The sequence below is a fragment of the Suncus etruscus genome, chromosome 8, assembly GCF_024139225.1.
Source record: "Suncus etruscus isolate mSunEtr1 chromosome 8, mSunEtr1.pri.cur, whole genome shotgun sequence".
Classification (NCBI taxonomy): domain Eukaryota; kingdom Metazoa; phylum Chordata; class Mammalia; order Eulipotyphla; family Soricidae; genus Suncus; species Suncus etruscus.
In genome coordinates, this window is record NC_064855.1 from 1,738,231 (window position 1) to 1,809,783 (window position 71,553).

The 71,553-nt window shown below is 45.3% G+C and overlaps 5 protein-coding genes across 5 annotated transcripts in view; 1 reads left to right on the plus strand and 4 right to left on the minus strand.

Annotated features, from left to right (window-relative positions):
* The window catches only part of LOC126016421 (olfactory receptor 2G3-like), a 948-nt gene extending 458 nt beyond the window's left edge, over positions 1-490 (minus strand). Inside the window, exon 1 of the mRNA XM_049778991.1 lies at positions 1-490. This exon is cut by the window's left edge and continues 458 nt beyond it. Within this exon, the coding sequence (XP_049634948.1) occupies positions 1-490 (490 nt within the window).
* A 2,613-nt stretch (positions 491-3,103) lies between these two features.
* On the minus strand, positions 3,104-4,060 carry LOC126016422 (olfactory receptor 2G2-like). The gene has a single exon (XM_049778992.1). The coding sequence runs from the start codon at positions 4,058-4,060 to the stop codon at positions 3,104-3,106; it is 957 nt and encodes a 318-aa protein (XP_049634949.1).
* Positions 4,061-18,111: 14,051 nt separating this feature from the next.
* On the minus strand, positions 18,112-19,050 carry LOC126016423 (olfactory receptor 2G2-like). The gene has a single exon (XM_049778993.1). The coding sequence runs from the start codon at positions 19,048-19,050 to the stop codon at positions 18,112-18,114; it is 939 nt and encodes a 312-aa protein (XP_049634950.1).
* Positions 19,051-26,489: 7,439 nt separating this feature from the next.
* LOC126016424 (olfactory receptor 2G2-like) lies at positions 26,490-27,419 on the minus strand. The gene has a single exon (XM_049778994.1). The coding sequence runs from the start codon at positions 27,417-27,419 to the stop codon at positions 26,490-26,492; it is 930 nt and encodes a 309-aa protein (XP_049634951.1).
* Positions 27,420-35,653: 8,234 nt separating this feature from the next.
* On the plus strand, positions 35,654-39,189 carry LOC126016425 (olfactory receptor 1019-like). Its single transcript, XM_049778995.1, has 3 exons — positions 35,654-35,748; positions 37,205-37,212; positions 38,201-39,189. The coding sequence occupies exons 1-3, from the start codon at positions 35,654-35,656 to the stop codon at positions 39,187-39,189; spliced, it is 1,092 nt and encodes a 363-aa protein (XP_049634952.1).
* Positions 39,190-71,553: the final 32,364 nt, after the last annotated feature.

A 71,553-nucleotide genomic window follows, 5' to 3' on the forward strand; every position in this document is an offset into this window, starting at 1 on the left:
AGGTGGCATGCACGAGAGAGTTGGCCAGTCCACCCAGCCATGATGCCGAGGCCAGCCGGCGGCACAGGCGTGGGTTCATGACCAGTACATAGTGCAGTGGCTGGCATACAGCCACGAAGCGGTCCAGCGCCATGACGGCCAGCAGCAGGCACTCGGTGGAGCCTAGCGCCAGAGATGTATACAGCTGCACCACACAGCCCCCAAAGGTGATGGTCTTGTCGGCGCTGTGCAGGTGTGCCAGCGTCTGCGGCGCTAGGCTGGTGGTGAAGCACAGGTCCAGCACGGACAGGTGGCCGAGGAAGAAGTACATGGGCGTGTGCAGGGCGGCATCCAGCCGTGACACCAGTACGATGGCCAGGTTCCCCACCAGAGTCAGCATGTAGAAGACAAGCACCAGAGCGAAGAGCAGAGGCTCTAGGTGGGGGCGGTCTGAGAAGCCCAGGAGGATGAAGCCCCATGTTTGGGAGCTCACGTTGGTCCCCTCCATCATCAGGAGGATGCGGGGGGGGGGGTCCTAGAAACTCCCAGAAGCTGAACTGAGCTCCACTCTGTTTATTTCTACCTTTGTCTTTGGTGATCCAGGACAGGGAGAGAGTTGTGGGGTAGATGGGAGAGAGGGACGGAGAGGGAAAGAGATGCTAGAAGGGAGTGGGAGAGGGAGAGAGAGACAGAGTGCAGGAGGGTGGGAGGGAAGGAGAGTGCAAGAGAGAAACAGGGAGGAAAGAGAGGAAGAGGGAGTGAGAAGGAAATAGGAGGGAGAGGGAGTAGAGAATAAGGACGAAGGGAATAGGCACGTTCAGGCAACAGTTGGTGTATGGTGAACGAAGGCGGGGACAGAGGACTCTGCATGTATTTATGTTTGAATCAGGTTTTCTGGTCCTTCAAATGACAGCTGCATTGCTGGAGATCCAGCCTGGTTCCCCCAGCCTTGCTGTACCCCCCAACTGCCCTTAGCTCAAGCCTTCAGTAGAAATCTAGATCCAGTTGAGAGAAAACACACCAATAGAGAAAGAGGAAGAGGTTTGAACCAGGCTGATTTTGTGACAAGTCCTGACTCTGGGAATCCCTCCCATACTTCCCAAATGGCATGTAACTGTGTAGAGGGAAGATCCTCCTTAGATGGTCAAGGAGAACTTGAAAGATCCCAGACTAGGACTATCTGGCCTGTGGCTGAGTTGTCCTGACCAGGGAGTGTATGGATTGAGCACAGGGAAACGAGAATCTGAAAGCAACTCTCCAAGGAGGGATCAGGGCCTGTGTCCCAAAGTCTCATGATGAGGACGCCCTGCAGCTTCCTGTCCTCATGTTCCCCTCAGTCACCTGCGCTGGCTCCGTATCCCCCTCTCACCTACTCACACTTGCATCTGTCTTACCTCCATGATCTGCCATCTTGCCTGTGCTTCCCTGCAGCTGTGCAGGGTTGGGGGGGCTCTGTGCCTACACCCCAATCTGTTTGCCCTGCAGCTGGCCAACTGAGCAGCATGTTCTGTGGTGTCCCCGTTCTACCCCTGCTACAGCTGATGAACTAGGTTGCTCCCCAGGTTGGCAGAGGGGCCTGGATGTCATCAGCCCTTGTGTTTTCTTCTCCATGTCCCCAGCAGGCCAGGTCCCCCTTTGGGGATCAGAGTGAGATGGAAGCACTGTCCCTGTGGGAAGAGACGCATCTCCTGTGTCTGAGACCTCAGGTGCAGGAGTAGGAAAAAGACACTTCTACTGTCCACAGAAATGCACAAGCTCTGTGGGGTCTCTAGGCTCCCTCAAATAGCCACATGCCACTGTCCTACTGTTCCCGCTGCACTGCAGCACCTTCATAATGACTCAGAACTGGAATATCTAGATTCAGTAGGTTGGCCCTCCATGTTGTTTCAAGACCATGAATGCCCCATAAGCTATCATCTATGTCCTCTTAAGCCTCCTCTGATTGTGCCCTCCTGCTCTTCACTCCATGGTGGTACAGAGAGTTCTTTAGCTCAGCACTGGGTATTTCTGCTATTTCACCAGGTCCTGCATCCTGGAGGGTGGGAGCCTGACCCAGCACTGTCTGGGGAGGTAGGCTGTGGGGAGCTGAGAGCTAGAGTGAGACAGGCACTACCAGCTGTCCTGTCCAGCTGATGCCAGCAAGTAGCCCGTGTCTAGGCACACTAGGTCCCAGTCAGCCCTGTAGTTTTTGTCCAGCTGTCAACGTTGCAGTTCAGTTTCAGTTCCATGTCCAGTGGGTTGGGGTGGAATTGGAAGGAGACTGAACACAAAGTCCAACCTCTGTCCTCTGTCTGAGGACAGCCAAAGAAGATCACAGCAAACCTCTCCTGATGCTCAGACCTGCTCCAGAGTCCATGGAAACAGGCCTTAAGCAGTCTGCATCTATACTGTGTTTGGGAGAAAAGACACTGAGAGGGGGAAGCAGGATATCTCAGCCGGAGCCATCTGGCCCTGCAGGCCCCCACTATTTTCCAAGGGTGAAAATCACATTGGTGGGGATCAGGGCATGAGATGAGGAGCCAGAATGAAGGAAGGCAGGGCTCTTATGAAGGAGCCAGTTTGGCAGGCACATGGCCAGAAACAGGCTGAGAAATACTGGCTAGAGGACTTGGGGGATGAGTGGTTGGTGCCACATCCAGCCACCAGCGTTCTGTGAGAAACTAACCCTAACAGGGAGAAATCACCTTCTATTAAAGTTGTGTTTTTGAGCTTATTAGTTTAGGGAAAGAGGTTAAGCCACTGCTGGCAGTGCTCAGAACATGCTCCTGGCTGGGTTAGGGGGACCATATGTCATGCTGAGGATCCAACTGGGTTGTATGCAAGCAAGTACCTTCCCTGTTGTCCTATTCCTCCAGCCTGCATTTTTTAAATTTAATTTAATTTAAATTTTTTTTGGCCACATCCAGTGATGCTCAGGGGTTACTCCTGGCTATGTTCTCAGAAATCACTCCTGACTTGGAGGAACATATGGGATATGGGGGGTTGAACCGAGGTCCATCCTGGATCAGCCGCAAGCAAGGCAAATGCCCTACAACTGTGCTATCACTTGGCCATCCCAGCCTGCATTAAAAAAAAACCACATGACATCAGACTTCTGAACAGCACTGCTCTATAATTTGCTTGATTATTGCATAAGATTTAACCTCAGAATCCTCCCCAACACCTTCCTGAGCCCTGCCTTCACCTCCTTGTTCCTCAAAGTGTAGATAAGGGGGTTGAGCACAGGGGTGACAACAGTATAGAACAGGGAGACAAATTTGCCCTGATCCTTGGACCTGCTCTGGGCTGGCTGCAGGTACATGAAGATGATGGTCCCATAGAAGATGATGACCACCGCCAGGTGCGAGGAGCATGTCCCAAACGCCTTCTTCCTCCCTGAAGCTGACTTGATCCTCAGCACCGCACGGGCGATGAAGCCATAAGATGCCAGGATGAAGGACACGGGCACCACCAGGAACAGGACGCTGGCTACAAAGAGCTCAGCCTGGTTGAAGGTGGTGTCCACGCATGCCAGTTTGATAAGCACAGGCACCTCACAGATGAAGTGGTCCACACGGCGGTGGCCGCAGAAGGGCAGCTGGAGGGTGAGCGTGGACTGCACGAGGGTGGTGGCCACACCGCTGAGCCACGCTGTGGAAGCCAGGATGCGGCAGAGCCGGGGGTGCATGACCAGGGCGTAGTGCAGGGGCCGGCACACGGCGACATAGCGGTCGTAGGACATGACAGCCAAGAGGACGCACTCGGTGGAGCCCAGGGCCAGGGAGACGTAGAGCTGCACCACGCAGCCCCCGTAGGAGATGGATTTGTCGGGGCCACCCAGGTTGACCAGCAGCTGGGGAACAACGCTGCTGGTGAAGCAGAGGTCCAGGAGAGAGAGGTGGGAGAGGAAGAAGTACATGGGGGTGCGGAGCCGGGGGTCCAGCTGTGACACCAGGATGATGATGGTGTTTCCCAGGATGGTGAGGAAGTACAAAGTGAGGACAAGCACGAACAGGACCTTCTGCAGCTGAGGGTACTCAGAGAAGCCCAGCAGGATGAACCCAGGGAGGTAGGTCTCATTGGCCCTCCTCCCTGCACCCATTTCAACTCTCTGCTCCTCGAGACTGTGCCAGAGCTGCGAGCGCTGACATTGTCCCTCAGCTCAAGTGGAAGAGAATGACACGTTCCCTCCAGTAATCTGTGTTCCACGTTGAGAAGAGATGTGGCCCGTGTGGGTGCACTCTGGTCAGTGTGGGCCTCTCACCTGCCAGGAGACCAGGGACCTAATGGAGGAGAGAGGAGACACTGGGCTCCAGAACCTAGGGACGGGGATCAGGGCAGGAAGTCAGGAAATGCTCCTTCAGCTTCCTGTGGGAGAGCTGAATGCAGAGAGCAGGCCAGTGGGGGTTGGGGGTCAGTTTCATATTCCAGAAGTGTGGGAAAAAACATACTGTGCAAACCCAGTGTGAACCCAGTTCCCACCCAAGACTCACGAAATCAGCATGAGCTCCCAGTTCATACTCCAAATATCCCAGAATTATGAACCCAGAGCATGAGCCCAGTTCATAGTAAGAATCTCAGACTCAAAATGTGAGCACCTAGTCTATACCCTAGACTTATGAACACACAGTGTGAGACCCAGTTCATAGCCCAGACTCATAGGCTCACATTTTGAACCCCTAGTTCAAACCTAGACTCACAAACCCACTGTGTGTAGTCCCCATTTCATACCCCAGACTCACAACCAACAGTTTGAGCCCCCAGTTTATACCCCAGACTCAGATCCACAGTGTGAGCTTCCAGTTCATACTCCAGACTCACACACAGTAGCAGAAATCCCCAGTTCATACCCTATACCACACACCCCATCTGAGTGGAGATGATAGTCAAATGCGGCTCACAGGAAATCTTAGGACCTGGGTCTTGGAGGCACTGTTTCGGACTGCCAGGACTGCAGCAGCCTTAGACCTGCCTGTCTTGGGAACAAGTGATCCCCGGCACTGGATGGACAGTGCCCAAGAATAGTCTGGCTTGGAGCAGGCAGAAAACCTGGTGGGCAACTCTCTAAACAAGACACATAATATTCCAGGAGTGAGAGCTCTGCTCCATGGCAGGGATGATGTGTATTGAATTAAGTCATCCGGTTTCAACATCAGAACACTGGAGAGATATGGGTCTGGAATCAGATGGCATTATGGAAAATATTCATACACACACATAGAGAGAAAAGGCTTTGGAGATACATTACCCTTCACTACTAGCACGCCACCACTCCCAGGAGATCTGGAAAAAATAAGGGCCACTTTCTTTCAGTCTGAGAAATTTAATCTGACAGAAAAGGTCCCAGCTAGAAGGTGGGATCATCGGTCTCAATACCAATCCAAGGTGCTACATTCAATGATAATTCCATCCAATGAGTAACAGTGCATATTTAGATTAAGGTAGAAACAGACTAATTCCATAATCCCACATCGGGGCAGGAAGGGCCAAGCCATGTCATACACACTTTACCATAGGGCTGATGTTAAACCTGAGATGACAAGCAGGAACGAGGAGGCAGCAGGCCAATGGTTCCCTGGACAATCACACAGGCTCCGAGCATCAACTCCCAGAGAACAGAGCCCAAGAATCATCATCTGAGTGACTCCAGCACCTCCTTCTTGCTAGGAAGACCCCGCCCCCCAAAGGAGATACTCTTGGGGTTGTGGTGTGGGTGGGTTGGGGAGCTGTATGTCTTCCCAAGAGAAGTTTTCCACAGGCTACTTTTGAGCAATTTCAGCTTCATCCTGCCAGTGGGTCTGTTCTTGCCATGCTTGCCTGCTGTGAGTTAAGTGTAAAGGTGGCGGTCAGTAGGACAGAGGGACAGAAATTAGACACTGGGACGGGTCCTGCCCCGGCTTTAATTTGCTCTTAAACAAAAGTGGATTCTAGTTTCACTGAGGCCCCATGCACAGCACTCTGGGACACATTCATAGCATTTCACACCTTCCAAACAATCAACATTTCACACTTCCAACTCTGCACATACTTACACATACTTACAGCATTTCTACCATCTCTGTGATATTGGGGTCTTTTAAACTCAGTGATATAAATTATATATAAAAAAGCCTAGTACCCAAAATAACTTGGGGTGTGTGTAAGTCTCGTCCCTAAGAAAATAGTTGTGTGATCTTTCAAAAATCTATTGAATAGGGCCCGGAGAGATAGCACAGCGGCAAGATGCGGCGTTTGCCTTGCAAGCAGCCGATCCAGGACCAAAGGTGGTTGGTTCGAATCCCGGTGTCCCATATGGTCCCCCGTGCCTGCCAGGAGCTATTTCTGAGCAGACAGCCAGGAGTAACCCCTGAGCACCGCCGGGTGTGGCCCAAAAACCAAAAAAAAAAAAAAAAATCTATTGAATATATCCTCATATCATGGGTTTTTATTTTTAATATCTACAAATAAATGCAATCATTCCTTATCTGTCCCTCTTTCTCTAACTCATTTCACTCAACATGAAATTCTCAATGTTGATCCAGGGCCAAATGGACTGATCCATGCTTGTCGGAAAAAGTTAGGGGAGTGCAGTCAGGGCAGAGAAGGGTTTACTCTGACAATGCGAGTTGGAAATTTTCACTCTGAACTAGGTGCTGAAAAAGATAAAGTGATATGTATGATATCCCTTCAGTAACAATATTTCAAAGCACAGTGCCTAAAAGGAAAAAGGGGGACAAAGGGGAAATGAAACATATCTGCCATAGAGGCAGGTTGGGTACGAGGTGTTGGTGGGAGAGAAATTGGGGACATTGGTGGTAAGAAATAAATGCAGGTGAAGGGATGAGAGTTAGAACATTATATGAAACTCAACCATCAACAATGCTTTAACTCCATATCTCATGGTCATTCAATCGAAAAATATCTGTTGGGAGAGTACATCAGATAAGGTGCTTGCCTTGCATATGGCTGACCTGGATTCAATCCATGGCATTCCATTTAGTCCCCAGAGCAACAGCAGAACTAATTCCTGAATATAGCTGAGGTAAGATGTTTTTGCTGTTGTCCTAGAGTACCAGAGACATGAGTTGACCCCAAATAGAAAGAGAAACCAATCTCAATGCAAAATGAGTGGTCCATAATCTACCGTTGCAAATTGGAAAAAGTCTGAGAGGCCCTTACCTGAGAAGGAAGTTTCTGAAGTGATTACAGTGCTATGCTATGGTTCCAGTTTGTCCCCTCACACTGGTGCCACCTCCCTCCATCTGCCACACACCCACCTGGAGAGCTGGAGAAGGTCCTCTGTGGTGAAGAAAGGATGCTGGGGATTCCTGAAGGAAGAGTTGTGTGTGTGTGTGTGTGTGTTGTGTTGTGTTGTGTGTGTGTGTGTGTGTGTGTGTGTGTGTGGTGTGTGTGTGCGCGCGCGCTGTGTAGTGGTCTGTGAGAGTGGGAGTAGGACTGAGACAGGCTCTGGGATGGCCACAGAGACCCTCCCAATTCCTGAGGCAGGGCAGAATTTTGTCCAAAATCTGGTCAACCTTCTGCCCTTGAAGTCCAGGAAATAAGCTCAGTCTGTCTTCTAGGTAAGTTTCTTCAGGAAAGAAGGGAAGAGAAAGCTTTGATGCTATGTCCCCAGAAGGGAGAAATCCCCCTTTGCTTTGTGGGACTTGTGTAGCTCATTAAGATGCTGAAGATGGGCCCCTGGATGCATCAGGGGCAGCTGAGCCCGCAATGAGTGCTCTCCTTGGCACAGCCCAAACTGGCCAATTAAACCTTCCCATTACCCACTGGACCCTGGCCCAGAGCTGTTGAAGATCATACTCACTCATGGCTCCAGAGTCTCAGAGGTGCCCCCCAGGAGGATGCCCTATGGGCAATGGTCCCTTGAGTCCCAGGGCTCTGGACCCAACTCCATTTGGACAGCAAATGCCTGACAGCAAACACCCTGTACAGACATACTACTAAAATGGCCAAAGTAGTGTTGTGCAATGGACTTTGTTCTGTCTTTTTCCTACTGTTCTAATGCTTTCATTTGTCTTTAGAAGTAAATGTTCCCTGTTACTCAAAAAATATTTCCCTCTTCCTTGATTGAATGTCTGGTCTGAGGTAATCACACACCTATTAATCCCTTTTCTGTCCCAGTCTCTTAAACTAGTTGATATACATGCAGCTCAGAGACTTCAAAAGTCCCATTTCAGGCCAGCTCCTGGGTTAGCCTCCAGAAACCTGAAGAAGGCTCATGACTGAAACACAAGACATCTGCTTTAGATAATTCTGCTTCAGCTACCACTGCTCTTACATCTGCCCATGGACACTTTCCCTCTACACACACATCATATTCAGGATTTAGCAGAGACGTCACTTCACCACCTCTCTTGGCACCTACATAAGCCCAACGCCCAAATCTATTTAGAATAACATGGCACCGTGTGATCATGCCAACATCTCTTATGATTCCCTAAGCACTTCTAGGAGTGATTTCTGAGCACAAGGCCAGAAGTAAGGCCTGAGCAGTGTTAGGTGTGGCCCTAAAACAAACTTCAAAAAAAATCAATTGTAGAAGGGGATTCCCCCACTAATATGACTTCTACTTGAAGGAAGCAAGAAGATGCTACCCCTTAGTGAAGGACTCTGGAGAGCTGAATTGGGTACTGAGAAAGACATAGCATGATTTGCTCATATTTGCTCAATGCCTCAGCACCTATTGGATAGATAAATGCATCCCTTCTTTTAAGGGACTTCCCAAGCTATGCTCAGGAGCTCCACTAGTGATTTTTGTCCAATAAAGGCCTGAAGATGTGCACTGGTCAGGTCACCAGGCATGTGGGGACTCCAGGGCTGCAGCTGTTGGTGCTGAGCCCCAAATCTAGGTCACAGTCATTGTGCTGACTCCCAGCCCTGAAAAGGCTTCTCTGAATGGATAGAAGACAAGCAAGTGCCCCAGCCAAGCATGAAGAGCAGTGCCCAACTGTATGTGTGGGACAGTGGCTAGTCATGCATGGTGGGCAGCACCCAGGCACACATCTGGGCAGTGGGTCTGAGGTGGGGAGATTGCATCATTACAGGCATCTTGGTGGTGTCCTATGGTATCACCTCCCACTATCTAATGAGAATCAAGTCAGAAGACCTACGGGAAGTCTTCCTTCAGAGCAGATGGCTGGCCAAGATTTTTAATAGTGAAGGTGATATTTCTTATGCTTAGTAACATTTATTTGACCTAAATATGAGTCTTCCTTCTTCTGTATTTAAGTGTGTATATATTTGAACTTTTTACTTTCAAACATAAAGATTTTTACAGGCAAATATATATAGCCTTGATCAAATTATTCTTTACCTATGGGACTGGAGAGATAGCATGGAGGTAGGGTGTTTGCCTTGCGTGCAGAAGGACAGTGGTTTGAACCCCGGCTGTCCATATGGTCCCCTGTGCCTGCCAGGAGTGATTTCTGAGCACAGAGCCAGGAGTAACCCCTGAGCGCTGCCATGTGGCCCCAAAACAAACAAATAGCCCCCCCCAAAACAAATTATTCTTTACCTGGAAAACTCAGTACCAAAAACACTTAACAACTTCTATAGGGGTCGGAGAGGTGGTAGAGCATTTGCCTTGATGTGCTAACCTAGGACAGACCATGGTTTGATCCCCCGGCGTCCCTTATGGTCCCCCAAGCCAGGAACAATTTCTGAGCAAATAGCCAGGAGTATCACACCCTGAGTGCCACCGGGTGTGGCCCAAAAACCAACAAAACAAAACAAACAAACAAACAAAAGAACCTCTTCTATTCTTCTTTGTTTTCTAACTGCCCTTGCAGCTTAAAGCAGAAAGGAATGTTCTGCTTTTGGGACATTTCTAAAGGACTTTGAGTACTTGCTAACTAATTTTCACTTCAGAATTAACATCCAAAATGTTTGGCCAGGATATAGCATTGGGCTGTTGAGAAAACTTTTACCAGGTATAGATTTGCACCTGTCTTATATAAGTTTGTCTCTTTTATTGCCCCTTCCAAAAACCAGACCTTAGGAAGTTAGTTATTTGTAATAAGCTCCTAGATCAAAAAACCCATTCCCTCAGGAACAGGAAATTTCATAAGAAATTACTGATGTAGATTAAGGGTTTTAGCAAGAAGCCTTAATCTACATCAGTAAATACACGTAGGGCCTGGCCAGAGAGGAACTGCTTTGAGATGTTAAAATTTACATTTAGGAGCTTAGTCTTCCCTGCCCGGAGACTGATACAGCTGACTCTGTTGGGCCTCGTAAGCATGGCAGACATTTTGAGGCTTTCCTCTGCTTGCTTCAGACTGGGAACTTTGATTCTCTCTGGCATCTTTCGCCTGAGGGCTTGCTTCTCCTGAGGTGAGTCTTTCTTGCCAGAAGACTGTGGATACAGATGACTCTGCTGGGCCTCTTAAACACGGCATCATCTTGAGGCTTCACTTTGCTTACTTCAACCTGGAAATTTTGATCCTCTCTGGCATCCATCCCCTAAGGGCTCGCTTTTCCTGAGGTGAGTCGTCCTGCCACAAGGGGTGGAGTCAGAAGAGTGCAGTCACAAAGAGGCCACACACTCCACCTAGCCAATGAATACTACCACAACACGTAGAAAAAACCCACACTACAAGCGTGGCAATGGGGGAAACTATGCAGACCAACATGAGGCATAGAGAATGAAGATTGCAACTCTGATGACCCAACAATGGCCAACCACCTAGTTAGTCTTTCAGATATGGAGTTTAGAGAAGAAATATGGAGGATGTTCACAGAACTCAAAGAAAGCTTAGATCGAGTTGAACACAACACTAATAAGAATCAAGAGAATATGAAGATAGAAACCAGAAAACTCCAAATTGAAATATCAGGTCAAGAAACAGGTATGAAAAAACTCAGTAGACGAATGAAAAAACTCAGTGGAAAAGCTCTCCAACAGGGTAACAGCAGCTGAGGATGGAATTAGTGAGCTGGAAGATGAGATGCATAACAACTCCATATAGCAGAAGAGATTGGAAAAAACCTTAAAGCAAATGATCAAACAATGGAAAAATTACTCAAAGAATGTAAACAGATGAAAAGAGAAGTCTGGGGCTGGAGAGATAGCATGGAGGTAAGGCATTTGCCTTTCATGCAGGAGGTCATCGGTTCGAATCCCAGCGTCCCATATGGTCCCCCGTGCCAGCCAGAAGCAATTTCTGAGCGTGGAGCCAGGAATAACCCCTGAGCACTGCCGGGTGTGACCCAAAAACCACAAAAAAAAAAAAAAAAAAAAAAAAAAAAAAGAAAAGAGAAGTCTTTGATAAGCTCAACAAAAACAACTTAAAAATTATTGGAGTTGGGCTGGAGAGATAGCATGGATGTAAGGCATTTGCCTTGCATGCAGAAGGACAATGGCTCGAATCCTAGCATCCCATATGGTCCCCCGAGTCTGCCAGGAGCGATTTCTGAATGTAGAACTAGGAGTAACCCCTGAGTGCTGCCGGGTGTGACCCAAAAACCAAAACCAAAACAAAAAAAATCATTGAAGTTCCAGAGACACAGGAAGAAAATCTTCAGGAAGTATCAACAGTAAAGAACATCATCACAGAGAAACTACCAGAGCTAAAGAATCCATGTGCCCAAATCTTGAGTGCCTGAAGGGTACCAGCTAAAAGAGACCCCTGGGAAAACATCCCAAGACACATCCTAGTCACACTGATGAATCCCACAGATAAAGACAGAATAGTGAAAACAACAAAATCAAAAAAGAAAATTACATTCAAGGAGCATCCTTGAAATTTACAGCAGACTTGTCACAAGAAACACATAAGGCCAGAAGGCAGTGGTGGGACATAGTGACAAAACTCAATAAAATAAATGCTTCACCTAGAATACTGCACCCAGAAAAACTCACTTTTAGGTTTGAAGGAAGAATACATAGCTTCACAGATAAACAACAGCTCAGAAACTTTACAGACTCAAAACGAGTCTTTTTTTTTTTTTTTTTTTGGTTTTTGGGACACACCCGGCGTTGCTCAGGGGTTACTCCTGGCTGTCTGCTCAGAAATAGCTCCTGGCAGGCACGGGGGACCATATGGGACTCCGAGATTCAAACCAACCACCTTTGGTCCTGGGTCGGCTGCTTGCAAGGCAAACGCCACTGTGCTATCTCTCTGGGCCCAAAACGAGTCTTAATAGAAAAACTGAAAGGTCTAATTTAAGACAACACAGACCAACAGACACACCAAACTTCTACACAAAGATGGCACTAAATTCCACGACAATTATCTCTCTCAATGTCAATGGACTAAATGCACCCATTAAAAGACACAGAGTGGTGAAATGGATAAAAAAAAACTGAATCCAACCTCCTGCTGCCTACAAGAAACACACCTAGATAGTCAGAACATAGACTCAAAAATCAAAGGCTGGAGGAAAATTATTTAAGCAAACAACACTCTTAAAAAATCTGGAGTGGTCATACTAATATCAGATGACACAAACTTTATACTCAGAAAAGTTGTAAGGGACAAAGATAGACATTTTGTACAAATCAAGGGATATATACAGCAGGAAGAAATCACTCTCCTAAACATATATGCACCCAATGAGGGACCAGCAAAGTATTTAATACAATTGTTGACAAATCTGAAATAGGTTATCATTAATAACACAATAATTGTGGGAGACCTCAACACTGCCCTGTCAACACTTGATAGGTCAACCAGATTGAAACCCCAAAAAAGATACTAGCCTTGAAAAGAGAACTGGAAGAAAGAGGCCTAGTGTTTATACACTCCATCCAGAAACCTGGATACACATTCTTTTCCAATGTACATGGGTCATTTTCTAGGATAGACCACATAATGGCACATAAAACATACCTCCATAAAATCAAGAGGATAGAAATTTTTCAGGCTAACTTTGCTGACCACAAGGCTCTAAAATTAGATGTGAACTACAAAAGGATACAGAAGAAAAACAGAAGATGAAATTATACAACCTACTACTGAACAATAAGTGGGTCCGAGGTGAAATCAAAGAGGAAATTAAAACTTTCCTAGAAACAAATGACAATGAAAACACAAACTATCAGACCTATGGAACACAGCATAAGCAGTACTGAGAGAAAAATTAATAGCTTTGCAAGCACACATCAGGAAGGAAGAAGGAGCATACCTGAATAGCTTAATGATACAGTTTATAGAATTAGAAAATGATCAACAAAAGAAACCAAAAATAGGGAGACAGAAGGAAATAACAAAGCTGAGAACAGAAATCAATGAAGTTGAAACCCAAAAAACAATCCGAAAGATTAATGAAAGCAGAAGTTGGTTCTTTCAAAAAATAAATGAAACTCACAAAGAAAGAGAGGGAGAGAAACTTGATAACCTATATCAGAAATGAAAAGGGGGAGATCACTACAGATACTGCAGAGAATCAAAGGGTATTCAGAGACTACATTGAGAAACTCTATGCCACTAAATATGAGAACCTGGAAGAAATGGATACATTATTGAACTCTTATAACCTTCCATGGTTGAATAAAGAGGATATAGCATAATATCACTATTGAGGAAATTAAAACTGTAATCAAAAGTTTGTCCTAAAACAAAAGCCCAGTCCTGGATGGATTCACAAATGAATTCTTTCAAATCTTTTAAGAGGAACTACTACCAATCCTAGCCAGACTCTTTCATGAAATTGAAAAAAATTGGAACACTTCCAAATAGCTTTTATGAAGCCAACATACCTTAATACCAAAACCAGATAGAGATACTGCCAAAGAAATTTACAGACCAATTTCCCTAATGAACACAGATGCAAAGATCCTCAACAAAATCCTGGCAAACAGGATCTAATGCATCATCAAGATCATTCACTATGATCAAGTAGGTTTTATCCCAAGAATGCAAGGATGGTTTAACACTCATAAATCTATCAACATAATATAAACATCAACAACAAGAAAAATAAAAATCACATGATCATATCAATAGATGCCGAGAAAGTTTTTGATAAGGTTCAACACCCATTCTTGATAAAAACACTCAGCAAGATGGGAAAGAAAGGAATCTTTCTCAATATAGTTAATGACATCTACCACAAGCCAATGGCAAATATCCTCAATGGAGAAAACTAAAAGCCTTTCCTCTAAATTCTGGTACAAGACAAGGCTGTCCTCTCTCACCACTCCTATTCAACATAGTACTGGAAGTACATGCTATAGTGATTAGGCAAGAAAAAGATATCCAGGGAATCCAGATAGGAAAGGAAGAAGTCAAGCTCTAACTGTTTGCAGATGACATGATACTCAGAAAACCCTAAAGACTCTACCAAAAAGCTTCTAGAAATAATAAATTCATATAGCAATGGGCAGGCTACAAAATTAACACACAGAAATCAATGGCCTTTTTATATACCAATAATGATAGGGAAGAAATGGACATTAAGAAAACAACCCCATTCACATTAGTGTCCCACAAACTCAAATATCTTGGAGTCAACCTGACTAAAGATGTGAAGGACCTATACAAAGAAAACTATAAAACCCTGCTCCAAGAAATAAAAGAGGACACGTGGAAATCAAAACACATACCTTGCTCATGGATTGGCAAAATCAACATCATTAAAATGGCAATACTCGGGGCCGGGCGGTGGCACTAAAGGTAAGGTGCCTGCCTTGCCTGGGCTAGCCTTGGACTGACCGCGGTTCGATCCCCCGGTGTCCCATATGGTCCCCCAAGCCAGGAGCAACTTCTGAGCACATAGCCAGGAGTAACCCCTGAGCATTACCGGGTGTGGCCCAAAAAACCAAAAAAAAAATGGCAATACTCCCCAAAACATTCCATTTAACGCAATTTAATGCTATTCCTCCAAACATAGCCATGACATTCTTCAAAGAAGTGGTTCAAACACTCCTGAAATTCATTTGGAACAATAAACATCCTTGAATAGCTGAAGCAATCCTTGGGAAAAGAAATATAGGAGGCATTACTTTCCCCAATTTTAAGCTGTATTACAAAGCAATAGTTATCAAAACAACATGATATTGGAATAAAGACAGACCCTCAGATCAGTGGAATAGGCTTGAGTACTCAGATGTTCCCAGACATACAATCACATAGTTTTGATAAAGGAGCAAGAAATCTTAAATGGAGCAGGGAAAGCCTCTTCAACAAGTGGTGCTGGCACAACTGGTTAGCCACTTGCAAAAAGTGAACTCAGACCCTCAACTAACATCATGTACAAAGGTAAAATCCAAATGGATTAAAGAACTTGATATCAGATCTGAAACCATAAGGTATATAGAACAACGTAACAACTGGCTACCCATCCTCAGGTACAATTGAATTTTGAGGAACTGGAGCGCATGGCTGCCACTCTGAAATGGTGGTGGATTAGGCTGCGGTGTTGCCAAAGACAGGATTAGTCTGGGTCCCTAACAGTGGAAGCCCACCTTCCCCTTTCAGGTGCCACTTAGGGTAGCTCCCCTGATAGCCTAAGACAGGCGCATCGCCAGAATTTCTGTCACTTGATATTGTGCGCCTTTTACTTATATAAGAAAGGAGGAATTGTTGGGAGCCAGATCCTTTGAAATATAGCTTAGCATAAGTACAGCCATTTTGCCTTGGACAGACATTTTTGTCTCAGCATTGCCCTTAATCTGAACTTAAGATGTGTACCTGCCAAATGGGCAGGAGTTGACGAAGGCTTCCCTGCAAGAATTTGACCACATGGGAAGGCTTGTTATATAATTAACATGTATGTACTTGCAGGAGGTATGCTGGCAGAGCATTGTGATTTTTATGAATACACCTAGAGATTGCGTTGTTCATGTAACCACTCGTTATGAAATATCACACTATTGTTCACTCCCTATAAAAGTCTTGATTGTTTGAAATAAAATTGACACCTTTATCAGAAAAAAAAGAACAACACATGTAAAACACTTCATGACATTGAGACTAAAGGCATCTTTAAGGAGGAAACTGCACTCTCCAAATAAGTGGAAATAGAGATAAACAGATGGGACTCTATTAAGCTGAGAAGCTTCTGCACCTCAAAGGAGACAGTGCCCAGAATACAAGAGCCACTCCACTGAGTGAGAGAAACTATTCACCCAATACCCATCAGATAAGGGACTACTATCCAAAATATACAGGGCAAGACAGAACTTTACAAGAAAAAAATCTAATCCCATCAAAAAATGGAGAGAAGAAATGAACAATCACATTGTAAAAGAAGAAATACAAATGGCCAAAAGGCACATGAAAAGATGCTCCACATCACAAATCATCAGGAGATGCAAATCAAAACAACTATGAAGTACCATCTCATGCCACTGAGATTGGTGCACATCACAAAGAAGGAAAACAAGCAGTGCTGGCAGGGATGTGGGGAGAAAGGAACTCTCCTTCACTGCTGGTGGGAATGCTGTCTAGTCCAACCTTTATGGAAAGCAATATGGAGATCCCTCCAAAAAACTGGAAATTGAGTGCCCATATGATCCAGCTTTACCACTCCTAGGGATATACCTTAGGAACACAAAAATACAATACAAAAATCTCTTCCTCACACCAATATTCATTGCAGCACTATTTACAATAGCCAGACTCTGGAAACAACCAAGATGCCCTACAACAGATGAATGGCTAAGGAAACTGTGGTACATATACACAATGGAATATTATGTAGCCATCAGGAGAGACGAAGTCATGAATTTTTTTCTATACATGGATGTACATGGAATCTATTATGCTGAGTGAAAATAAATCAGAGGGAGAGAGATAGATGCAGAATAGTCTCCCTCATCTGTGGGTTTTAAGAAAAATAAAAGACATTTTTGCAATAATTCTCAGAGACAAAGAGAGGAGGGCTGAAAGGTCCAGCTCACAACATGAAGCTCACCACAAAGAGTGGTGAGTGCAGTCAGAAAAATAACTACACTGAGAAATATCATAACAATGTGAATGAATGAGGGAAGTGGAAAGCCTGTTTAGAGAGGAGGGATTTTGGGACATTGGTGGTGGGAATATTGGACTGGTGAAGGGGGATATTCTTTACATGACTGAAATCATACAACTATAATCATATTTGTAATCATGGTGTTTAATTAAGATATAAAATTTACTTTCTTTTTATCCTCTGGGCTCTTCATTGAATTGTATCTATTTATAAGGTCTGAAAACCACCTAGAGCCATGTCAATTGTTTTGAAGATCAACCATGTATACTGATAAAGCTTCAGTTAACAAGAGAGATATGGGGCCGAAGCAGTAGCTCAGTGGTAAGGCCTTTGCCTTGCAAGTGGCCGACACAGGATAGACCCTGTTTTGAATCTTGGCATCCTATATGGTCCCCTGAGCCTGCCAGGAATGACTGAGTGAAGAGCCAGAAGTAACCCCTGAGAAGAGATAGGTGTGACCCAACCACCCCCAAAAAACATAAACCAGCCAAACAAATAGAAAAAAAACCAAACAAACCACGCACACACACATAACCCAGAGATATGTTGAACTTTGCAAAGAAACGAAGATGAGCATTTTTTCATACCTGTGACTGGCAAAACCCCCATATATATCTTTGATTCTTCACATTAAAATTAAAATTAGAACACCTTGCTCTCCCACAGAACCTTTTGTGGTCTCCCATTTCTTCAAAATTCACTGTCCGGGCACCCACTCTCCCTCTCCTAGAGGGATTCAAAGAAGTTCTCTAACGCAACAGGACCAAGCTAGCTGCAGCACATTGAAGCACTAAGAGGGCTGTTCACAGAGACCACCGATGAGGGGTTCAGAGTCTGAGTGTGGATACATGCAGGGGCAGGGAAGGGCAGGCAGAGCATGACAGATACCAAGGGCATCAAGAAGACCCAGATAGGAGCATGGTTCAAGACTGGCCTGGTGGTTAATAGAGTCAGGGGGGTGAAGGAGACCTTTCAATGACAGCAAGAGGCTCTCATGTGTATGGCCTGGACCCACACAGCAGACATGATCATGCTTGACTCAAACATGCTGTGAATTAATGTCACAGGCAGTTCAAGAAGCTTGGGGGAGGGGGCCTCAGGGTCTCTGCTGAGATCGCTATGGCATCAAGGTGGTTGTCTTTATGGTGATCCCTTGACGGAAGGTCCTCTCTGCTGCCTCAGCATTCATTCCCTGAGTTTGGGTACAACTACCTTGAGGGTTTCCCCAAACCACACCTACCATCAGGCAATTCTCCCCAGCACCTTCCTGAGCGCCGCCTTCACCTCCTTGTTTCTCAGGGTGTAGATGAGGGGGTTGAGCACAGGGGTGACCACGGTGTAGAACAGGGAGACAAATTTGCCCTGATCCTTGGACCTGCTCTGGGCTGGCTGCAGGTACATGAAGATGATGGTCCCATAGAAGATGACGACCACTACCAGGTGTGAGGAGCAAGTCCCAAATGCCTTCTTCCTTCCTGCAGCTGACTTGATCTTCAGCACTGCTCTGGCGATGCAGATATAGGACGTCAGGATAAAAGACACAGGCACCACCAGAAACAGGACGCTGGCCACAAAGAGCTCAGCCTGGTTGAAGGTGGTGTCCACGCATGCCAGCTTGATAAGCACAGGCACCTCACAGAAGAAGTGGTCGACACGGCGGTGGCCGCAGAAGGGCAGCTGGAGGGTGAGCGTGGACTGCACGAGGGTGGTGGCCACACCGCTGAGCCATGCTGTGGAAGCCAGGATGCGGCAGAGCCGGGGGTGCATGACCAGGGCGTAGTGCAGTGGCCGGCACACGGCGACATAGCGGTCATAGGACATGACAGCCAAGAGGACACACTCGGTGGAGCCCAGGGCCAGGGAGACGTAGAGCTGCACCACGCAGCCCCCGTAGGAGATGGATTTGTCGGGGCCACCCAGGTTGACCAGCAGCTGGGGAACAATGCTGCTGGTGAAGCAGAGGTCCAGGAGAGAGAGGTGGGAGAGGAAGAAGTACATGGGGGTGCGGAGCCGGGGTTCCAGCTGTGACACCAGGATGATGATGGTGTTTCCCAGGATGGTGAGGAAGTACAAAGTGAGGACAAGCACGAACAGGACCTTCTGCAGCTGAGGGTACTCAGAGAAGCCCAGCAGGATGAACCCAGGGAGGTAGGTCTCATTGGCCCTCCTCCCTGCACCCATTTCAACTCTCTGCTCCTCGAGATTGTGCCAGAGCTGTGAGCGCTGACATTGTCCCTCAGCTCAAGTGGAAGCGAATGACACGTTCCCTCCAGTAATCTGTGTTCCACGTTGAGAAGAGATGTGGCCCGTGTGGGTGCACTCTGGTCAGTGTGGGCCTCTCACCTGCCAGGAGACCAGGGACCTAATGGAGGAGAGAGGAGACACTGGGCTCCAGAACCTAGGGACGGGGATCAGGGCAGGAAGTCAGGAAATGCTCCTTCAGCTTCCTGTGAGAGATCTGAATGCAGACAGCAGGCCAGTCGGGGTTGGGGGTCAGTTTCATATTCCAGAAGTGTGGGAAAAAACATACTGTGAAAACCCAGTGTGAATCCAGTTCCCACCCAAGACTCACGAACTCAGCGTGAGCTCCCAGTTCATACTCCAAATCATGGACACAGCCCCAAATACCCCAGAATTATGAACCCAGAGCATGAGCCCAGTTCATACCAAGAAGCACAGACTCAAAATGTGAATATCTAGTCTATACTCTAGACTTATGAACCCATAGTGTGAGACCCAGTTGATACCCCAGACTTATAGACTCATAGTTTGAGCCCCCAGTCCAAACCTAGACTCATAAACCCACAGTGTGAGTTCCCATTTCATACCCCGACTCACAACCAACAGTTTGAGCCCCCAGTTTATACCCCAGAATCAGTACACAGCAGCAGAAACCCCCAGTTCATACCCAAGACCACACACCTCATCTGAGTGGAGATGACAGTCAGACGCGGCTCACAGAAAATCTCAGGACTTGGTTCTTGGCGGCACTGTTACAGACTTGAGCCAGGACTGCAGCAGCCTTAGACCTGCCTATCTTGGGAAGGAGTGATTCCTGGCCCTGGATGGACAGTGCCCAGGAATAATCTGGCTTAGAGCAGGCAGAAAATCTGGTGGGCAACTCTTTAAAAAAGATACACAATATTTCAGGGGCGAGAGTTCTGTTCCATGGCAGGGATCATGGGTATTGAATTAAGTCCTCAGGTTCCAACATCTGGCAAGACACGGGTCTGGAATCAGGTGGCAGTCTGGAAAATAATTTACACACACACGTAGAGAGAAAAGGCTTTGGAAGAGTTCCCCACATTACCCTTCACTCCTACTAGCAGGTCATGGCTCCAAGCTGCTCCCAGGAGATCTGGAAAATGTAAGGGCCACTTTCTCTCTGTCCAAGCAATTTAATCCCACCTAGAAGAAGGGACCATAGGTCTCAATACCAATCCAAGATGCTACATTCAAAGATAATTTCATCCAATGGGAAACAGACAACTCCCATAAACCCACATCGGGAAAGGAAGGGCCAGGCCGTGTTGTATGCACTCTATCACAGGGCTGATGTTAAGCCTGAGATGACAAGCAGGAACGAGGAGGCAGCAGGCCACTGGGGAGAGGTGGGGACAGCCTGTACCAATGGTTCCATGGCCAATCACACAGGCTCCGAGCATCACCTGCCAGAGCACAGAGCCCAAGAATCATCATCTGAGTGACTCCAGCACCTCCTTCTTGCTAGGAAGACCCCCCCCCACCCAAAGGAGATACTCTTGGGGTTGTGGTGTGGGTGGGTTGGGGAGCTGTATGACTTCCCAAGAGAAGTTTTCCACAGGCTACTTTTGAGCAATTTCAGCCTCATCCTGCCAGTGGGTCTGTTCCTGCCATGCTTGCCTGCTGTGGGTTAAGTGTGAAGGCTTCGGTCAGTGGGATAGAGGGATAAGAATTAGATACTGAATGGGGGGCGTTCCTTCCCTGGCCTTCATTTGCCCTTGAACAAAGTTGGATTCTAGTTCCACTGAGGCCCCATGCACAGCACTCTGGGACACATTCATAACATTTCAAACTCCTCAAACACACTCAACATTTCACATCCCAACTCTGGCACACACTCACAGCATTTCGAGCACTCCTGTGATTTTGGGATTTTTTTTTTATTTGTGGCTTTTGGGTCACACCTGGAAGCACACAGGGGTTACTCTTGGCTCTATACTCAGAATTTGCTCCTGGAAGACTCAGGGACCATATGGAATGCCAGAATTTGAACCACCATCCTTTTGCATGAAAGGCAAACTCCCTACCTCCATGCTATCTCTCTGGCCTCAATTTTGGAGACTTTTAAACTCAGTTATACACTTGAAAAAAGCCTAGCACCCAAAATAACTTGGAGTGTGTAAGTCTTAGCCCTTAGAAAATAGTTGTGCTATCTTCAAAAATCCATTGAATTTATCCTCCTATGATGTGTTTTTATTTTTTTATTTTTTTTTTGGTTTTTGGGCCACACCCGGTGACGCTCAGGGGTTACTCCTGGCTATGCGCTCAGAAGTCGCTCCTGGCTTGGGGGACCATATGGGACGCCGGGGGGATCGAACCTCGGTCTGTCCTAGGCTAGCGCAGGTAAGGCAGGCACCTTACCTTTAGCGCCACCGCCCAGCCCCTGTGTTTTTATTTTTTTAATATCTACAAATAAATGCAATCATTCCTTATCTGTCCCTCTTTTTCTAACTCATTTCACTCAGCATGAAATTCTCCATTTGATCCAGGGCCAAAAGGACTGGTCCACGCTTGTCAGAAAAAGTTGGGGGAGTGCAGTCAGGGCAGAGAAGGGTCCATTCTGACAATGATATTTGGGAATGATCACTCTGCACTGGGTGCTGAAAAAAGATAAAGTGCTATGTATGATATCCTTTTAGTAAAGGAAAAGGGGGCAAAAGAGAAAAGAAAAGTATCTGCCATAGAGGCAGGTTGGGAACGGGGTGGTGGTGGGAGAGAAATTGGGAACATCGGTGGTGAAAAATAAATTCAGGTGAACAATGAGTGTTGGAAAATGAGTATGAAACTCAACCATCAATAATGTTTTAACTCTGTATCTTATGGTCATTTAATTAAAAAATCTGTTGGGAGAGTACATCAGATAGGGTGGTTGCCTGCATATGGTTGACCTGCATTCAATCCCTGACATCCCATTTAGTCCCCTGAGCAATACAGAACTAATTCCAGAATATAGCTGAGGTAAGATGCTCTTGCTGTTGCCCTAGAGTATCATAAGCTGAGACATAAGCTGACCCCAAATAGAAAGAGAAACCAATCTCAATGCAAAATGAGTGGTCCATAATCTACCGTTGCAAATTGGAAAAAGTCTGAGAGGCCCTTACATGAGAAGGAAGTTTCTGAAGTGAGTACAGTGCTATGCTATGGTTCCAGTTTGTCCCCTCTCACTGGTGCCACCTCCCTCCATCTGCCACACACCCACCTGGAGAGCTGGAGAAGGTCCTCTGTGGTGAAGAAAGGATGCTGGGGATTCCTGAAGGAAGAGTTGTGTGTGTGTGTGTGTGTTGTGTTGTGTGTGTGTGTGTGTGGTGTGTGTGTGCGCGCGCGCTGTGTAGTGGTCTGTGAGAGTGGGAGTAGGACTGAGACAGGCTCTGGGATGGCCACAGAGACCCTCCCAATTCCTGAGGCAGGGCAGAATTTTGTCCAAAATCTGGTCAACCTTCTGCCCCTGAAGTCCAGGAAATAAGCTCAGTCTGTCTTCTAGGTAAGTTTCTTCAGGAAAGAAGGGAAGAGAAAGCTTTGATGCTATGTCCCCAGAAGGGAGAAATCCCCCTTTGCTTTGTGGGACTTGTGTAGCTCATTAAGATGCTGAAGATGGGCCCCTGGATGCATCAGGGGCAGCTGAGCCCACAGTGAGTGCTCTCGTTGGCACAGCCCAAACTGGCCAATTAAACCTTCCCATTACCCACTGGACCCTGGCCCAGAGCTGTTGGAGATCATACTCACTCATGGCTCCAGAGTCTCAGAGGTGCCCCCCAGGAGGATGCCCTATGGGCAATGGTCCCTTGAGTCCCAGGGCTCTGGACCCAGCTCCAATTGGACAGCAAATGCCTGACAGCAAACAGCCTGTACAGACATATTACTAAAATGGCCAAAGTAGTGTTGTGCAATGGACTTTGTTCTGTCTTTTTCCTACTGTTCTAATGCTTTCATTTGTCTTTAGAAGTAAATGTTCCCTGTTACTCAAAAAATATTTCCCTCTTCCTTGATGGTCTATTAAGTCTCTTTTCTGTCCCAGTCTCTTAAACTAGTTGGTGTACATGCAACTCAGAGACTTCAAAAGTTCCATTTCAAGCCAGCTATTGGGTTAGCCTCCAGAAACCTAATGAAGGCTCATGACTGAAACACAAGACATCTGCTTTAGATAATTCTGCTTTAGCTACCACTGCTCTCACACCTGCTGGTGGACACTTTCTCTCTATACAAGAGCATATTCAGGACGTAGCAGAGCCCTTGCTTTACTACCTCTCTTGCACCTTCATAAGCTCAACACCTGAATCTAATTAGAATAACACGGCAGCGTGTGATCATGCCAGCATCTCCTATGGTTCCCTAAGCACTACCAGGAGTGATTCCTCAGCACAGGGCCAGAAGTAAGGCCTGAGCAGTGTCAAGTGTGGCCCTCAAACAAACCAAAAAAATCAATTTTAAAAGGGAATTTTCCCACTAACACGACTTCTACTTGAAGGAAGCAAGAAGATGCTACCCTTAAGTGAAGGACCTGGAGAGCTGAGTTGGGTACTGAGAAAGACATAGCATGATTTGCTCATATTTGCTCAATGCCTCAGCACCTATTGGATAGAGAAATGCATCCCTTCTCTTTAGGGGCTTCCCAAGCTGTGCTCAGGAGCTCCACTAGTGATTTTTGTCCAATAAAGGCCTGAAGATGTGCACTGGTCAGGTCACAAGGCATGTGAGGGCTCCAAGACTGAAGCTGATGGTGCTGGGCACCAAATCCAGGTCGCACCTGCTAGGCATGTGTCGCAGTCATTGTGCTGGCTCCCAGCCCTGACAGGTGCTTCTCTGAATGGATAGAAGACAAGCAAGTGCCCAGGATGGTAGCACTCAGTCATGCATGAAGAGCAGTGCCCAGCTGTGTGTGTGGACAGTGGCTAGCCATAAATGGGGCCAGCACCCATGCACACATCTGAGCAGTGGGTCTGAGGTGGGGAGATTGCATCACCACAGGCACCTTGGTGGTGTCCCATGGTACCACCTCCCACTCTCTAATGAGAATCTCGTCAGAAGGCCTACTGGGAAGTCTTCCCTCAGAGCAGATGGCTGACCAAGATTTTTGATAGCAAAGGTGATATTTCTCATGCTTAATAACAAACGTTTATTTGACCTATGAGTCTCCCTTCTGCTATATTAAGTGTGTATATATTGAACTTTTTACTTCCAAACATAAGAATTTTTTTTGTTTTTTGGTTTTTGGGCTACCCTGGCGTTGGTCAGGGGTTACTCCTGGCTGTCTGCTCAGAAATAGCTCCTGGCAGGCACGGGGGACCATATGGGACACCGGGATTTGAACCAACCACCTTTATTCCTGGATCGGCTGCTTGCAAGGCAAACCCCGCTGTGCTATCTCTCCGGGCCCCAAACATAAGAATTTTTACAGGCAAATATAGCCTTGATCAAATTATTCTTTACCTATGGGGCTGGAGCATTAGCATGGAGGTAGGGCATTTGCCTTGCATGCAGAAGAATGGTGGTTTGAATCCCAGCATTCCATATGGTCCTCCGAGCTTGCTGGAAGCAATTTCTGAGCATAGAGCCAGGAGTAACCCCTGAGTACTGCCAGGTGTGGCCCCAAAACAAACAAACAAACAAAAAACCCCCAAAACAAATTATTCTTTACCTGGAAAACTCAGTACCAAAAAACACTTAACAACTTCTATAAGGGCCGGAGCATTGGCACAAGTGGTATGCGCTAACTTAGGATGAACCATGGTTTGATCCCCCGACTTCCCATATGGTCCCCCAAGCCAGGAACAATTTCTGAGCACAAAGCCAGGAGTATCACACCCTGAATGTCACCGGATGTGCCCCCAAACCCAACAAAACAAAACAAACAAACAAAACCCTTCTATTCCTCTTTGTTTTCTAACTGCCCTTGCAGCTTAAAGCAGAAAGGAATGTTCTGCTTTTGGGACATTTCTAAAGGACTTTGAGTACTTGATAACTAATTTTCACTTCAGAATTAACATCCAAAATGTTTGGCCAGAATATAACATTGGGTTGTTGAGAAAACTTTTACCAGGTATAGATTTGCACCTCTTTTATATAAGTTTGTCTCTTTTATTGCCCCTTCCAAAAACCAGACCTTAGGAAGTTAGTTATTTGTAATAAGCCCCTTAGATCAAAAAACCTATTCCCTCAGGAAAAGGAAATTGGATAGGAAAACTGGGCTTTTTGCTAAAACCCTTAATCTACATCAGTAAATACACGTAGGGCCTGGCCAGAGAGGAGCTGCTTTGAGACGTTAAAATTTACTTTCTTTTTGTCCTCTGGGCTCTTAATTGAATTGTATCTATTTATAAGGTCTGAAAACCACCTAGAGCTATGTAAATTGTTTTGAAGATCAACCATGTATACTGATAAAGCTTTAGTTAACAAGAGATATATGGGGCCAGAGCAATAGCACAGTGGTAACGCGTTTGCCTTGCAAGTAGCCAACATAGGACAGATTTCGATTTGAATCCTGGCATCCCATATGGTCCCCTGAACCTGCCAGAAATGACTTCTGAGTGCAAAGCCAGGAGTAACCCTTGAGAAGAGATAGGTGTGACCCAACCACCCTCAACAAACAAAAACCAGCCAAACAAATAAAAACAAACAAAAAAACAAACCACGAACACACACAAAACCAAGAGAGATATGCTGTACTTTGCAAAGAAACGAAGATGAGCATTTTTTCATACCTGTGACTGGCAAAACCCCCATATATATCTTTGATTCTTCACATTAAAATTAAAATTAGAACACCTTGCTCTCCCATAGAACCTTTTGTGGTCTCCCATTTCTTCAAAATTCACTGTCCGGGCACCCACTCTCCCTCTCCTAGAGGGATTCAAAGAAGTTCTCTAACGCAACAGGACCAAGCTAGCTGCAGCACATTGAAGCACTAAGAGGGCTGTTCACAGAGACCACCGATGAGGGGTTCAGAGTCTGAGTGTGGATACATGCAGGGGCAGGGCAGGGCAGGCAGAGTGTGACAGATATCAAGGGCAGCAAGAAGATCCAGACATAGGAACATGGTTCAAGACTGGCCTGTGATTAATGGAATCAGTGGATGTGAAGGAGACCTTTCAATGACAGCAAGAGGCTCTCATGTGTATGGCCTGGACCCACACAGCAGACATGATCATGCTTGACTCAAACATGCTGTGAATTAATGTCACAGGCAGTTCAAGAAGCTTGGGGGAGGAGGGCCTCAGGGTCTCTTCTGAGATCGCTATGACATCAAGGTGGTTGCCTTTATGGAGGTTCCTTCACAGAAGATCCCCTCGGCCGCCTCAACATTCGTTTCCTGAGTCGGGGCTCACAGTTACCTTGAGGGTTTCCCCAAACCCAACCCACTATCAGGCAATTCTCCCCAGCACCTTCCTGAACCCCGCCTTCACCTCCTTGTTCCTCAGGGTGTAGATGAAGGGGTTGAGCACAGGGGTGACCACGGTGTAGAACAGGGAGACAAATTTGCCCTGATCCTTGGACTTGCTCTGGGCTGGCTGCAGGTACATGAAGATGATGGTCCCATAGAAGATGACGACCACTACCAGGTGTGAGGAGCAAGTCCCAAATGCCTTCTTCCTTCCTGCAGCTGACTTGATCTTCAACACTGCTCGGGCGATGCAGATATAGGACGTCAGGATAAAAGACACAGGCACCACCAGGAACAGGACGCTGGCCACAAAGAGCTCAGCCTGGTTGAAGGTGGTGTCCACGCATGCCAGCTTGATAAGCACAGGCACCTCGCAGAAGATGTGGTCCACACGGCGGTGGCCGCAGAAGGGCAGCTGGAGGGTGAGCGTGGACTGCACGAGGGTGGTGGCCACACCGCTGAGCCATGCTATGGAAGCCAGAATGCGGCAGAGCCGGGGGTGCATGACCAGGGCGTAGTGCAGGGGCCGGCACACGGCGACATAGCGGTCGTAGGACATGACAGCCAAGAGGACGCACTCGGTGGAGCCCAGGGCCATAGCGACATAGAGCTGCACCACGCAGCCCCAGTAGGAGATGGATTTATTTAGGCCACCCAGGTTGACCAGCAGCTGGGGAACAATGCTGCTGGAGAAGCAGATGTCCAGGAGCGAGAGGTGGGAGAGGAAGAAGTACATGGGGGTGCGGAGCCGGGGGTCCAGCTGTGACACCAGGATAATGGTAGCATTGCCTAGTAGCGTTGTGAGGTACAAGAAGAAGATGAGCCCGAAGAGGACAAGCTCTAACTGGGGCCAGTCAGAAAACCCCACCAAGATGAAGCCCAGTGGCCCACTGGCATTGGTGCCTGGCATGGCTGGGCTTTCGAGAACTCTCCAGGGTATCACAGGGATTTGCCTCAGTGCCTGCTGTCAGGAACCAAGGAGGAAATCAGTATGATGCATCCTGTCCCAGTTTTCCTGGTGCACTGTGATCTACTTGAGTCACCACCTCAGTCTGGCTCTCTGTAAGGCTCCTGACCAGGTCAGGGGCAGAAGGCGGCTCTGGGAAAGGGGTGAGTAGGCCAGACACACAGTGTGTGCCTCAGCACAGCCCAGGGAGCTGGACCCCAAAGTTCGGGTGCCAGCAAGGGGATCGTCCAACTACACAAGGTGCTCCACAAACCTAGTTGAGTCTCTGTGCCCCAAGCAATGTGGCTGTCTGGAGGAACATTTTTTTTTTTTGGTAGTTTTTGGGTCACACCCGGCAGTGCTCAGGGGTTACTCCTGGCTTCATGCTCAGAAATTGCTCCTGGCAGGCACGGGGGACCATATGGGACGCTGGGATTCGAACCGATGACCTCCTGCATGAAAGGCAAACGCCTTACCTCCATGCTATCTCTCCAGCCCCTGGAGGAACATTTGAGCGTGCTTATTTACTCCAGAGAAGACAATGAGGTCTGGGAAAAGGCTGGAGTCACATGCATCTGTGCTGTGAGGTTCTGCTCTGGGCTCTCCTCTTCCTGTAGCAAATGTCTGGGTGTTTTTCAGCATTCATGGCTTCTCTCCAGCTACTGCTGCTCTTTTTCAAGTGGAAAGACAGATCGGAGACAGACAGGAACGACAGACAGGAGAGGGCCTGGCCATACACATTCTACTGTTTTCTCTACTACCTGTGCTGGCACAGGCAGAGTGCGTCTTGTCTCCTTGAGACTCTGAACACCTAATTTAGGGTTTCTCTTAAACTGACCAACCATTGCACACTTGCTGAGGAACGAACTCAAAATATGGTGCTTTGGACCCACCAATCAAACCGAACCCTTAGAGTCTTACAATTATTGGAGTGAAGAAAACCACTCAGAGGACAATGTCATTTTTCCCCTGGCATTATGGTGGAATGCAAATTCTGACATCTCTAGGGTTACTCAGTATGTTAGTTGAGATTAATGCACCATGTTATATTAATAAATGTTACGATAACAAGTTATTATTACATTTTGGCATAAGCTCTTAAAAGTACATTCTTTGGTTACAATAATAAAAAATACATCCACATTTTCTGAATTCTTAGAAGTAGTCAATATACCTCTCAGGAGTAAACTAAGAAAAAAGTTACTCAAGAAAAATTAGAAAATATTTAGAAAGCATCTGGATACTTGTTTTTGGAAAGAGTCAACATATATAGATATATACTTAAAAGAAACATTCTCGAATCAATAATCTAACTTTCCACCTAGAGAAGGAAAAGCACAGCAAGCTTTACTTAAGCAGAAAAATGAAGTGAAATAGGAAATTTAAAGACAGAATCAGAAAGCAAAACCAGAACAGCAGATAAGTCAGTGAAACTGTCTTTAGGTCAATTTACTGATGTACCTGATGAAACAGAGCAGACAGGGATATGCACACCTCGATGGGGTGAGGGTCTCACGCTAGCCACCAATGGAGGAATACCCTCGGCTGCAAGGTTGCCCACTCCTATGACCCCTGCCAACTCCCCCACACGTAGATCCCCAAGTGGTGCCAGATCTCAGAGGAGAGCCCAGACTTGTATGCACTCTGCTTCCACCACTGGAAAATAGGAAGGAATGAAGGAAGGAGTGTCAAGCCCCCTTCCTGTCCGGGACAGCTGAAACCAGGACAGCATATTCACATGAGCACGATTCTTAGGTTACAAGCTCACTTGGGCTCACAGTCAGCACCATGAATTGCAATGACAGAGAGAGGGTCAGTGCGTCCAGAACCACACAATGTGTCACCTCCCACCAACCTGCACATACACAGACAGCCAGTCTCATAAGTCTGGAACCTTCTTTCCCAGAAGTCTCTACATGATGGGGGAAAAGATGGCAAAGAATCCTTGTCTTCGGAGCAGCCGTGTCATCTGAGCAGGAAGAAATCGCTCTTGTTTCCTTCATGTCCAGGGCATAGAGACCATTTATCAGGTCTTAGCAGTTTCTCTGGGGTGTGATGAGCCAGGAGAGTGTGGGCCTTGCTGGTCCTCGGGGACAGCAGTCCCCCACCTGGGAGTGCTTGTTAAAATGGCCCAGGAAAGCAATGTACTAGCATCTGAAACAGTTTTCTTTCAATCATTAGAAGCAAGCATAGCCTAGACAATCTACAGTGTTTCTGGAAGTGCTAAAGACTTCACTGCACACCTGTGACCACGTTCCATCTGCCTTCCAGCCATCTAACATGGCAGTCCTTCCACCCCCCTCCTCACCAATAATGACTGGATAATTTGATATCAAATTGAATAATTTGATTCTGCCCAGTCCCATAAAGCTCAGCTGATTCCAGGGCCCTATAGGTATGGCTCAGTCTGCTTATTCCATAGTCATTGCCCCTGGCTTGCTGGTACAAGGGAAATGTGCACATAACAACACTTTTAGCCAGCACCCAGCCCTCTCCGTGCATCTAACCTGTACCACCAGCCTGGAATGCAGAGAAGCATCATTCCAGAGGTGCCTGGAGACTCGTGCTCTACACCTGCCATTTTCACACCTTTACAAACTTCTCCAGCCCCATCTCACCTAGCTGGCAGAAATCTTAGAATTCAGAGTCCTCACTATGACAATAGTTGGAAATGATCATTCTGGACAAGAACTGGAAATTGAAAGGAAGTAAAGTGATATGCATGATACCCCCTTCAGTAACAGTATTGCTTATTTTAATACTTTTTATTGTGGTCAAAGTGAATTACAAGTCTTTCGCAGTAATATTTAAGGTACATAGTGATAAAGAATTAGGGCCATTGCCACCACCAGTGTTGTCCTCCCTCCACCCCTGTTCCCAGCATGCATCCTATACCTCCCGTTTGCCCCTTGCACTGCTAGTGTGAGAGGTCTCCTTGTGTATAGCTTGCTGTAGGTTGCAGACCATGGTGCCTAAAAGGGGAAAAGGAAGAGGAGAGAGAGACACACACAGAGAAAGAGAGAGAAAGAGAGAGAGAGAAAGGGAGAGAAATATCCGCTATAGAGGCAGACTGGGTGTGGGGGAGTGGGAGGATAATTGGGGAAATTGGTGGAGGGAAATATGGGTGTTGGAACATTGCATTACTAAAACTCAATTCTAAGCAATTTTTAACTCTATCTCACAGGGATTTAACAATAGCAATAAAAAATGAATTCAAACGTCCTTTTCTATACCCAGCTCAGGTCAGGTTTGGAAATCTCTGTACTGAAAATATAAATGCCTTTTGTTCAATCTTGTTTCCAAGATTTGTGAGGCGGAACTCACTGTGTGGGCAGGGTGGACTGACCTTAGCTGAAATAGGTCACTGGACTTGTGGCTGTTCTTACTTTCAATATCTTACTGAGCAGGAGACCGAGTTTTCTTGTCATGGCTCCAGGTGGAATGAAAAGATTGTGTCCCCTCATGATGAGTGGCCTTGCAGTCAGGAATGCAAGTGTCTTTAACTCTCTAAGATAAGCAATGCCAGCCCACCAGCTATTTCTGTTAGGCTCTGAGCAACTCACTCTTTATATCCAAATGGTGTTAGAGGCAACACTGAGCTCCAGTGAGGCTCTTTATTACAAGCCTCACTTCAACTGCTCTCTCCTTTACCATTCTGCTAGTTGGATTCACTAAAAAAAAAAAATTAAAGATAGGGTTTGATCAGGTTCGATCAGGTTCGATTTCTGGCATCCCATATGGTCCCTTGAGCCTGCCAGAAGTGATCCCTGAGCACAGAGTAAGGAATAAATCTTGAGTACTGTCAGTTGTGACTCCCAAACAACAGTAATGAGAACTATCCTGTATGGCGAAATAGTTCATTTAAAGAAAATGCACCACATAGTTGACATAGTTGATCGCAATACATTTGTTTCCAGATAAGTGAAAGCACCATTATTGAAAAAAAATGAAAAGGAAACCAAAGATGGAAGAAAAGAAAAAAAAGAAAGAAAGAAAGAGAGGGGGCCAGAGAGATAACATGAAGGTACAGCTTTTGCCTTGCATGCAGAATGATGGTGGTTTGAATTCTGGCATCCCATATGGTCCCCTGAGCCTGCCAGTAGCGATTTCTGAGTGTAGAGCCAGGAGTGACCCCTGAGAGCTGCCGGGTGTGACCCAAACACATACACACACACACACACACACACACACACACACACACACACACACACACAAGATAAAAGAAAAGGCAGAGTAATAAGCTCAATTGTGAAATTTATTGCATCTCCAATGAAGTCATTAATATAATCTCAGAAGGTAAGGTTTAGGAAGCTCCTGTTGTTAGCTGTCCATTCTTTAAAAATTGGGGTGCTTCTTTAGGTATGACAGCATTAAGTTGTTCAGAAATTCAAAGCATTATTATAAAATGACTTTTAGGGGCATATATTCAGCTGGCAGGCCTCCTGGAAGAAGGAAGTGATGGGGGAGGTGCCCGACTCACTCCAAAAAGTCTTCCTTGAGTTCCTAAAATGTACCTAAAATACAACTGTAAAAGACTTGAAATTCACATTGGTTTCAATAAAAAAGACTATCTACAAATATGACAATTCCTTTAACAGAAGAGTCTGTAAGGTAAAATATTCTCAGAGGACAAATGGCAGATCAAGGAAGTAGGTGAGAGGGTTCATGGACTGCAGAGAACCTGTCAGTTCAGAAGCTCAGTGTTCTGCCAAGATACCTACATCAATTTGGTTGCTCCTCAATTGAAACTTTGGAGGGAGGAGGGAATCTTGCCTCTTCTGGGGGGATGTGAAACAATCTGTTGTTGATTTAAAATAATATAAAATAAATATAAAGTTCACTTGTTGGGTGAGGCCACACCAGGCACCGTGCTTCTAACCCCTTAGGTGGACAGGTCTGATGAAAAAGGTTAGTAATGGAGAAATAATTCACAAACAGTCAGAGTTTTATCAGAGTCAGCTTGCTTTATTTCCTGGCTTTTCTCTGCCATGTGCATCTACTCACACGTGCTTTTCTGCTAAGCCTTCCTTCTAGCTTTTTTCCAATAAGTAATTTCTATAGGTTAGGGGGCTGAGGTCCTCTCACAAAGCACCTTTGGTAGAAGAAAGGTCTGGGCCTTGGCTTCTGGGAGTCAGCTCAAAGTTTTCAGCTCTGACCACTTACTATTTGTTTCTCATGCTCAGAACAGGTGCCAGGTGGGTCAACGTCTGGGTTCCAAGCTCACAACCTGGCTCAAGAAGGCAGTGACTAACCACTAGAGGCTCAAGGCACCCACCATCTCTGAGGTCTTCTCGGGTTCTTGGGTCCTGTGTCTGTATTCAAGCTCCAGTCTGGGGATTGTGGAATGTACGTCCCACAGTTTCACAGTCTGTTCACTATGGAAAACTATATAGTGGTTCTGCAGATACTAAACAGATAAATGACACATACTTGGAACTCCCACTTCTGGGTTAGCATCTCAAAGTTTACCACAGCCTAGTGCCCATCGGCAGCTGAATGGGTATACAAAAGTGTCAGAGTGTGAGCCCATGTGTGCTTGTGGGCACTTAGGGAACCATGGAGCTCATATGTCTAGCTAGAACAGTGTCTGGGCAGCCATGCAATTCTAGGAGGCAATTCTAGTGCACTTATCAGAATGACTAATTCTCATACATAGCGTTTCATTTCATTTTTCCTTCTGAATTGCAAGGAAGGCCTGGAAACAGCACTGTGTATCTCACTTGATGAAATAAAACAGAAGAAAGGAGACTCTCTTAACCAAGAACATCAGAAAGCCATTTATGGGATTCTTTCTGGTTTCGTTGACAGAGGCTACTATGACTGCTTCAGCTTTTGCAACCTATAGTGACGCTGACATCTGAGTAATATCCACATGATTTTCTGTAGGGTGAATCAAGGAAACTTCGACAGATTCATGTCTGCCTGAATCATTTATCTAACAATGATGTTGGTGATGGGGGCTGGTCTGTCTGCAGTGGCAAGATTGATAGTTATCTTCCATGGGTGGAATTATTGACAAACCGGAGACACAGACCCGCGATGTGTATCAGGAACTAGGGTGGGGAAGGAAGAGAGAGGACGTGCCTCATCCTGCTAGGCCCTCAGAGCAGAAGTCTGAGCCTCTAGGGCTGGCATGGAAATCTGCCAGACAAAAATCATAGGTTAACCTTATGACTTTCACTCAAACTGCCAAGTCTTACCTGGTCCATAGGCCTGTGAATTACAGAGTTAGCTGGGGAAGTGCATGTGTAGGAGGGAGGGAGAAACCATAGTAGCCCAGCGCCACACATATCACCTTCCCACAGAAATGACTTAGCTCCAGAAATAAGCTCAAATAATATGAGCAGCTGAACTGGATCGGGTGGGACACACTACCGACTAAAAACTGGGGTATTCTCAGAATGGGGGTGGCCAAAGACCCACCCCCACCTCCATTACTGGAAAACCCAGCAACCTTTACCAACACCAGCCATCTTCCTGGCAGAAAAATGTCCCAGCTTCTCCACTAAGCTCCAAAAGAAAATGATGGCTGCTGACTCTTCCTTGATAGTCCAAACAGGGTTGATCCATCAATAGCCTTCTCAGCATGGGTTGGGGCAGAGTCCCCTTTCTGCATGAACCGTAACAGCCCAGGGGCATACCCTATGCTCACCAATAGAAGCAGCCAGTTCCATAACTAAAAATGCCAAGTTATGCCAGTTCCATAACTTCAAAATGCCAAGCCACCAAATTTGTTTTTGATCGATATATCATGGATAGCACAGCTTCATATGGTCATGTAATAACCCAAAATTTTATAATAGTGTCTGCCCAGTAGGATCACAGTAAAAATTCATAGATGACCACCAAGCTCCAGGAGTATAAGCAGTGACACAAAAGGCTTAACTGGTACCAACTACACCCCAGAAACCTTCAGACACTGATTTTAGTAACACTGTTGAGAAATATGGTGATTATTTCAAACTGATACTTTAAGATCTAAGGATTTTTTTTGTGTATAAAGGCAGATCTAGTGATGTTCAGAGGTTAGCCTGGCTCTGCATTCAGGAATTACTTCTGGTAGTCTCTGGGGACCATATGGAATTGAACCTGATATGGCTGCGTGCAATCCTCTGTACTATCTTTCCTGCCCCTGATCTAAGCTTCGATAATTCCATTTGCCTTTGTGTTATAAAAAACAATATGAAGTAAATTATTTTTGTGCGTGCAAGGGGGCTGGTTGGGGTGTTGAGTGGGAAACTGGGACTCTGGTGGAGGGAAGGTCACACTGGTTGTGGAATTAGTGTTGGAACATTTGATACCTGAGAGAACTGTATTATGAACAACTTGGTAAGTCATAGTGTTATAATAAATAGTTTTAAAAATGGAGAGGAGAGACTGTTCTTCAGGAGCACAGTGAACAGAGCTCCTGTATGGAGACCAGGGAACTGCTCTGGCTGCCTGCCCTACTATGTACTGCAGTGAGCTGGGCCAACAGCCCTGATCTGTCCATGATGCTGATGGGGGAACACTCTGGAAAAAACACGTCTGTGCCCACAGTGCTGCCATACTGATGGAGGATGCCTCACCAAGAAGGCAAACAGGAGTGAGGCTGGTCACTCGTCCCTCATCTGTCATCCTGAATGCTTTTGTGGCACAGAAATAAAAGAATATTCAGCTGGTGTGGGTGTGAACCTAAAGCAATGCCTGATATCTTCACTTCCACCTTAGGGCAAAGTCCACACTCACTCCCAATGTCCCCCGATGGAGCTGAAGGAGCCATAGCTGGCTCCAGCACTGGACTCAGCATGAAGGAGCCTCCCTCATGGACAGTCAGAGGCTGAGTCGCTCACTGAGTGCAGGCCTGCGGGTGACTGGGTCCTCCTTGCAGAGCACAGAGCCAAGCACTGCCATGGGGGCAGTGCCCTCTGTTACCCACTGGACTGAGGGCAGGTGGGTGGGTCAAGGGGGGCAAAGCCTGAGCCCAGATACCCTGAACTAGCTGGTCTCCCCTGAGACCAGCAGATGAGCAATTACTAGCATCTGGGCTGCCTTCTTTGGCGAGAGCTGGCAGGGTGTCAAGTTGGCCCTGGGGAAGGTCCCCTGCAGGCTGGCTGGGCCAAGCCTAGGGATTAATCCCAGTCCCTCTCTGGGACTGCAGACATAGGTCCTCAACTGAGACCAGGAACAGCATTCAGTGGAAAATCGGGGCCAGGGATATGCAGCGGCTGAGACTGTACCGACCCTTGGAAGTGCCTTTGGCCAGTAAGAAGGAGCACTCAGAGACCTGTGGGATCCACGTGGAGGAGGCTGCGTGAGTGGGTACCATGGCTGGGGGTTCCATGGAGGAGGTGTGGATAGGAGTGAGGATGTGGGTCCTGGCCAGGGAGCACTAAGTTCAAATACCACTATTGTCCTAAGGAGCTTTAGAGGGGTGGAAACTTGGCACTGTCTCTAGGTAAAGACAACATTTTAATGAACCATGGTCAATGATAGACCCCTTGCTCCCCTGTCCCCACAGCTCATACTCTCACACAGATTTTGTTTGTACAGTTTTTTCTCTGAATGTCCCTTCTCCTCAACCCCACACACAGCTTTGGTCTGTACTCTCCACTTTTCCTTGCTTCCCCCTAAAGGAAAGTGTCACCTTTATTCAGCAAAGCCCACTCAGTCATGTGGCAGCCCCGAGTCCTCTCTCTAGCCTCAGCCTGTATTGTGTTCTGGTGTGAAGGTTTAAGGGGTCCATGTCACTTGACCTGTACTGTAGAGGGGACAGGAAAGACTTAGGCTTATGCCTTCCACCGCTTTTTGCAAGGATACCCCCTTGAGCTGTGTATTTTGTAGTCCTGGATCTACTGTCCACAGAGGTGGTGCTGTCTGCAGATAACAAGGACATTTCAAATAATAGCTCAGACACCTTTACATATATCAGGACCAGAAGAATCTGAAATCTGTCTAGGAAATGTTCACTGATGGTCCCCCATTTGATGAGCAGCGAGTATTTAATTTTCCACTTCTTAAGTAAATCGTAAGTAAATGCTGGCTGGGCAGTGTTTTAGAGTGGACACTGCCTTAATGTCTCCAGAAGGTGTCTGCTGGGTGGGGAGCTGCTGATGTCAGGTGGGTCAGGGGAGGCAGGTGAAGGTACAGTGGGGATCTGGTGGGTCAGAGGGTGCAGGGTGGGTGACCTGGTGTCTCTAGCTGCTGTCATGTTGGAACCGAGCCCACTGCTGAGGCTCTTCCTGTGATAAGCTGCCCTGGGCTCACCCACTGAAGTCAGGTGGGTGACTGAGGCTTTTGTGCACAGGGTCCCATCTCTGCATCCATTTTCTCCTCTTGGGGTACACTGAATGGACCAGTTTACAGGCCCAGGACAGCAACCACAGCCTTCTTTAGTATGGAAGGAAGGAGGATGCTACTGTCCTGCATGGTTTGGGGTGCTCTGGCTCTTTCACCCTCACAGATGTCTCTTCAGACACTCACACTACCCAGAGCTGAATCCAGGCAACTTGTCTGCCCTTGGATCTTCAAACTGAGGGCTTCGAGCTGAAGGAAACGTGAACTCACCAGACTGCTTGTGTTCGATTTCCTGAGCATCCAGTAGCCCTCAGAAGGAGCCTGCTCTGTCCTGTACAGAAGTCTGTCTCCATAGGCTACAGTCATCTCCACTGCCCAGCACACAACTCCCATCTAAGGCACAGTCCTTGGACAGCCCCTATATTCAACCCCAACGTAATGCTGAGAGGTGCCCTTCTGGCGGCCCATTACAGGTGCATTGGTACCCCAAATCTGTATGTTTAGGTGCCAGCCAGGAGCTCCACATGTCCCTCTTTTACAAGAGGGTGCTAGAGAAGAAATATGATTAGAAGCAGGTCCTGGGGATCAGGGTCCTTCCAGGGGAGGGAGTACCTTCTCACAGAGACAGGGGTGTGTGTGACCCCCCAGCTCTGAAACTTTATTTCTGCAGCTGAGGTCTGAGCCCTGTGCACTGCATTCATCTCTTCATGATCCCAAGGCCTGTAGTGAGCATTGCGAGTTGGTGTTTTCAGGATATCATCATTCCATGTGGGGGCCCTGCTGATTCCCAAAACCAGAATCCAGGGACTTCAGGTTTGACCCTGTAACCAAAAGTAAGAGCTTTACTGCACGTGGACACGCATTCATTTTTCATGGAAAATTTATTGTCCACTTAGGACTAAACACAGCATGTCACACAATGAGATTAAACCGTAAACCCTTGACCTGAGAGGCCTGGGCAGACCATGATCAGCAGCTTCAGAGGAGCCCTGCTGAGCTTTTCTGGACAGTTCTGGCCCAGGAACAAAACGAAGGCACTCTCCTCTCTGTCCCACCATGCAGCTCGTGTCCTTGCCTCCCTCACTCCTGCCCACACGCCCTTCCTACTTGGGTACTGATGGTGATTGGCCGGATGACAGGTGCAAGGTGGCATCGGACCCCTGAAGCAGCAGGAGCTCCAGAGCCAGAGACGGGGTTGGTACTGCTGGTAGGTCCTGCCCCAGACCCACAGATAGATGCTCCTCATGGTGCCTTTGAGGGGGTCAGTGCTGCCCCCTTCGGGGACCAGGGAAGAACATGGGTGGAGCTCACTCTTTCCTAGGCTGTGGGAGTTACCTCTAAACAAGACTTATTGACTCTCTTCATCTCTTAGACTGTCTCTGGTGTGAGCCAGAGAAGGAGAGAAGAGGCAGGCAAGAAAGCACAGATGAACGAGGGAAACCCGTGAGCTCAAGGCCCACTTGATGCAGGTCCCATGGGCACGGTGTTCACTGTCTGGTGTGTTCTTGACCCTGCTGGCCTCTCCCTGATGGCCACGGGGAATGGTAGTATGGTGACCGAGTTCCTGCTCAGGGGCTTTTCGAATGACCCGACCTTGCGGTTGGTCAGCGCTGCCTGCTTCCTGCCTATCTACCTGTTTGCCCTGCTGGGCAACGCCTCGATCGTTGCGGCTGTGAGCCAGGATGGCCGCCTGCACACGCCCATGTACTTCTTCCTGAAGAACCTGTCTTTGCTGGACATGTGCTACACCTCGGTCACCCTCCCCAAGGCCATCGCCAATGGCTTCACTGGCTCTGAGCACATTTCCTTCGCCGAGTGTGTTGCTCAGCTCTACCTGTTTGTCACGCTCTGTGCATCGGAGTGCTTCCTGCTGACAGCCATGGCCTATGACCGCTGCGTGGCCATCCAGAGGCCACTGCACTATGGGGTCCTGATGGGCAGACAGCGATGTCTGCTGTTGGTCCTTGTGGCCTGGCTGGCTGGTGCGCTCTACGCCATCTTCCACACCAACAACACCTTCTCCCTGCCCTTCTGTGGGCCCAATGTCATTGAGCACTTCTTCTGTGACAGCTCCCCTCTCATGAGACTGTCCTGCACTGACCCTCACATCCACGAGGAGATGGGCTTTGTGGTGGGGGGCTGCATCATCCTAAGCGCCTTCGCCCTCACGGCCTTCTCCTACGCACTCATAATCAACACCATCGCCCAGATGCCCTCTGCAGGTGGCCGCCAGAAGGCCTTCTCCACCTGCTCCTCCCACCTGGCCACTGTCTTTCTCTTCTACATCACTGGGAGTTTGGCCTATCTCAGCCCCACCTCTCATTATTCCCCCACCCAGGGACGGCTGGTGGCCGTGTTCTACTCTGTCCTCACGCCCAGCATGAACCCTGTGGTCTACTGTCTGAGGAACAAGGACATGCAGGCTGCTCTGAAGAAGCTCTTTGGCTCTTCAAAGTAGACTCTGGATGAGTAAGTTGTGTTTAGGGAACCCGGGGCTTGAACATGACTCAGATGCAACACACCCATTCTAGAAAAGGAAAAGTGGAGCCAGAACCCTGAGACTAAGGTCAGGTGCAAAAGTGGAAACCAGAGTCTCCCAGAGATAAGAGCCAATCTTCTTCAAGGTTCGTACAGGCTCACATCCCATCTGATCACCAGCGTAGAGATCTCAACTCAGAATCTTTTGCAGTGGCCCCCGATAGAATCCTAAAGGGATCACAAGGGGTTTACTTGAGGAAGCCCAGGCTGGCTTAATCTATGTGGATCAGCAAATTTATCACATCACATGAACAGAAAAATAGTACTGGTCATTTGACCATTTCATTTGACGCAGGGGAAAATTATTGGACATGACCTAACATCCTTTGTTGATAAGAGCTGAGCTCATGCTTAGAGTATGTATTGCGTATGAAGCTGAGTGGTCCATACCTACAGCTGACCTCACTCAAAGATGAGTATCAGGAAACTTCACTAAGATCAGTTGTTCTCAGAGTCTCTATTGAACTCAGGAAGGTCCCTAATAGAGTCACCAAGGAATGAGAAATACACTCTGGGTTTATGTATTTATCACAACAACATTTTGTACAGGAAAAGTGGGGGCCCATCATGGGGTGGCAATAATGTTGGAGTAAACTTTCTTTTTGGCCACACCGGCAGTGCTCAGGGATTACTCCTGGCTCTAAACTCATAAATCAGTCCTTGCAGGCTAGGGGGACCATATGGGATGCCAGGGATTGAATCTGGGTTGGTAGCATGCGAGGCAAGTCCCCTACCCGCTGTGCTATCACTCTGGCCCCAAGAGTAAGCTTGATCTTCAAATGAATCTTAGCTTCTGCTCAATGGGTCAGGTAAGTCTACCGTGAATGAAAAGTTCATCCTAATTTAAACTCTATTGAAGAAGGAACTTGCAAAATAAAAGAGTCAAGTGAGAGAAGAAATACTGTCATCTGTTGTTGGTTTATAGCCTGCTGTGCTCCTGGCTCTGTGCTCCGAGTTCAAACCTGGCAGGGTTTGAAGTAGAAAATGGCGAGGATCAAAACAAGGCCAGCTGGGTCCAAGGAAAGAGTCTTAACCTATGTCCTATTTTTCAGACCCAAAATACGCAGTTTTTTTTTTTTAATTTTTGGGTCACACCCGGCAGCGCTCAGAGGTTATTCCTGACTCTATGCTCAGAAATCACTCCTGACAGGCTCGGGGAACCATATGGGATGCTGGTATTTGAACCACCATCCTCTGCATGTAAGGCAAATGCTCTACCTCCATGCTATCTCTCCGGCCCCGAAATACTCAGTCCTAATAGTGAATAGTTCTTTAATTTATCATGTAAAACCCTACCATAATGCAAAGCAGCAACCATTTTCTTCAGGTTTCTTTGTGATGTTTCTTTGGACAAAGATGGTCATTTCCAACAGTATACCTCAGGGTTGTGTGATGGCAAGGGTCTGCTCTGGAATAGAAAGAGTCATATGACCAGAGGATGCTGGGAAGATTTGGTGTTTATTCTCCAAACGTGAATTCTCTTGAGGAGAGTGGATGCGTGGGCGGTGAAATATCAAGAAAATGAGAGGCCACACAATGTATGTGGAGGAACAGCGTTCTATAATGTGTGGGACAAGTATATACGAGGTAAATTTGCAGTCACAGGTATGAGAATAATGTTCACAAACAAAGCACAGATTAACAGTAAAACAATTCACCTGGCTAGGAGGATACGCAGACCTGATGATAAGGTCTATATCCAGTAAGAGTCTTGAGTTACAAAGGAGAGGGTTAATTTTAACACCTCAAAGCAGTTCCTGACAGGCCAGCCTTAGATGTAAAAATAAGAGAAGCAGGATTTCTCTATCAAATTCCTGTTTCTAAGGGGAGAGGTTTCATTGTTTAAAGGTCAAAATGAAGGAGGCGAGTTATTTCTTTTTTTTGTTTTGTTTTGTTTTGTTTTTGGGCCACACCCGGTGGGGCTCAGGGGTTACTCCTGGCTGTCTGCTCAGAAATAGCTCCTGGAAGGCACAGGGGACCATATGGGACACCGGGATTTGAACCAACCTGTTGGGGACTGTTTGGAATAATTAAAAAGCCCTCTCACTAATCAAAATGGAGTCTCTGAAAGTCTTAGCCAAAGTTCTTACAAGCTGCATGTGGCCTTTTTGCCCTTGGATCCAAAGAAATAGAAATAGCCTAGAGCTAGGGAGTCACTAGGCTCCAAGATGTCCTTGTAAAGACAGGGGTCAAAAGGCCCAAGCTGAGATTAGATTTTGTATTTTGTTGCTCAAAGATAATGTGAATCTCTTGACTGATGATAATCTTATTAACCTTGGAAAATCAAGGTGTTCCCGTGGAAAGTTACAGCAATTCCTACTGTGCCTCGCCCCTACTCTGTTTTGCATTGTCTATAAAAGGTCTATTTCTCCCTTTATTAAATGGACTCCTGATCGGAACCCTTCGTCTCGAGTCTCTTTTTTCCCAGTCCCTCCTCTATTTCAGGCTGGATTCCTCTTCGAGAACTGCGAATTACTGACGTGGTCCCCAGCTTTACCCGCTGGTCGGGGTCCCTGGTGGATCACACCAACCACCTTTGGTTCTGGATCGACTGCTTGCAAGGCAAACACCATTGTGCTATCTCTCTGAGCCTGAGGCGAGTTATTTCTAAAGACATAAAGATTTTGGGGCCAGAGCTATGGCACAGTGGTAGGGCATTTGGCTTGCATGCGGCTGGCCCAGGATGAACCTGGGTTCAATCCCTGACATCCCATATGGTCTTCCAAGCCAGGAGTGATTTCTGAGCACATATCCAGGAGCAATCCTTGAGTGTCACAGGGTGTGGCTCCCAAACAAAACAAAGCAAAACAAAAAAGAGAAATGCAGATTTTATACCTGGTAAAAGTTTCGACAGCCCAATTCTACATCCTGGCCAAACCTTTTTCAATGTAGATTCTGAGGTAAGAGTTAACAAGTTTAGGATGTCTCCAGAAGCATTTTAAAGACAGAGAGCAAAAACTTGTTTCTATGTGTCTTTAATTTGGTGCTGGAATTTTCCAGGTAAAGAGAATTCAATCAAGGCTATATTTGCCTGTAATATACGCAGCAGAAGGGAGAATCAATTATAGGCCAATTAGAAGTGAAGGAAGTATAATGTCAGTATCATAACACGAATCTCAAAAATATTTCTAAAGGAATTGGCCAATAATTCACGCAGGGGAGAAGCATCCCAGCAGGCCTTCTGGTGAAAATTCTTTGGGAGTGTTTGAAACAGCCATTAATTAACTCTAAGAATATGACATCCCAGCAGGCCTTCTGTCTGTCCTCCTTTTAGAAATACAGAAATTCTTATCAATGGTGTGACATTTCTGATATACCCTGGTCCCTGCATGAGCTCTGGTGTGAAGTACCTAATCCAGAGCAATGCTCAGGTCCTTGTTCTTCAGGATGTATAAATGACAGAGTTCAGGAAGGGGGGCATGTCTGTGGGAAGACAGACAAAGCAAGGTTCAACGTGAGAAGTAGGCTTCAGGAATGCCATGCCCCAGTGCCCATGGACATTGTTACCATGAGTGGGTGTGGGAAGCAGATGGACAGGGCAGAGGTCAGGTTGTGCAGTGCCAGAAGATGCACATGTAGGAGGAGGCAATATAGGAAAAGCAGTCAAGAGAGGCTCCAGCTATGAGTACTTTGATGGCCGCCTGCCCCAAGAGAACAGCTGTATCTGCCAGCAGGATGGCTTGTTGGATGTTGCAGAAGTGGTGGATCTCATTGGAACAAAAGCCATGATGTGCATGGCCCCAGAGAGTCTGCCCCTGAGGTAGTAGGCTGTTGCCATGTGGCTTCAGGCCCCAGGATTCATGACAGCTTCATAGTGGAAGGAAAAATGGCCATGTAATGGTTGTAGGATTTAATTGTAAGCATGGCTGCATCAGAAACCTTTAAAATAATGTATATAGGACCTTTAAAGTCATGCCTTGGGCAGGACAGTGTGGCTTCCTTGATAGGGGAAATTCCCTAATAGGAATTTATATATTTCTCTTTTTGTTTTTGTTTTTTGGGTCACACTCAGCAGTGCTCAGGGGTTACTCCTGGATCCACGCTCAGAATTCGCTCCTGGCAGGCTCAAGGGACCATATGGGACACTGGGATTTGAACCAATGACCTTCTGCATGAAAGGCAAATGCCTTACCTCCATGCTATCTCTCCAGCTTCAGGAATTTTTATATTTATAAAGACAGAAATAAATTGTTTCTAAATGTCTTTAATTTGGTGCTGGAATTTTCCAGGTAAAGAGAATTCTATCAAGGCTATATTTGCCTGCAACACACACAGCAGAAGGGAGAATCAATTATAGGCCAATTAGATGTGAAGGAAGCATAATGTCAGTACCATAACACGAATCTCAAAAATATTTCTAAAAGAATTGGCCAATAATCCACACAGGGGAGATGCATCCCCGTGGTCCAGGGCCAGGGCCATCAGGGAGGGTGCAGGCTGGGACCTCCTCCAGGGCAGAAGGAAGAGAGGTGCCAGCCTCAGTCCAGATCCTCTGCTACTGTGTCCCAGAAAATTGTGAGGCCCAGGCAATTCACAAGCTGGAACTGAGCTGGGAGACCTTTGCAAACAGACAAGCTCAAGAGCTCTGAATCCTGTTCCTTGAAGTGCATAGAGGGCAATCACACTTTTCAGGGTCCCACCCAGAGAGGGAGAGGGAGAGGGAGAGGGTGAGGAAGAGGGAGAGGGAGAGGGAGAGGGTGAGGGAGAGGGAGAGGGTGAGGGTGAGGGAGAGGGAGAGGGAGAGGGAGAGAGAGAGAGAGAGAGAGAGAGAGAGAGAGAGAGAGAGAGAGAGAGAGAGAGAGAGAGAGAGAGAGAGAGAGAGAGAGAGAGAGAGAGAGAGAGAGAGAGAGAGAAGTCAAAACAATGCCTGCCTCAGAGGCAGGTGGGGTAGCATTGATAGGAGAAAAACTGGGGACTTTGGTGATGGGAAATGTGCACTGTACTACAAATCAAAGTGTAGAAAAAAGAAAGAGATAGAGAGAGAAATAGATAGATAGAATAAAAATGTATGCCCCAGAGACAGGAAGAGGAAAGGATATCAGGGAGTATGAAAGGGAAACTGGCGACATTGGTGGCAGGAAATATGCATTGATGAAGGTTGTTGTATATTATATTACTGTAACTCAATCATGAATAACTTTACCTGTGAAAAAACACAACTATACAACTATATTTATTATCATTGTGTATACGTACTTTATATGTATACACAATATGTATATACACTATACATATCATGTATTATTAAACACCTTGTGCTCAGAAATAGCTCCTGGCAGGCACAAGGGACCATATGGGACGCCAGATTTGAACCAACCACCTTAGGCCCTGATTTGGCTGCTTACAAGGCAAATTGCACTGTGCTATCTCTCCGGCTCCAGGAGCTATTTCTGAGCAGACAGCTAGGAGTAACCCCTGAGCACTGCCGGGTGTGGCCCAAAAAAAACAAAACAAAACAAAAAAATTGAAAAAATGTCTTAAAATTGAAAAATTAAAGTTGCCCATGAAATGGATTGGGGTGACAACAGAATGTGTCTGTGGGGAAGAAAGACTGTGGGTCCATCAGACATTTTCTAGGACACCCCTGCTGGCAGTGGGTAAGATGACACAGCTGCTCACTGATGTTCAGGGAGGCTTTCTAGGTGGGAAGGAGACTCTAGAGTGGCCGATATAGAGGATTATCTTTTGCTTTTGGGCCACACATGGTGGTACTCAGGAATCACTCCTTGTGGGGCGGGGGGTCACATCCATGTGGGCTGTTGGAGACCCAATCTGGGCCTGTTGCATTTAAGGTAGTATCTCAACACTCGTTCTATTTCTCCTGCCACATTAAATGTAGTTTAACTTAGTGTTTATTTTTGGAAGGGCCATACTGGCGATGCTTTGGCATTCTTCCTGGCTTGAAGTTCAGTCATTAAAGTGCTCAGGACTCATATGTGAGAGTTAGGTAATGTAGTGGAAAAAGTACAGAAACTTTCTGCTTTTGCCAGCTCACTTGGAGGCTTTAAAGAAAATAAGCAAACTACAACTTTAACTAGGAGGTAGGAAAACATTCTGGTGACATGACTCCATATTACATTGTATTTCAGACAAGGATTCCTTTAGTGTTTGTCTTGGGAGTTAGAAGTGACTATCTATACCTCATTCCTCCTGCCCTGTTTATTCATGTATGTGAGCATGTGGGGTCATGGAAGGCTTTGTCTCCTAACTCCAGGGTTGTCTGTATGTGGTTAGGTCTGAGACAGGACACTGGAAAACCAAATGCTATTGCATTTGGAATAAAAAGGGGCATGAAATTTCACCCTGCAGATGTGCAGAGGGCCCCTGCATGGGAAAGGCCTTTCTGCACCACTCCAACCCTCCCAGGCTACTGGGACACCTGCAAACTGTATCCACAGGCATCACTCTGACAGGTCTGACAGGCACCTGAGGGGTCCCCAGAATGTCCCATGTGTGAGTCTGCAGTGTGTCCACCAGAAGCTCTCAGCTACTTCTTGAGGGAGGAGCCCTTAAGTCTTAGAGACAAAGGCCAGAGGGCTTGGTTCCCTAGAACACTCAGGGGAGAAGGGCAGATGCAGTTGAGGACCTTGGAACCTCAGATCTGGGAAGGAGCCCAGAGAGGGGCCTTGGAGAGCAAAGGTGCTTGGGGAGAGAAAAGCAGTCTGAGGAGGCAGTGCCAGAGGCTGGGAGCATTCAGAGAGGAAGTCCCTGCCTCTCAGTCTCCCCTGTCCCATCTCTGCCTAGGGTTGCAGATCTCCTACCCATGCCTCATCTTAGCTCATGGCTGCAAACCTCTATCCATCATGTCTGTTGTGCAGAACTAGAATGTTCCCGACTTCCATTTCTTCTTGCCACACCACCATGTCTACAAACACATGCAAAAAAATGGGCCAGGTGCCCTCTGTTTGCAAGGCCCCAGAGTTGGACTGTGTCCTTTCCACACAGGCTAGAGGTTCTGTGGCATCCCTGCTGTGGATCTGGCTGTAGTTAGCTTCTATCAGCAGACCATGTCCATCTGTCCATCTCTCTGTCAGGTGGCAGGACATGGCAGCAGGCACATTTTTGTGCCTAGATTTTCACGGCATGCAGGCTCATTTTCCCAGGGCTAGTAGTCTCTAGTGTGCAGTGTACCCTGCTGCTATGTGTAGCAAACCTGGGCATTTCAAGAGGGCAGAGAGAACAAACAGTCACTTTCTCATGAATGTGCCCATTTTCTTGCTTAATTGCTGCTTCCTTTGTTTTCACCAGGACATCTGTGCACTTTGTATGATGAGCAGTGGAGCTAACATTCACCATCTCCTTGATGTAGGGAGCCAGATTCTCCCTCACAGTCTTAGCATAAGTACGGCCACCTTGTAGCAAACTGCCATTTTCTAGCAGGCCTGTCCTTTGGTTGAATTGTGTACGTTTCAACTGGCCATGAGTTGACGCAGATCAAAAGAACCATAAGGTCACACTCTTCTGGCTCAGGAAACTCAGATCTACAGATAGAGCATTTGGTGTGTTAATAGGATGTTCCTCAGGAAACTTGTATCAAATTAACAGGCACATGCCAAACCTTTTGAACTGCATGTGTGACAAATGCATGCTTGACAAATGTTTGCATTGTCCCCTCCTCCCTTTGTGTAAAAACTATATAAGTCATGGCATTTCAAAAATAAATTGACGCCATAATCAGAATCCTTGGTGGTCCCCTTTATTCCACCCATTTCTTTTATAGGTGCAGACCCTTTCTATGACTACGAATAAACTGAAGCTGCAGGCCAACACACTAGGGTATATCCCTAGAAGTGGTATAGCTGTATTGTATGGGAGCTCAATTTTAGTTTTTGGTGAAATCTCCATATCACTTTTTATAAAGGTTGGACTATAAGGCATTTCCACCAGCAGTGAATAAGAGTTACTTTCCACATCCCTGCCAACACTGCTTGTTCTCATTCTTTGTGATGTGTGCCATTCTCTGTGGTGTGAGATGGTACCTCATAGTTGTTTTGATTTGCATCTCCCTGATGATTAGTGATGTGGAACATTTTTTCATGTGCCTTTTGGCCATTTATATTTCTTCTTTCTCAATGTGTCTGTCCATTTCCTCTCCCCATTTTTTGATGGGATTAGATTTTTTTTCTTGTAAATTTCTGTCAGTGCCTTGTATAGTTTGAGATTAGCCCCTTATCTGATGGCTATTGGGTGAATAGTTTCTCCCATTCATTGGGTGGCTCTTGTATCCTCCTTCGAGGTGCAGAAGCCTCTCAGCTTAATATATTCCCATATGTTTATCTCTGCTTTCACTTGTTTGGAGAGTGCTGTTTATTCCTTGAAGATGCCTTTAGTTTCAATGTTATGGAGTGTTTTACCTATGTGTTGTTCTATATAGCTATAGTTTTAGGTCTGATATAAAGGTCTTTAATCCATTTAGATTTGACCTTCATACATGGTGTTAGCTGGGGGTCTGAGTTCACTTTTTGCAAGTGGCTAACCAGTTGTGCCAACACCACTTGTTAAGGAGGCTTTCCTTGCTCCATTTAAGATTTCTTGCTCCTTTATCAAAAATTAGGTGATTGTAAGTCTGGTAAACATTTTCTTGATACTCATTCTACTGATCTGAGGGTCTTCTTTATTCCAATACCATGCTGTTTTGATAACTATAGTTTGAAATACAGTTTAAAATTGGGGAGAGTAATGCCTCCCATATTTCTTTCCTCAAGAATTGCTTTAGCTACTCGAGGGTGTTTATTGTTTCAAATGAATTTCAGAAGTGTTTAATCCAGTTTGAAGAATGTCATGGGTATCTTTAGAGGGATTGCATTAAATCTGTACAATGCTTTGGGGAGTATTGCCATTTTAATTATGTTAATCCTGCCAATCCATGAGCAGGGTATGTGTTTTATTTCTGTGTGTCCTCTCTTATTTCTTGGAGCAGGGTTTTTATAGTTTTCTTTGTGTAGGTCCTTCATGTCATTAGTCAGGTTGACACCAAGATATTTGAGTTTGTGTGACACTAATGTGAATGGGGTTGTTTTCTTTCTTTCTTTCTTTTTTTTTTTGTTTTTCGGGCCACACCCGTTTGATGCTCAGGAGTTACTCTTGGCTAAGCACTCAGAAATTGCCCCTGGCTTAGGGGGACCATATGGGACACTGGGGGATTGAAACGTGGTCCTTCCTTGGCTAGCACTTGCAAGGCAGACACCTTACCTCTAGCGCCACTTCGTCAGCCCCAGGGTTGTTTTCTTTTTTTTTTTTTAGGCTCATTTCCCTCACAAGTGATACATTTAGTATTTTTTTATATTTTGTTTAAACACCTTGATTACATACATGATTGTGTTTGGGTTTCAGTCATGTAAAGAACAACCCCCATCACCAGTGCAACATTCCCATCACCAATGTCCCAAATCTCCCTTCTCCCCACCCGACCTCCGTCTGTACTCTAGACAGGCTTTCCATTTCCCTCATACATTCTCATTATTAGGACAGTTCAAAATGTAGTTATTTCTCTAACTAAACTCATCACTCTTTGTGGTGAGCTTCCTGAGGTGAGCTGTAACTTCCAGCTCTTTTCTCTTTTGTGTCTGAAAATTATTATTGCAAAAATGTCTTTCATTTTTCTTAAAACCCATAGATGAGTGAGACCATTCTGCATTTCTCTCTCTCTCTCTCTCTCTCTCTCTCTCTCTCTCTCTGACTTATTTCACTCAGCATAATAGATTCCGTGTGCATCCATGTATAGGAAAATTTCATGACTTCATCTCTCCTGACAGCTGCATAATATTCCATTGTGTATATGTACCACAATGTCTTTAGCCATTCATCTGTTGAAGGGCATCTGGGTTGTTTCCAGAGTCTTGCTATGGTAAACAGTGCTGCAATGAATATAGGTGTAAGGAAGGGGTTTTTGTATTGTATTTTTGTGTTCCTAGGGTATATTCCTAGGAGTGGTATAGCTGGATTGTATGGGAGCTTGATTTCCAGTTTTTGGAGGAATCTCCATATCGCTTTCCATAAAGGTTGAATTAGACGGCATTCCCACCAGCAGTGGATAAGAGTTCCTTTCTCTTCACATCCCTGCCAACACTGTTTACTCTCATTCTTTGTGATGTGTGCCATTCTCTGTGGTGTGAGGTGGTACCTCATAGTTGTTTTGATTTGCATCTCCCTGATGATTAGTGATGTGGAGTATTTTCTTATGTGTCTTTTGGCCATTTGTATTTCTTCTTTGTCAAAGTGTCTGTCCATTTTTTCTCCCCATTTTTTGATGGGATTAGATGTTTTTTCTTGTAAATTTCTGTCAGTGCCTTGTATATTTTGGAAATTCGCCCCTTATCTGATGGGTATTGAGTGAATAGTTTCTCCCACTCATTGGGTGGCTCTTGTATCCTGGGCACTATTTTCTTTGAGGTGCAGAAGCTTCTCAGCTTAATATATTCCCATCTGTTAATCTCTGCTTTCACTTGTTTGGAGAGTGCAGTTTCCTCCTTGAATATGCCTGTAGTCTCAATGTCCTGGAGTGTTTTGCCTATGTATTGTTCTAAATATCTTATGGTTTTGGGTCTGATATCGAGGTCTTTAATCTATGATGTTATCTGGGGGTCTAAGTTCAATATTTTGCAAGTGGATAGCCAGTTGTGCCAACACCACTTGTTGAAGAAGCTTTCTTTGCTCCATTTAGGATTTCTTGCTCCTTTATAAAAAATTAGGTGATTGTATGTCTGGAGAACATTTTCTGAGTATTCAAGCCTATTCCACTGATCTGAGGGCCTGTCCTTATTCCAATACCATGCTGTTTTGATAACTATTGCTTTGTAGTAAAGTTTAAAGTTGGGGAAGGTAATTCCTCCCATATTCTTTTTCCCAATGATTGCTTTAGCTATTCTCGGGTGTTTATTGTTCCAAACGAATTTCAAAAGAGCCTGATCCACTTCTTTGAAGAATATTATGGGTATCTTTAGAGGGATCACATTAAATGTGTATAATGCCTTGGGGAGTATTGCCATTTTGATGATGTTAATCCTGCCAATCCATGAGCAGGGTATGTGCTTCCATTTCCGCATGTCCTCTCTTATTTCTTGGAGCTGAGTTTTATAGTTTTCTTTGTATAGGTCCTTCACATTTTTAGTCAAGTTGATTCCAAGATATTTGAGTTTGTGTGGCACTATTGTGAATGGGGTTGTTTCCTTAATGTCCATTTCTTCCTTATTACTATTGGTGTATAGAAAGGCCATTGGTTTTTATGTGTTAAGTTTGTAGCCTGCCACCTTGCTATATGAGTCTATTGTTTTTAGAAGCTTTTTGGTAGAGTCTTTAGGGTTTTCTAAGTAGAGTATCATGTCATCTGCAAACAGCGAGAGCTTGACTTCTTCCTTTCCTATCTGGATTCCCTTGATATCTTTTTCTTGCCTAATCGCTATAGCGAGTACTTCCAGTGCTATGTTGAATAAGAGTGGTGAGAGAGGACAGTCTTGTCTTGTGCCAGAATTTAGAGGGAAGGCTTTTAGTTTTTCTCCATTGAGGATAATATTTGCCACTGGCTTGTGGTAGATGGCCTTAACTATATTGAGAAATGTTCCTTAAATTCCCATCTTGCTGAGAGTTTTGATCAAGAATGGGTGTTGGACATTATCAAATGCTTTCTCTGCATCAATTATATGATCATGTGATTTTTATTTTTCTTGTAGTTGATGTTGTGAATTATGTTGATAGATTTATGGATGTTAAACCAGCCTTGCATTCCTGGGATGAAACCTACTTGATCGTAGTGGATGATCTTAATGAGGCATTGAATCCTATTTGCCAGGATTTTGTTGTGTATCTTTGCATCTGCACTCATCAGCGATATTGGTCTGTAATTTTCTTTTTTCGTAGCATCTCTTTCTGGTTTTGGTATCAAGGTGATGTTGGCTTCATAAAAGCTATTTGGAAGTGTTTCCGTTTGTTCAATTTCATGAAAGAGTCTTGCCAGGATTGGTAGTAGTTCCTCTTTGAAAGTTTGAAAGAATTCATTAGTGAATCCATCTGGGCCTGGGCTTTTGTTTTTGGGCAGACATTTGATTACCATTTTAATTTCATCAATAGTGATGGGGGTGTTTAGATATGCTACATCCTCTTCCTTCAACCGTGGAAGATTATAAGAGTCCAAGAATTTATCCATTTCTTCCAGGTTCTCATTTTTAGTGGCGTAGAGTTTCTCAAAGTAGTTTCTGATTACCCTTTGAATCTCTGCCATATCAGTAGTGATCTCTCCTTTTTCATTCTTAATACAAGTTATCAAGTTTCTCTCTCTCTCTTTCTTTGTTAATTTTGCCAGTGGTCTATCAATCTTGTTTAATTTTTCAAACAACCAACTTCTGCTTTCGTTGATCTTTTGGATTGTTTTTTGGGTTTCCACTTTATTGATTTCTGATCTAAACTTTGTTATTTCCTTCTGTCTCCCTATTTTTGGTTCCTTTTGTTGATCATTTTTTAATTTTATAACTGCTCATTAGGCTATTGAAGTATGCCCTGTCTTCCTTCCTGATGTGTTCTTGCAAAGCTATAAATTTTCCTCTCAGGACTTATTTTGATGTGTCTCAGAGGTTCTGATAGTTTGTGTCTTCATTGTTATTTTCAGGAAATTGATGATTTTTTTTTATTTTATCTCGGACCCACTGGTTGTTTAGTAGCAGGCTGTTTAATGTCCAGTTGTTAACATTCTTTTTTTTTTTTTTTTTTTTTTTTAGCTCACGTCTAATTTTAGAGCCTTGTGGGCAGCAAAGGTAGCCTGCAAAATTTCTATCCTCTTGATTTTATGAAGTTATGTTTTATGTGCCAGCATGTGGTCTATCCTGGAGAATGACCCATGTATATTGGAGAAGAGTGTGTATCCTGGTTTCTGGGGATATAGTGTTCTATATATATCTACTAGTCCTCTTTCTTCCATTTCTCTTTTCATGGCTAGTATATTTTTTATTGGGTTTCAGTCTGGTTGACCTATTGTTGACAGGACTGTGTTGAGGTCTCCTACAATTATTGTGTTATTATTGATATCCTCTTTCAAATTTGTCAATAATTGTATTATATATTTTGCTGGCCTCTCCCTGGGTGTATTTATGTTTAGAGATTTCTTTCTGTTGCACATATCCCTTTATTAGTATGAAGTGTCCATCTTTGTCCCTTACAACTTTTATGAGTTTAAAGTGTGTGTCATCTGGTATTAATATGGCCATACCAGCTTTTTAAGGGAGTTGTTTGCTTGGATAATTTTTCTCTAGCCTTTGATTTTGAGTCTATATTTATTCTGACTATTCAGGTGTGTTTCTTGTAGGCAGCAGAAGGTTGGATTCATCTTTTAAATCCATTTAGCCACTCTGTGTCTCTTAATTGGTGAATTTAGTCCATTGACATTGAGGAAGATAATTGTCATGGGATTTAATGTCATCTTTGTGTATAAGTTTGGTGTGTCTGTTGGTCTGTCTTGTCCTAAAGTAGACTTTTCAGTTTTTCTATAATGCTGTTTTGCATCTGTAAAGTTTCTGAGCTATTGCTTATCCATGAAGCTATGTATCCTTCCTTCAAACCTGAACATGAGTTAGGCTGGGTGTAGTATTCTAGGTGAAGCATCCATTTTATTCAGTCTTGTCACAATATCCCACCACTGTCTCTGGCCTTGAGAGTTCTTGTGATATATTTGCTGTAAATCTTAAGGATGCTCTTTTGAATGTACCTTCCCTTTTTTGATCTTGCTGCTTTTAGTATTCTATCTGTAGCTGTAGAATTTATTATTGTGACTAGGATGTGTCTTGGGGTGTTCTTCTTCGGGTCTCTTTTAGCTAGTACTCTTCGGGAATGCAGAATTTGATTGCATGCAGTCTTTAGTTCTGGGAGTTTCTCTGTGATGATGTCTTTGACTGTTGATACTTCCTGGGGGTCTCCTTCCTGGGCCTCTGAGACTCCAATGATTCTTATGTTGTTTCTGTTGAGTTTATCAAAGACTTCTATTTTCATCTGTTCACATTCTTTGAGTTCTTTTTCCATTGTATGATCATTTGCCTTAAGGTTTTTTTTTTCTTCCAGTCTCTTCTGCTGTATGGAGTTGTTTTGCATTTGATCTTCCAGTTCACTGATTCTGTCCTCGGCTGCTGTTATCCTGTTGGAGAGGCTTACGATTGAATTTTTCAGTTCATCTATCATGTTTTTCAGATTTGTTATTTTAGTTTGGAGTTTTCTGATTTCTATCTTTGTGTTCTGTTCAGCTGGAAATATGTTTTCTTAGATTTCCATGAGGATCCTCCATATTTCTATTCTAAACTCCTTATCTGAGAGATTAATCAGATGGTTGGTATTTTTTTGGTCATCAGAGCTATCATATTCATTCTCTGTGTATGGTTTTTGCCTACAAGATTTCCCCATTGTCAAGCTTTTATTATGGGTTTTCTACATGTTATGGTGGTATTAATCAGCTAGAAGATGCGAGGCCACAAAGTGAAGAGGAGCATGGGAAAGCAAGATAGGCCCTAGATGTCTGCCAGGCTTCTGCCACCCAGCAGAAGTCAGCTAGGTCCAAAGTCTTTGGGCTGGGTGATTCACCTCTGGAGAAGGCAGGCCCTCAGAGAAGAATGCTGAAGAGATCAAATTCTCATGTTTGGGAAAGAAAGAAAGGCCCGAGATGTCTGCTGGGCTGCTGCCTCCCAGCAGAAGTCAGCTAGGTCCTATAGAGTATTTCTTTTTCTTATTTTTGGTTTTCAGGCTACATCTGGCGCTCTCAGGACTTTATCACGAAAAGGCTTAGAGACTCCATGTGGAAATTGAACCCAAGATGGCCATGATAGTGTCTTAACCACCTTATTATTTTTCTAGCCCAAGAAAAGTATATCTTCACGTCACTCTGAACCACCACTAGAACAAAAGTCATCCATGCTGTGGACATGGTTGTATTCAGCTTCTATCAGCAGACCATGTCCACATGTCCATCTGCCTGCGAAGTGGCAGGACTAGGCAGCAGGCACAGTTTAGTGTTTTGATTTTCATGGCATGCACACCCATTTTTCCCAGGACAGGTGGTCTCTGTGTGCAGTGTGCCCTGCTGCTGGGCCATTCAAGAGGGTGGAGAGAACAAACAATCACTTTATCATGACCATGACCACTTTCCTGCTTAATTGCTGCTTCTTTTGGTTCTACCAGGAGAACTTGCACACTTTGAATAATGAGCAGAGGGGCTAACATTCACTACGAACTTGGTATTTGTTTAAGAGCTGGAACTTGGACTCTGACTCCCTCCACCCATCCTGTAATGAAAGCAAGATACTTCCTGTGGCTCTTGACAGCTGCCTTGCTGTCACTTTGCATTTAATGTGGACAGGACCAGCTGCAGAGTTTTTTCTCCTTCTGGTTGATGTACTGTGGGGCCTTGAATGGGACCATCCCTGTTACCTTAGTAACAGTAATGGATGCTCTTGGGGTCTTGTTTGTCCAGCTTTCTGAGTTGAAGGTGGACCCTGGCCAGTGTGGATCCCTGTGGATGTGCCTGAACAGGGTTGCCAGGATCTGTGAAATGGCTTTGCTTCTCTGGAGCTGACTTCCGAGAAGAAAGGCTGGATGCAACACTGTTTTATTCCCAATCTGTGGAGCATCCTCTTACTAAATCTGAATTGGCCAGGTAGACTCACAGTTTTAGTCACAAGGCTCATTCCAAGAAGGGGACACACCCATCCTTTCCTCTATGTCAAGGAGCCAACCCGACTGTGAGTGCAGGAGGATGATAGCTACACAGTACCATTGTGTTTCAGAGGTTTTCCTTTCCTTGGAGCCCTCATCAGACAGATCTTTCTTACAGGAGGCTTTGAGCTCAGGGTCCTGCACACAAAATACTGCCCCCCCCCCGCAGAGAGAGAGAGGCAACACACAGCTCACACACAGGGTCAGGATCATACCAGGGGACAGAACATTCTCATGTTTCCAGCCAAGACTCCGGGACCCTGAGGATGCTGATGCAGAAAGCACGGAGTGTCTTAACAGTGTGAACTCCTTCCAGGGCCAGGTGGTGCCGAGGCTAGCTTTGGGATTTGGTTGTGTTAGAGAACTTCTTTGAGTTCTCTTCATCAAGGAGAGTGGGTGACACAAACAGTGAAATATAAAGAAATGAGAGACACACAATGTATGTGGGAAAACAGTATGTTCTGATCTTTAATGTCCAAACTAGGGGATTGTGGGTTATAGTGCCAGTCACAGGTATGAAAAGAATGCTCACATTTTGTTTCTTTGCAAAGTTATCTTTTGTTAAAAACTCATCCGTGTACACATTTGATCTTCAAAATCATTCACATGGCACTTGATTGTTTACAGATCTTTGAATAGAGAATTTCAATGAAGAGCCCAGAGGATAAAAAGAATGTAAGTTTTAACATCTCAAATTAGTTCCTCTCTGGATAGGCCCTAGCTGTCATAGTATGTGAATCAAGAAATTAGCAAGAAACCAAGTTTCCCTTTTGCTGAGGGATCAGGTTTTTAGATCTATGGACTTATTACAAATAACTAACTTCCTAAGGTCTGGTTTTTGAAAGGGGCAATAAAAGAGACAAATTGATATGAAAGTAATGTTAAATCTCTACCTGGTAAAGTTCAATAGCTCAATGCTAACCCTGGACAGACCTTTTTGGTGTGTAAATTAGTTATCAAGAATTAAAAGTGTCTAGGGTTTGTCTCTAAAGCAAAGCAATCCTTTCTGTTACAAACTGCTATGGCATATCAAAGACAGAGAGGAAAATAGCTGTTTTTGGTGCTGAATTTTTCCAGGTAAAGAGAAATTAAAACAAGGTATATTTGCCTGTAAAGTCCTTATGTTAGAAAGTAAAAGGTTTTACTATATACACATAAAATACAGCAGAATGGAGAATGATTTATAGGCAAATTTAATGTTTGTTGTAAAGGAAGCAGAATGTCAGTACCATACCATGAATCTCTTCAGCCATCCACACTGAGGAAAAAAATTACCAGTGAGCTTTCTCAGAACTTCTGATTAGCCATCCACACTAGGGGGAAACATCTCAGTGGGCCTGCTGATGATATATTTTTCATATTTTCTCATATTTCTAATAAACCATCGACACTAAGGGAAGGACATCTCAGTGGGTCTTCTGATGAGACTCCTCTAGAACATAATCTCTTATGTTCTGGTGTGGCAAGGTGGGTCTCTACCAGGATGAGTCTCTATCAGGGCTGAGGCCAGGGCTTACACCCACTTTCTCAGGTTGAGAAGGGAGTCTGCAGGAGGGCAGGCGCTGAAAAGTGGGTTCAGGGTTTGGAGGGTCAGTGCCATTTACCCCAATTTTCTTCTCCTGAGTGACTCAGCACCAGCCTTTCTGCTCCCTCCAGACTCTGCACAGAAGCAAACACAAACACCAACACAGGGGCATCTTCCTGAATGACAATATCAGCAACCCAAAACTTGAATTTACTCAACATCCTCCAAAGGTTTCCTAACACTGTGGCACATGCAAATTAATCTGCTTCATGTCTCCATGTGTTTAGCTATAATTCACTTCAAAGTTTTTATAGGAAGACAACATTCTCCAGGCTTGAGAGCTTTAGGGAGTCTGTGTAGCCTGAAATAGACTAATTTTTGAAAGGACAGCACTTGTAGACAAGTGAATAACTCACTCTACCATGAGGTTGTATAGTAATAGCAAAGACAATGAAAGGGATTGGTTGAAGGGGTGAGAAATGTGAAACAAAAATGAAGTATATTAAAATCGTTTTGGGTTGTTCAAGAGTATGTTCAGACTAAAAAATGCCTGTGGGGGATTCCTGAGTGTCTAATGAACATTCTGGCCAGAGCAGAGCCAATATCTCGGTTCCTCAAGCTGTAGAGAATGGGGTTCAGGAAAGGAGGTGCCATGATGTAGAACACAGCAGTGAGGAGGTTTGTGAGGGAGGCTTTCTCTGCAGTGGGGCTGAACATTGCAGTGACACCTGAAACTACAAACAGGATAAGAATGAGGAGCTGTGGGGTACAGGTGGAGAGGGCCTTGTTGCGGGCTTCTGTTGACTGCATCTTAAGGATAGCAGAAAATATATTCACATAGGACAAAATTAAGGACGTGAAACAGCCCATGACTATGCCAGAACTGACAGCAAGGATCACAAACTCACAGAACTGGACCTCTGGTGATGATAGTCTCATGACTTGGGGGACGTCACAAAAGTATTGATGGATGACGTTGGATTTTGTGAAGGGCAGCCGGAACATGTTTCCTGTATGGATGCTAGAATAGATGAGCCCTGTGGCCCAGGAGCCCCCTGCTGCCTGTGAGCACATCCGAGGGGTGACTGTCAGCCCATAATGGAGTGGATGACAGATGGCCACATAGCGGTCATAGGACATTACTACTAGGAATGCCAGCTCAATCGATGCAAAAAAGATGTACAGGAATATCTGGGTAGCGCATTCTGCGAGGGAGATGACTGCTCTGCCCGTCAGAGAGTTGAAGATCAGTTTGGGGACAGTGACAGAAATGCAGCAGAGGTCAATGAGGGACAGGTTGCTAATGAAGAAGTACATGGGGGCATGTAGCCGGGGGTCCGTGATGATGGCGCTGATGGTCAGCAGGTTCCCAGCCAGGGCTCCCAGGTAGACTCCCAGGAACATCAACCCCTGAAGAAGCTGCAGCTGCCTGGAGCTGGCCATGTCCATGAGCAGGAACTCAGTAAAGGCTGTGAGGTTGTCCATGTGTGTGAGGGGGTGCCGGTACCTGGGGAGAGATGGGATTGAGGTGGGGAAGTAGCAGGAGGGGGGGTCAACATGCCCCTGAGGTGATGTTGCTTCCTTCCCCTATAGTGTGCACACTTGGCTACTTAGGTGAATGTGGCCTCTGAACTTTAGGGATGTCTCTGGCTTGCTGGGTTAGCACTTGATTTCAATAACTGGGGAGCAGAGAGTTATCGATGAACTGGAAAATCGAGAGTCTGTGGTCAGCAGGTCTGCTCCTTGTGACCATGTGTATCTGGTCATTGGGGGGTAACTACTCTGTGTCTTCTACCTGCTCCTTCCACTTTGGGCACCAGTGGCCTTAGGTCTACCTGCCACCACAAAAATGGTCAGACTACCCCAATCTCGGGTGTTCTTGAAATCACATTCCAGCACAATTAGATTTTTTTTTTTTTTGTTTTTTGGGCCACACCGGTGACTCTCATGGGTTACTCCTGACTATGTGCTTAGAAATACCTTCTGGCTTAGGTGACCATATGGGACACTGGTCCATCTTAAGTCAGCTGTGTGCAATGGAAATGCCCTACCGTTGCCCTATTGCTTCGGCTCCACAATTAGATTTTTTATAGCTGTGATTAGAGGTGTCACAATCACATTATGTCCATCATTAGAATGAATGACCACATTCATCAATGTCCATAATTAATTACTCTATTAACTATTCCAACAATTAGAATCTGAGAATTGTATTCCTTACATAATGTTCATGATTAGTTAATCCATTAGTTGTTGCAATGATTAGAATCTGTCACTATAGTATGATTTCTACTATACTGCTATCTAATTTTATTTAGTAGTTAGTATGCTTATAGTCTATCACAACTGTATTATTCCACGATATAATGAAAATAATGCTGATCCCCACATCTGGCATGTTACATATGAATCCTCAGGGTGTTCTCTATCATATTTCTGAATAGTCACATTACAATAGTTTGTGTTCGTGTCTTGATTGTACAAGTGTTTGAGAAGCTGTTGGTGACAAGAGTCAGTGAGTGGGTGTGATATCTAGGACCAGGTTATGGGAACCATAGACCCCACCACTGCACTCGCTCTGGAGACTCCACAGTCACTGGTTCAGATAGTTGCTCCCCTGGCCAGTCCCTGGGGTGCCTGTGGTTGTCTAGGACTTGCTTACCTGAAGGGGCCCTTGTGCAGGTGGGTCCTGGCTGGTGTGTATCGTCCTTCCTTTGCTCAGGACCCCACACTCTTGACCTCCTTGAGCCGAGAGTACTTGTCACACCATTTCCTTCAAGCCATTATGAGGTCATAGCTGAGGCAGCTCCGCTTATTCCTAGAGACATGGGGTATAGTGCTCAACGGGCAGGGACACTCAGCACAGTGACCTTGTGTCCGGGTGCTGGTTCGAGTGTGTTGGGATAATGGCTCCCCCAGGCCCACATCTCCCACAGTTCTGGGGCAAAGCTTCACTCACCATGTGGCATGCCCCTGAGATGTCACAGACCCCAAAGTGTCCTCCACTGTCTGACTCAGGGAATGATTTCGTCCTGTGTCTGGGCAGTGCTCCATGGAGGGCAGCTTCCTGTCACTGCAGCTGGCATCTCTGCCCATCACCAGGCACTGTTCCCATAGAGAGGGAGCTCTGGAGGAAGAGCAGACGCCACGTAGGTACAGGATTCTGAGTGCAGGTTTGGCGCCTCGACCAGCCTTTGTGACCCAGAGGATCCTCAGCAGCAGCAGGGGCTGTGTCAGGGCTGACCAAAGTGGGGGATACGTTTGCTGAAAGCAGGCTTCATCCCAGGCTCCCCCAGGTTCCCAATTGTACCCCAGAATGACTGCTGCAGTCTCTGCTTTGAGTCCTGTCTGCATGGTGTGTGAGGGAGTCTTTAATCTCACTGCTGGTGCCTTTGCTCCTCCTTCTCAGCCTGGCAGCTCAGGAGGCACTGCTGGGTCAGCCCCTGAGCAGAGGGACACACCTCAGAGACACTTTCCTGTGCTTAGGGAATTCGGGCACTGCACAATTTTGCAATGTGTCTTATCACATAGGAATAAAATATTCTGCAACATAAGAAATATCACAATAGATGTTTGGAGATTTAGTATTCTCAGCAAGTTGTGGGACTATATGAGGTGCTGGAGGATTGATCCCTAGTCAGTAAGGAGCATGGAAGGCAAGCCTCCTAAGTGTTGTACTTTTTCTCAGCCCCTACTGTTTAGAAATTTTGGAATATATCTTAAAAGGGGTTGCAATTTTATGGGTTACAATAAATTTTGATTAAAATTTTTAATTTTTTGTTCCATACCATCATTGCTCAGGGATTATTACTAGTTCTTCACTCAGGAATAACTCCTGGCTGGCTCCGGTGTCATATGGGATGCCGGGGATGGAACCCAGGTTGACTGTGTGCAAGGCAAACACCCTACCTGCTGCATTATTACTTTGGCCCCTAAAACGTAAGACTGTATATAATAGTGAATCATGCAAGCACGAACTCCTAAATCAATTACATTGTACTAATTTGAGGTACATTAAGCTTCAGAAAAAACATGAACATTAAAATATCTGAATTATTTTTAAAATGTATTAAGCAGGACCGTGGTTATTATGTGGTGCTTGTCTTTATTGCTGTAGTGCTCACTGGATTTTTAAAAATTTTTTTTTTTTTTTTTTTTTTTTTGGTTTTTGGGCCTTCACCCGTTTGATGCTCAGGGGTTACTCCTGGCTATGAGCTCAGAAATCGCCCCTGGCTTGGGGGGACCATATGGGATGCCGGGGGATCGAACCGCGGTTGGGTCCGTCCTACGCTAGCGCTTGCAAGGCAGACACCTTACCTCTAGCGCCACCTCACCGGCCCCTGGATTTTTTTTTTATTTGAGATCTCTTTTTGTATGGTTGTGGTGTTTCACTTCCTTTTTCCCTTTTCTCTCTCAAACTGATGTTGAGAGTCTCTAAAAGCACTCCTCCCATTTTCAGCTTATTTGATTTTTACCCCATTTTATTGCTCTTCTTTTCTTCAAACAAAACCACATAACTTGAACTATTGTGGGGAGCCGAGCTGATGGAACCTAGAACAAAGGTGCCTCAGAAATCCCTGACCTTGTTACCCACGTGACCAGAGGCACCCATGCCCTGAGGACAAAGGAAATAGACAAACACTAAAGTAAATTCAAAGCAGCCCAATACACCCAGCCACAGAGAAAAATTATAGAGCAACTTGCCTTTGTGTTAGCAAAAGATTAATATGTTTACAGCTGCTGTTTTATTTATGCTTGCTGAGTAAAATTTATAAGACCCTGTTTGGATCTTGTGCTTTCAGTATAAACATGTGCTCAGGTCTACCTCTTTACCCCTCCCTATTACCTGCCCCCAGCTTATGCTAATGAGTGCTTGCAATTGTAATTGGTGGAAAAACTGTAACACCTCTATGACGTATTTCGCCTTTAATAGCTGATCTCCCCGGGCAATAAACCCCTTTTGAACAGCGTGAGTTGTCTTGAGGGTCTTTCTTACTAACTTCTTAAGTTTTCTTCACAGATTGGACCTGCTCGAGTAAACCCATAAATTACTAGCGACCCTCATTCCCACACCCCCGAGGGTTGGGGGTCCCCCACCGAGGGTTGCAAACTATTTAGTACTGCCTCTCAAATAGAAGGGGAAAGAGTGGAGGGTATCAAGCCAAACAGTTGTATGATCATTAAGTAGTAAGCTAGACACACCTATACTAGCAGCCCGGGGGTTGAGGGTGAGGGATATGGGATGCAAGATGGGAACGGGGGTTGACGGAAGACAACTTTGGTGATGGGAATTCCCTGACACATTTTTTTATGTTTAATTTTTTTATTATTTTTTATTTTATTTTTATTAAATATATTTTTTATTTAAGTAACATGATCATATTTGGGTTACAGTCATAACCAGAACACCTCCCTTCACCAGTGCAACATTACCCCTCCCCCCTTCCCATCCCCTGCCTGTTTTTGAGACAGGCATTCTACTACAGTAGTTTGTTTTTAAGTTCAGTAAGTTGTATTTTTTTCCTTAAAGGATAAGAGTAAAAAAGTATAGTAAAGGTGTGATAGTGGCAATCGCCAATGTTTGCATAGGTCCAGAAAAATGGAGAAAATGGGAGAAAAAGTCCTTGATCTGATTACAAAAAGGCCTCACCCCAGAAGTTTATTGGCATAAGACATACTCTGGGTTCCAGGCATACCAGTCTATCCAACTCCAGTCATTCTCAAGGTCCCGGTGAAACTTTTGCACACTTTAGCTATAGTTGGTATCAGACTTTTATATTTAAAGACTCTGGATTCTGTGCATTTCTTTCGTTGATGTCAGGCTGATGTGGAGCATCCTCTAGTTTCAGCATATCATTAAATGCAGAGAGATCTGCTCTACATGCAGACTGTTGCAGAGTCACCTGGGTGTTGGGAGTACTCTTTGGAGTCAGTCAATGCCAAAGCAGTGGTAGGTCTTCTCTGGTAGAGGCTTGGATCCTGGGAATGTTAAAGACAATTGTGGTTGTTTCCATAGTTCAGGTGTGTGTGGGCGATGCCCATTCTTCTGAGGCCTGAGCCAAATCATTATGCCAATGTTCAGGGTAAAAGGCCTAATTACATTACCAAATTTGTGTTCCCATCTCTATTAGATAAGAACTTGTTTGTATATGTATTATTTTCCCATTTTAATGTGCCTATGCAAAGGAGAAGCAATGCCACAAGATATTGTTGGTGCATCTGGGGGCCAACGAATAAATTCCAACATTTCCCGTAACTTGGTATAAACGTGAAATCTATACAGAGTTACTCTTCTACCAGTATTGCTTATAAAACAGATCTCATAGGGGGAAAATCAAGCAATCAAATAACTAATCTAGTGGGCAAAATTGTCACAAATGAGGATATTTTAAAAGAGTTATAGATGTTAAGGGAATACATCCGAGATATACAAAAGAGATACATGTGACCCTTTTATGTTTTAAAAAGAAAAAAAAAAAAGAAAACAAGTGTATTTGAAGACAACAGGTGATAGTTGAGTTTGCGACATGTTTTGCGGCATTATGGAACCCTATATTGTCCTTGAACTAGGGGTTATGCTGAAGCTGATTCCGGTATCATACAACAGTCCATAGTTTGATGGTGACATAAGGGGCCACCAAGCATGGGTCAACAGGCGTGTTGATCGTAGTTGTTTGCGTAGGCATGAGCTGGGGACCGAGAGGGTGTCATTCAATGAGGAGCTGGATGGTAGTATTGGGGCAGAAGGTCAGTCTTGGTGTCTACCAAATTAGGAACTGAGGATAAGGAGGGTTGAATAAGGGGAAGATAATGGTGCAGGGTTTGGATATGAGGAAGTAGGAGAGACAAAGGGGTGAGGGAAGAGGCAATATATAAAAGACTAAACAATAAAGGTCAATTTGAGTGTTTTGTCAGAATCTTGAGCATCCTGATTCTATTCCTAGGAGCAATCTAGGATCAGGAACGTTTTTGGATAATGATTAAAAAGTATATTTGTGGCGCAGGCGAAAATGCGCACGTGCGACTTTGAAAAATAATATTACTAGCAAGCAAAACAGGGGGTCAAATATACATAGGGGAGGAGTTTCCCTCCTCCACCCACCCCCTAGGGCCCGAGTTGCCAGGGCCTGCCATGAAGACCCCACTGGCGTGGGGGGTCCCAGTCTCCTGGACCAAGTGTTCAGCCCAGGAGATCTGTGGCCCGCTGTCCGACCAGCGACCCTAACATACCAGAAAAACAGAGGGACGGCTTTCCTGGCATGTGCGCTCTGCTGGGTCCAATTGCGAGCTCCCTCTCCAGTTTGAAAATTGAAAAGGAGGAGTTTCCCTCCTCCACCCACCCCCCCAGGGCCCGAGTTGCCAGGGCCAGCCATGAAGACCCGCCTGGCGTGGGGGGGTCCCAGTCTCCTGGACCAAGTGTTCAGCCCAGGAGATCTGTGGCCCGCTGCCCCTGACACATTGTTAATATGTACCTAAAATATTACTGTGAAAGATATGTAAGCCACTTTGGTCAAAATAAAAATTATATCAAAAACATGTATTAATCCAACTTTAATAGATTATTGCATAGAATATGCTTGTAGACATAAACACCAGGGCCTGGAATCTTCCTACATAGAAAAATGTCCAGAGATTTAAGAAATAAATCTCTATATTGTTTCATTATATAACACTTTATAATGTTTAATATCCCTAGATATATCACTATAAGATATGTATAATTCTCTCTATAATGTTTCATTTCATTCTTTGTTCAAATTAATGAGTTCATGGAACTGGAGCAATAGTCCAGTGGATAGAGTGCTTGCTTTGCATGCAATGACCTGTTTTTCCATCCCTGGCACCTCATATGGTCTCTCAACCCAATAGGAGTAATTCTGAACAGAGTTTGAGACTACGTCCTGAGCATTACAAGGTGTGAACCGGAAAATAAAAAGAAAATCACAGTTCACTAAAGTAACAAGTGTTGTTGTTGTTGTTTTTTTTTTTTTGTATTAAGAGGAAAATGCTTTTTAAAAATATTATTTCAAAAGAGTATTCATTTTTGTTTTAAATTAATATAAAAAGTTTAGTGTTGGGTTGAGGCCTTCCTTGGCAAGGCACCTGTACCCCTTGGCCGGCAGGACTGAAGATTGTAGGCTAATGGCAGAGACTTTGATCCAAATGCAGTCAAAGTGTCATTGGAGTCAGCCAGTTTTATTCCAAGGCCCTATCCGCCACGTGCATTTTCCCACATGGCTTCTATGCTCAGATTATTCCAAGCAGCTTCTTCTAAGCTGCTTCTCCTCTGGCTCTCTGCCTCTGTCTCCCTTTCAGCTGCTCTTCATGCTTCCTTGGTGCCTCCTTTCCCCCAGGCAACACCATATATAAATTTGTGAATGTTGTATATTTTATTTATTTATTTATTTATTTAACTGTAACCCAACTACAGACATGTTTATAATCATGGTGCTTAAACAAAGACACTATTATAAGAAAAGAAATTAAAAATAAATCTTCAGTCCATTTTCCTTTTTTCTTCTTTTCTATTTCTTCTTTCGCTTATTTTTCTTTCTTCTCCTCTTCCTCTTCTTCTTTCTCCTCCTCTTCTACTTTTTCCTCTTCTTTTTCTTTCTCCTCTTCATTTTCTTCATCCTCTTTTTTCATTTTCCTTCCTTTTTCTTGTCTTCTTTTTCTTCTTCCTCTTCCTCTTCCTCCTCCTCTTTTTTCTTCCTCTTCTTTCTTTTATATTTTTTATTCTTCTTCCTCTTCTTACTATTCTTCCTCTTCTCACACTTCCTCCAACTCTTCTTAATATTCTCTTCCTGATTCTCTGGGGCTCCAATGATTCCTGTGTTCTTTTTGTTGAGTTTATTGAAGACTTCTATTTTCATCTGTTTACATTTATTGAGTAGTTTACTCATTGTCTGATCATTTGCTTTAAGGTTCTTTTCCAATCTCTTCTGCTGTATGGAGTTGTTCTGTATCTCATCCTCTGGCTCACTGACCCTGTCCTAAGCTGCTATTAATCAATTGGAGAGGCTTTTCATTGAGGTTTTCATTTTACCTACCGAGTTTTTCAGACCTCTTATCTCAGTTTTCAGATCTATTAATATATTCTGTTCAGCTTGATCTATGCTTGCTTTGAGTTCTTTGAGCATTCTCCATATTGATACTCTAAACACCTTATCTGAGAGGCTTTTCAGTCATCTTCATTCTCTATGTGTGATGTTGTCCTGCATTGTTTACCCATTGCAACACTTGTATAGTGGTTTTTACTATGTGACATGCTGGGGTTCATGGGTTAGAAGATGTGTGTGGCTATGGAGCGAAGTAGAACAGTCGCCCTCCTCTGGCCCCACCTTTTTGGGTGGGGCCCTTACCGGGCCCCTGGGGATTGTGTTCAAAGGCATCTTCTTGGCTGTCTTGTGCAAAAAATCCACCTTTTATATTTATTTATTTTTGTGTGTGTGTGTGTGTTTTGGGTCACACCCGGCAGTGCTCAGGGGTTATTCCTGACTCCAAGCTCAGAATTGCTCCTGGCAGGCACAGGGGACCATATGGGGCGCTGGGATTCGAACCGATGACCTACTGCATGAAAGGCATGCTATCTCTCCCGGCTCACCTTTTATATTTTTTTATTCCAAACGAAGACCCCTCCCAGGTGTGGGTGGGTCTGACTATCTAGGTGATATTTACATTTCAATAGAAAGTTTAGGGCATTTCAGGGAGGGGTACCTCCCATTTTCCATCTTATTTGTATAAAAAATGAGTAAAGTTACAATGCTTTTGTTTTTCTGTTCTCTGCCAAAGGCAGGAACTCTAACATAACCCAAAGCATTGAAGTTTAAATTGTACACAATTTCTCTCAAAACTATCAGCCTTTTCCAGACCCACTGGCCGAAGGGGGCTACAGACACCTTGCAGGGGAAGGCCTCACCCCAACACTAGGACTTTAGACTTTATATAATAATTTAAAGCAATAATTGTCACTTAACACTGACACAGGAACTGAGAACCTGAGAAGATCTCAATAATGGTGAATGCTTTGACCCTGTGAGTCTTGTCACGGCTTTCTTAAGCTGGACTGAGAATGGAGAGCCCAGGGCATCTGATCTGAACATGGCAGAGGCTCCTTCAGGTGGGAGAGTGGGCAACGAACAGGGGAGAGGTGAAAATTTGGAACACCCCCCCCAAAGGCCTAGGCCCCCAACCTTTCTCCTACCAAAGGTGCCTTTTCCTAGGACCTCGGCCCCCTAACCTTGTAGACATCACTGATTGGAAAAAAGCCAAAGAGAAAGCTTTATTGAAGGGAAATTTCAGGCTCCAACCCGGATTTAGGCCCAGAAGACCTCAGCTGCTCTAACTTCCCAGAGGTACAGTAGTGGTGGCAGAGAGCTGTACACCCAGAGATGCCCACTTCCTCAGCAAGCTGCAGCAGGAGTACTCTCTGTGGCAGGCAGGTAGGGTCAGTGAGGTAGTTCCAGCCCTAGAGGGCTGTGGGGCCCAGGGTTCCATGGAGCTAAAGCCCTGGTGCCAGTCCATGCACCCTGGGAAGTAACCCCAGCTCCCCGGCATCTGAACTTGCTGAAGGAAAAGATGGTGGAAATTGAGAACACAAGATTAGCTGAAGACCACCAAAGGAGAAGCTGTTTTTCAAAATCTCCTGCATCTTAACTGTTTCAGGTTAATTTTTCTTTCTTTTTATTATTAAAAATTTTTTTCAGGTTAATTTCATTTTTTTTGTTTGTTTTTTTTTTTTGTTTTGTTTTTGGGACCACACCTGTTTGATGCTCAGGGGTTACTCCTGGCTAAGCACTCAGAAATTGCCCCTGGCTTGGGGGGACCATATGGGATGTCGGGGGAATCGAACTGTGGTCCTTCCTTGGCTAGCGCTTGCAAGGCAGACACCTTACCTCAGCACCACCTTGCTGGCCCCTCAGGTTAATTTCTTAACCCTATTTGCATCGGTCACTGTCTTGCTGGATAAATTGTATTTTATGGATCTTACGGATCTTAATGGATCTTACTGTTTTGTTCTACCCCCCACAAACAGAAAATTTTGTAACTAACTTTAGTGGTTTAATATATTAATTTGCACAATTCTGGGGGAAATGCATGTTAGAGTTTTCAAAGTTCTCAGCTATCCTAGTGAATGTTTTCCAATTGCTATGATATTTTATTGTGTATCTTATGTTGCAGCTTATTTTTAAACTGTATTATCTGCAGAAATGTTCTTGTGATTCTGTTTAGAGAAATTTATGAAAAGAAACTTGGATGTTCTAGAATATTAACAGTGCTTCGTATAATAGTGCTAAGAATTTAAAACTATAAGTCTATCTGCAGAAAAGTTCTAATTTTTATGCTCTTAAAAGTCTAGGAAAAATTTTGTGATATGTATAAGATATAGAAAAGGCTGGTTGTTTTTAAGAGGAAATGTGTACAATTTAAACTTTGAGACTTTAAGTTCTGATATGAATTTCCCTCTTTGGCAGAAAGTTGTAACTTCTAATTTTTTTAATACAAAAAGGTGGAAATGTGGGTTCCCCTCTCTCAACTTCTTGTTTATTCCACCTGAATAATCAGAACCACCTAAAACTGGAATGTGAAGATAGAGGAGTATGTTTCGGGAAAGAGAGGGGATAAAAAAGGGAGACAGAGAGCTCCAGGGAGCAAGAGGCAGAGAGCCTAAGAAGAAGCAGCAGAGAGAGGCTGCTTGAAAAGTTCAGCATAGAAGCCATATGAGGAAATGCACATGGCAGATACAGCTGTGAAATAAAGCTGGCTGACTCCTATGAAACTATAACTGACAGATTGTGAAATTATTTCTCCCCATTATCCTGCAATCTTCAGACCCGTCCGCTGAAGGGACGAGAGGTGCCGGGCTGTGCTGTGCCAAGGGAGGCCTCACCAGACAAGTGGACATTAGACTTTATATTTTATATTAAAACAACAATTCATATACATTTGTTTTATCCCCCTCAGTTACAAATTGTTCTGATTGAGTTTCATCACATGATGTATAATGTACTTTATCAGGGCATATTTCCTGCCATCAAGGTTCCCAGTTCACCTCATACAATATATTACATATTATTAAACACCTTGTAACCATGGTGCTTAAATACAAAGTTGAAAAATTTTAATATACTATATGTATTTTACTTATTAATAAATTCCTTAAAATAGAAAAAAAAATAAAGTGTGTCCCTTAAATGGATTGGGGTGACAATAGGATGTGTCTGTGGGGAAGAATGACTGTGGGTTCATCAGATGTTCTCCAGGGCTGATGGCAGTAAGATGACCCAGTTGCTCACTGGGGTTCAGGGAGGCTCTCTAGGTGGGAAGGGAGCTCTGGGATAAAACTGGGCATGAAATCCCAAACTACAGATGTGCAGAACGGCTCCTGCTTGGGAAAGGCCTTTCTGCACTGCCCCAACCCTCCCAGGCCACTAGGACACATGCTGGATCCAGAGGCAACACACTGACAGGTCTAACAGGCATCTGAGAGTCTCTAGAATGTGCATTTGTGTGAGTCTGCAGAGTGTCCACCAGACACTCCAGAAGCTCCCAGCTACTCCTTAAGGGAGGAGCCCTGAAGTCTAAGAGACAAAGGCCAGAGGGCTTGTTTCCCAAGAACACTCAGGGGAGAAGGACAGATGCATCAGAAGACCTGGGAAGCTCAGAGCTGGGAAGGAACCCAGAGTGAGGCCTGGGAGAGCAAAGCTGCCTGGGGAGAGAAAAGCAGCCTGAGGAGGCAGTGCAGTTGGCTGGGACCACCAAGAGAGGAAACCCCTGCCTCTCAGCCTCCCATGTTCCATCTTGGCTATGGGGCCACAGACCCCTCCCATGCCCCATCTCTGCCTACGGTTGCAGATCTCCCATCCATCCCTCATCTTTGCCCAGGGCTGCAGACCCCCATCCATCATGTCTGTTGTGCAGCAGTGGAATGTTCCTGAATTCCACTTCTTCTTGCCACACCACCATGTCTGCCAACACATGCAAAAAAAAAAAAAAAAAAAAGAGGCCAGATGCCTCGGCTTGCAAGGCCCCAGAGCTGGACTGTGTCCTTTCCATACATGCTAGAGGGTCTGTGGCATCCCTGCTATCAAGCTGGCTGTAGTCAGCTTCTATCAGCAGACCATGTCTATCTGTCCATTTGTCTGTCAGGGGACAGGACTAGGCAGCAGGTACATTTTTGCGTCTTGATTTTCATGGCGTGCAGACCCATTTTCTCAGGGCAGGTCTCTGTGTGCAGTGTGCCCTGCTGCTACTTGTAACAGATCTGGGCTATTCAAGAGGGCAGAAAGAACAAACAGCCGCTTTCTAATGACCCTACCCACTTGCTTGCTTAATAGCTCCTTCCTTTGGTTCCATGAGGTGAGTTTGTGTGCTTTGTATAATGAGCAGAGGGTTTAACATTCATTACCTCCTCGATAGCCATAAGAGATCTGGAACCTGGACTCTGGCTCCCTCCACCCATCTTGTAATGAAAGCCAGATACTTCCTGTGGCCTTGACTGCTGGCTTGCTGTTACTTTGCATTCTAATGTGGGCAGGAGCAGGTCAGAGTTTTTTGTCTATCTGGTTGATGTGCTCTGGGGCCTTGAATGGGACCAGTCCTGTTCCCTTAGTAACAGTGATGGATGCTTGAGGGTCTTGTTTGTCCAGCTTTCTGAGGTGAAGGTGGACCCTGGGCAGTGTGGAGCCCTGTGGGTGTGCCTGAACAGTGTTGCCAGTATCTTCGCACAGTGTCAGCCTCTCCGGGGCTGACTTCCAGGAAAAAAGGCTGGATGCACCACAGCTTTATTCCCAATCTGTGGAGCATCATCTAACTGCGTCTGGATTTCCAGCACAGGGTGCATCTCAGGGAGGGGACACAACCATCCTTTCCACTGTAACAAGGAACCAGCTAGTTCCTGAGTGCAGGAAGATGATAGCTACATGGTGCCATTGTGGTTCTGGGGTCTTCCTTTCCTTGAGCCCTCAGCAGACAGATGTTTCTTCTAGGGGGCTTTAAGCTAGGGGGTTCTACCCACCACATATAGCTCCCCTGGCAGAGACAGGCATACATACAGCTCCCACACAGGGTCAGGTTCATACCAGGAGACAAAACATTCTCATGTTTCCAGCCAAGACTGCAGGACCCTGAGTATGCTGATGCAGAAGGTAGGGAGGTCCCTGACAGTGTGAACTCTTTCCAGGGCCAGGTGGGAGCAGGATGAGTTTCCCTCACGGCTGAGACCAGGGCTTACACCCACCATCTAGGAGAAGTGAGTCTGCAGGGGGTAGGTTTTGGAAAGCTGGTTCAGAGTTTGGAGAGTCAGCCACTTCTCCCAATTTTCTTCTCCTGAGTGACTCATCACCGGCCTTTCTACTCCCTCCAGACTCTGCACAGAAGCAAACACAAGCACCAACGTAGGGGCATCTTCCTGACAGACACTATCAGCATTCCAAACCTCGATATTTTATTTTGTTTTTGTTTTTTTTGGGCCACACTCGGTGATGATCAGGGTTTACTCTTCGCTATTCCCTCAGAAATCACTCCTGGCTTGGGGGACCATATGGGACGCCAGGGGATTGCACCACAGTCCGTCCTAGGCTAGTGTGGGCAAGGCAGATGCCTTACCATTTGCACCACTGCTCCCACCCCCCAAAGCTTGAATTTATTCAACATCCTCCAAAGATTTCCTAATACTCTGGTCACGGAAATCAGACTGCTTCATGTCTCCTTGTATTTAGCTTAAATTCACTTCAGAGTTTTTATAGGAAGACAACATTCTCCAGGCTTGAGAGCTTTAGGGAGTCTGTGTAGCCTGACTTGGACTAGTTTTTGAAAGAACAGCACTTGCAGACAAGTGAATAACTCCCTATATCACTAGGTTGTATAGTAATGGCAAAGACAACGAAAGGGACTAATTCAAGGGGAATTAGAAATCAAGTACATGAAAAATTCTTTTGGGGTGTTCAAGAGGATGTTCAGACTAGAAAATGCCTGTGTGGGATTCCTGAGTGCCTAATAAACATTCTGGCCACAGCAGAGCCAATGTCTCAGTTCCTTAAGCTGTAGAAGATGGGGTTCAGGAAAGAAGGTGCC

Coding starts and splice junctions, on each gene's coding strand:
- LOC126016424 (XM_049778994.1), bottom strand. CDS start 27,419: ATGCCAGGCACCAATGCCAGTGGGCCACTGGGCTTCATCTTGGTGGGG.
- LOC126016425 (XM_049778995.1), top strand. CDS start 35,654: ATGCAGCGGCTGAGACTGTACCGACCCTTGGAAGTGCCTTTGGCCAGT.
- LOC126016423 (XM_049778993.1), bottom strand. CDS start 19,050: ATGGGTGCAGGGAGGAGGGCCAATGAGACCTACCTCCCTGGGTTCATC.
- LOC126016422 (XM_049778992.1), bottom strand. CDS start 4,060: ATGGGTGCAGGGAGGAGGGCCAATGAGACCTACCTCCCTGGGTTCATC.